Source organism: Salvelinus fontinalis, chromosome 9 (assembly GCF_029448725.1).
Source record: "Salvelinus fontinalis isolate EN_2023a chromosome 9, ASM2944872v1, whole genome shotgun sequence".
In the NCBI taxonomy this organism is placed as follows: Eukaryota; Metazoa; Chordata; class Actinopteri; order Salmoniformes; family Salmonidae; genus Salvelinus; species Salvelinus fontinalis.
In genome coordinates this window covers 49,724,017-49,796,105 of record NC_074673.1, presented here as the reverse complement: position 1 = coordinate 49,796,105, position 72,089 = coordinate 49,724,017, and the positions used below count along the sequence as shown (strand labels likewise).

Sequence of the window (72,089 nt, the reverse complement as noted above, 5' to 3'; positions counted from 1 at the left end):
CCTGGTTGCCTCGGCCTGAAACTTGGCCGCAAGTGGATCAGTAACCCGAAGTACACATTAAAATCATTAATTGACCACAAAATTGCCGGAATTTGAATCCCATTGAAAACCTGTGGTTTGAATTGAAGAGGGCAGTCCATACGCCCAGACGAAGGATGTCAAGGATCTGAAAATATTCTGTATGGAGGAATACAGAATTTCAGTCTTCGATGCATTAGAAATGAGAAAAATGCTCAGTGCCATTATGAAAACAGGGGTGTCAAAATCTCTTTCTATGAGCAATTATATTAGTTCAAAATAATATAATGTTTTTGATCATACAAGATAGCTCAGTATTTGAATTATTTATTCTATACAGTCATTTTTCCTCATCTTTATCAAGGGTGCCAATAATTTCAGACCCCACTGTGTGTGTGTGTGTGTGTGTGTGTGTGTGTGTGTGTGTGTGTGTGTGTGTGTGTGTGTGTGTGTGTGTGTGTGTGTGTGTGTGTGTGTGTGTGTGTGTGTGTGTGTGTGTGTGTGTGTGTGTGTGTGTGTGTGTGTGTGTGTGTGTGTGTGTGCTTCCAGCTGCTACCGCGGCATGACTTCACCTAGCAACCATTCCCTCCGTCAAACAAAATGCGTCTGTCACCAGAAAACGGGGAAGAGGAGGAGGAGGAGAGGTGCAAGAAGGAGTGGATGCGTGGTTTTCCACCACAGTTTTGGAGCGTGGCAGACTCATTTGACGGAGCAGGGTGGACAATGCAGGATAATAAGAGACTCAGTAGGCAGGATGGGTGGGGAGCATCGAGTCAGTGACAGCTTACATGGTAGCGCTGCGCTGGATAGATCTGGCAAATGATCTTGTTCTGTGGCTGTAAATCATTTTGGGGGGGGGGGGGGGGCATTCTCTGTCTTTCTCGCTCTCGCGGGCGCACGCTCTCTCTTCATTTTTCTTGTATTATTTGACTTCATCTATTCTCATGTTCTCTTCTCTTCTTCTTTTCGATCCGGTCTCAAAAACCTCCTTTCCTACCTCCCCTAAGCTGGAATGGCTGTCTTTAAACTCTTATCTCTCGCCAAAAGCAGTGTGTGAGAAAGTGTGAGTCGAGTTTGTTACACGATCATTAGCACAAACCTACTCATATAGACCGCCTCTAAGATCACAAAGAAGAACAAAACCTTTGATCCGAAGACGGCCAGATTACAATGCAAACAGCTACGCATCGAAGACTGAAACTTGTTTGCTGTGTACGTTCGCTAAATTGCTGAATTTCTTTGAAAACGTGTGTTCTGTGATGTGATGATTGTGTTATTTTCTCTGAGCCCTTATACCAGAGCTTTGCAGTCCGTTTAATTGGACTCTTAATAGCATTTTCACGCTATTAGGCAGACCCAAACTGCACTGTGCTGGCTTGGATATTTATTTTCACATTGTTCTTTCCAGCATGGTTCCAACAACTATGATGCATGCGTAAACCAGGTCAGCTTCGTACAGCTCGGCTCGCTTGGCTCGGCTGCGTAGTGTGAATCAACCTTTATTGACCTTTGACCTCTCTGTGTTTTAGGAGCGGATGCACTTTGAGAGTTTGAGTCAGCAACTGGGCAACCTGGGAGAGGATGGAAAGATGGGCCACAGGGTCATTGACCTCACCAGACATGAGGATGTTGATGGTGAGTTTCGTCTTTTTTTCTGCCTTTCTGCCTTTCTTTCAAAATGTCTCAATAATATTTTCTTTCTTTCTTTCAAAATGTCTCAATAAAATGTTCTTTCTTTGTTTAAAATATGTAAAAAATATATTTTTCTGCCTTTCTGTCCATCTTCTGAAAGTTCTACATACATATCTCTTTCAGTTCTCCATACTTTTATGTACGTGCATTCTGTACAGTACAGTATGTTCTGGTTCATGTTTATGACTGTGTGTATGCTTGCCATCCGTGTTTATATTAATGTGTATAAAAATACATTGCCATTGTATGGCTTGGTGCATAATAGTAGGAGAACAGAGGAGAAGAGAAGAGAGAGGGTCAGACGGATATTTAACAGACAGGAAAAGAGGTTAGGTTTGAGGCAAAAGTGGGCACATCCTGCTCAGGCTAAATGGATGCCAGTGACCCTTCACTTGGGGCCCTTGGTTAGATAGCGCCACTTTTGGGGCCTCTTTCAACTGTGTTCCCTACGATAGAGACACAGACAGAGAGAGAGTCTGCTCTGCACACAGGTATTCACCAGACCCAAATATTTATTGTGTCTCGGATCGCCTCAGTAGTGGACACTTGAATGTCCAGGCACAAACCCCTGCCTTGCACCAATAGGCCCACTCTGTGATATTTACCGTTTTTTTCAATCATTTTATGCCTCATGAGCTGAGTTCAATACCCCCATCACAACCCCTGAACTTTATAGCAAACCAAATGGCGGGGCTTCCGTTTAGTTTTTCAAATTAAGGACCTTTAATACGACATAATTGTTCAGTGGGCTTCTGACTGTACGTCGACGAGGAACGAGAAGCGGTTTTCTAGATTCTCCCCTTCTTTCCAACCCACTAACACTGTTTGTGTCTCAGACAATTCCACCCTGCCGAAGTATGCAAACAGAAGCAAGGCAGTTAAAAACGGAATTGTTTTTTAAATATTTTCTGGCCCAGAAGCCCACCTGTTTTCTATAAACCCCCAGTGTTTACAGGTTACGGTGGATTGGGAAGCATTCATCATGCTGTGGTTTGAAATCAGGGCCGTAAACACGGGACGGTAAACAGAGATGTTATCTGGCTGATAATCAGAGCGTCGTTGATGGCGACCACAGCCAGGGGGTCCATCCCTAGTTCTGCAGCCTCTTCTGTGTAGAGTAGACACAGACCCCCTCATTACTGTAAAACACAAGTGCACACACACACACACATACACTTTCAATTGTCCCCTCCCTCACTGTCTGGAGGCTCTTAGACATACTGTGCAATGTATGTACTTTGTGGCTTAATAGGTTTTTCACGAACGAGTGAGTGATTGAGTAAGTCATGAAATGTCCCTCCCTTCCCACAGGTGTCGCCAGCACTACGGAGGCCCGCGTCTTCAGGGAGACCAGGGGCAGGAACAGTACTGAGCCCCACATTAAGAGACCCATGAATGCCTTCATGGTGTGGGCCAAGGACGAGAGGAGGAAGATCCTGCAGACCTTCCCTGACATGCACAATTCCAACATCAGCAAGATCCTGGGTAAGATGGCAGAGCTGTGGTTAAGTGGTAATACTCCCTGGCATGTCACATATAAAACTCCCCACCGCAGACCAGGGTTCAATCCCGGCGTCCATCCTTCTCACTGTTTCTCCCACATTCCTGTTTGATTTCCTTACTGTCTGAATGAAGTGTCAAAAATATATACATATATTTTTTAAAATATGAACTCCATATACCGTTATGTTATGGTCATACATGATCTTTCAGTTGCAAAAATTAAGCGGATTGATCTACCACAGACAGCAATTTCCCCCAGACGAACCATCAAACAAGCAACGCGTCAATACAGGATTAAGATTGAATCCTACTACACCGGCTCTGATGCTCGTCGGATGTGGCAGGGCGTTAAAACTATTACGGACTACAAAGGGAAACCCAGACGCGAGCTGCCCAATGACAAGAGCCTTCTAGATGAGCTAAATGCCTTTTATGCTCGCTTCGAGGCAAGCAACACTGAAGCATGCACGAGAGCACCAGCTGTTCTGGATGACTGTGTGATAACGCTCTCGGTAGTCGACGTGAACAAAACCTTTAAACAGGTCAACATTCACAAGGCAGCTGGGCCAGACGGATTACCAGGACGTGTACTCAAAGCATGTGCAGACCAACTGTCAAGTGTCTTCACTGACATTTTCAACCTCTCCCTGACCGAGTCTGTAATACCTACATGTTTCAAGCAGACCACCATAGTCCCTGTGCCCAAGGAAGCGAAGGTAACCTGCCTAAATGATTACCGCCCCATGGCACTCACGTCGGTAGCCATGAAGTGATTTGAAAGGCTGGTCATGGCTCACATCAACAGCATCCTCCCGGACACCCTAGATACTGCCCCAACAGATCCACAGATGACGCAATCTCAATCGCACTCCACACTGCCCTTTCTCACCTGGACAAAAGGAACACCTATGTGAGAATGCTGTTCATTGACTACAGCTCATTGTTCAACACCATAGTGCCCACGAAGCTCATCACTAAGCTAAGGACCCTGGGAGTAAACACCTCCCTCTGCAACTGGATCGTGGACTTCCTGACGGGCCGCCCCCCAAGTGGTAAAAGTAGGCAACAACACGTCTGCCATGCTGATCCTTAACAACACTGGGGCCCCTCAGGGGTGTGTACTTAGTCCCCTCCTGAATTCCCTGTTCACCCACGACTGTGTGGCCAAACACGACTCCAACACCATCATTAAGTTTGCTGACGACACAACAGTGGTAACCCTGATCACCGACAACAATCCTTTGCTGTGAGACTCTGACTGGGGTGATGGATATGTGCAGTGAAAAGTGCTTCTTGTGTTGATACAAGCATTTATACTAGTATTCACACCCCTTGTCTTTTTCCACATTTTGTTGTGTTATAGCCTGAATAAAATAAAATAAATAGATTTCTTGTCACTGGCCTACACACAATACCCCATAATGTCAAATTGGAATTATATTTTTAGATTTTTTTTTACAAATGAATGAAAAATGAAAAGCTCTAAATGTATTGAGTCAATCAGTATTCAACCCCTTTGTTATGACAAGCTTAAATAAGTTCAGGAGTAAAAATGTGTTTTAACAAGTCACATAAGATGGGTGGACTCACTCTGTGTGCAATAATAATGTTTTAGCTGTTCTCCAAATATAATTTTAGAGTTTTAAAATGTTCATTATTAAAGTAAGGTAAAGAAACAGACAACACTTTGTTTTAAGTTTAAAGCAGTATGCCTTTAATAAATATTGATTACAACCAAACCTTCCATTTGCCTTATAATACTTGTTTATCTGCGTTTCATTATTCAATTTCTTGCGGGGCTTGATGTGGGCAACAATATTTCCTTCGTTGGTAGCTTTTTAAATCAAAAAGTAAAATCACTCCTTGAGCATATTTTACTGTATGTTCACGAGATTCGATTGTCCCTGCACCTTCACCAGTAGTTGTGTCCACTGCTCTGTGACCCTGAACGTCAGATTTCGTGGGAATTTGATCAGACTGCTATCCGTGGTGCTGAATATAAGATATTGCTTGAAAAGGGCTTGAACGTCTCCCTCAACACCTTTTTTTTTTGGTGTGGATTTTTTTTTCTCTTCCAGTGATAAAGGTCGCCGACCCATGCACTAGGCCAAAATGTTTGGCTTTTGAGCAAACGGTGTCAAAGGACTTTACTCGCTAAATGAATTGAGGCAAACTAAACGCTGTATTAAAGAAATACAATCTTTGCACTTTGCTCATCCATCGTATACATAGACCATTGTTCAACATCACTGAAGTTATCATTCTAAAGCAGGATTATTCAACTCTTACCCTATGAGATCCGGAGCCTGCTGTTTTTCTGTTCTACCTGATAATTAATTGTACCCACCTGGTGTGCCAGGTCTAAATCAGTCCCTGAATAGGAGGGCAACAATGAAAAAACGCAGTGAAACTGGCTTCGAGGTCCAGAGTTGAGGGTTCCAAAGCATTGGATAGCTCAAACCTCCTCACTCAAAGTTGGAGTCAAATTTAAAGGGTCAGAGGTCATCTATCACTTCCACCTATCCGGCGGAGACTGAACATTCCGGATATTTACCTAGTTAGCGGTTTGTTTGTGATGACACCAGGGAAATGCCAGACCTGAGAGGCAATCAGGAGACGATGGAGTGTGTGCTGCCCAAACACAATAACACAGCTGGAGACGAGGGACACGATGCGGCCGCTTTAGTCCGTAAAAGAAAAAGTGTCCTCACTGTTTCCTTAGTTGAAAAAGAAGGGAGTCTCGATAAACGTCGGTAAACAGAGTCCTGTGCTTGCGACCCAATTGGCACCCTTTTCCCTAAATAGACCTGACCAGAGCCCAGGACAAAGTAGTGCACTAAATAGGGAATAGGGTGTCCGTTGGGACACAAGTCCTGGATTCCTCTCTGTGTGTGTCCAAGCTGTGGTGTGTGTGTGTAATGGGTTGTCAGAAAGCCATGCAGATGTGCTCCATTCCTGCGGTAACGGTCCTGTCCACTTGTTCCGTCGCTGGGTGCTTATAGGAGAGACATGATGAGAACCCACTGTATCAGGGATCCTAAAGTGGGACAGATTCCTGTTTTCAAGCACCCTTCAACAATGTAGATGCACCAGTAGTCTCTCTCTTATTACAAGTTCCTACTTGTAGAGATTTCCTGCTATGATAGAAGTAACACAGCACACATTTTGTGCAGTGGAAGTGCTGACATGTACGGTTCAATGGCTAATTGAACCACATTATAAGATAGGGGTGGGAATTACCAGGGACCTCGCAATACAATATTATCATGATCCTATATTATCACGATATGTATTGCGATTCTCATGATTCTATATTATCACGATATGTATTGCGATTCTGGTGATTCTATATTATCACGATATGTATTGCGATTCGAAACTGTGATTTTATTGCCATTTGATGTTCCAAACATATTGCTCACAATATGTCTGCTGCAGAGGGACGTGAGAGAGCAGGATAAAATTTGTTTTGATCAGTCAGGGAACTAAATGTGGAGAACAAATTTTGTCTCACTGTTTAAAGAGAAAATGAAAGAACAAGCTATAGGATGAAAAATACCAGAGTTTTGGCACGGGTACAGCTGACTAAAGCTAGTTAAAAAAATAATAATCTATATCGATATATCCAAAATTACATTGTGATATGTAACTGTATCGATCCCCCATTATTATTAGAAGAACATAAACAAGCAATGTACAGAACGTTGTAATCCACTAAACTGTGAAAAGATTTCTAATTACAGGACTATACTTGACAAAACTTTGACTCCTATACACTCTTTGAACACCAACTCCAATACTCTATTTGAACACCAACTCCTATACACTCTACGAACACCAACTCCAATACTCTCTTTGAACACCAACTCCAATACACTCTACGAACACCAACTCCAATACTCTCGACGAACACCAACTCCAATACTCTCGGCGAACACCAACTCCAATACTCTCAACGAACACCAATACCCTAATAGTGTCCTTCAGTGTATGTGTATGTGTGTATGTGTATGTATGTGTGTGTGTGTGTGTGTGTGTGTGTGTGTGTGTGTGTGTGTGTGTGTGTGTGTGTGTGTGTGTGTGTGTGTGTGTGTGTGTGTGTGTGTGTGTGTGTGTGTGTGTGTGTGTGTGTGTGTGTGTGTGCGCGCACATGTATGTGTGTCCTTATGCTGTAGTTTGGGTTCCAACCCTGACACTTGCTGTGTGTGTGTCCCGCTATCCGTGTATAGGCTCTCGCTGGAAGTCCATGACCAACCAGGAGAAGCAGCCATACTACGAGGAACAGGCCCATCTCAGTAAGATCCACCTGGAGAAGTATCCCAACTACAAGTACAAGCCCCGGCCCAAGAGGACCTGCATCATCGATGGCAAGAAGCTACGCATTGGCGAGTACAAGCAGATGATGCGCTCGCGGCGTCAGGAGATGAGGCAGTTCTTCAGTGTGGGGTAAGAAGAGAGAGACACACTACTGATCTGCTTTATGGCTAACTAGGCCAACTGTTAGTATACTTAAAGGGTCATTACACTCCAAAATCAAAGTTTGTGTTTTCAAACTTCAAAAGTGCTCTTCTGTTGAGGTAAGTCCATGTCCCAGGCCATTTGTTTTATAGATTAGGCTTTACGCCACAATCCAAAATAAGTGGAAGAGATAAGCACCATGTAATTTCCATATTTCCAGAACAAATAGATATTTTTCATTCATTTGAATATAGCTGGACATACATTTACATTTTAGTCATTTAGCAGACGCTCTTATCCAGAGCGACTTACAGTAGAGTGCATACATTTTATATACTGAGACAAGGATATCCCTACCAGCCAAACCCTCCCTAACCCCGGACGACGCTATGCCAATTGTGCGTCGCCCCACGGTTGCGGCCGGCTGCGACAGAGCCTGGGCGCGAACCCAGCCCAGCCTGGGCGCGAACCCAGAGACTCTGGTGGCGCAGCTAGCACTGCGATGCAGTGCCCTAGACCACTGCGCCACCCGGGAGGTACATACACAACCGGTGATGTGGTACTTGGATTCATCTTAACTTTAGGCTACTTTTGAGGTCAGAAAACATCTGACAAACCTTGATTTTGGAGTAATCACCCTTTAAAGTAACTGTCCAGTGAAAATCTCCCTTTTAAAGGTTCATATTCTGTTATCTCATACCCAAATAATGTGGTTGACTCATCCTATACTTCAATTAGTGGGAAAAACACTTCAAAAACATCACCTTAAACAAAAAACGCTTGCTATGTCCTCATATAGCGTGACGCTGGCCAGCCAGCCATTACTTGTCATGTATATTTTTGTGTGACCGGTATACAACCACGTCATTCTGTTGTTGGGGTTGCACCACACCATTCAAACACAGAAAGTCAGATTTTTAACATACTTAATTAAAAACATTTTGAAGTAGGTCACTTTAATACTAAGCTAATAGAGATAAGGAAACTGATCATGGGGTCAACTATCTCTTCAATATTTTTTTCATGGTCGGCTCCCATTTTTGGATTGTAAAAACTTGAATCGACTGCTCCTAATCATTTTGTTAAGGGGAAGTTGGTCTTTGTAAGGCTAATTCCCCGTGCACCCAGTATTTCCCTTCAAGTCATAGTGCTGAGCTATAGGCTGAATTTGTAATCCAAACTACTAGTTAAAAAAATAACAAGGTCTCTTTATCATAGCGCTTTTCTCATCCTCTCATGTCAAACTACAGGCAATGCTGAAAACAACATGCACATCCCAAATGGCTCCCTATTCCCTAAATAGTGCACTACTTTTGACCAAAGCCCTATGGGCCTTGGTTAAAAGTAGTGCACTATTATAGGGAATACGGTGCCTTTTGGGATTCAGCCGAAGCCAGTGGCTGGGTCTTAATAGAAAACAGGCATAGATGTGATTAAAGTCATCACGGCAGGCCACGTTTTAATGGATTCACCAGGGGCACTGCTTTGAATTGGAGCGATTTTTAATAGTTGTCATTTATTAAATTAGGACAATGGCAGGCGCTTTGCGGGCGGTAGAAATATGACACAGAAATTATACTAGCAGATGTTTGCGAGTGAGAGAGAGGGAGAGGCGGTACGGGGCAGACGTCACAGGTTTAACTCTGTAATTTAGTGTGTGTGGTCAAGCGGAAGAAAAGCCTGATTCGCCATAGCGGCTGGAGTTTCACTCAGGACTGAATCAAATAACTGGAGGGGAGCTATAAATTGAGGTATAACCAATTTCGACCCGGCTCCTTATAATGAAACAGGGTCATTTTTAAGCAGTTTAATGTGAAAATTAGTCTGTCAGAGGTTCTCTGCGGTAATTGTTTCTAGAAGGGGTGAACCGTTAGATGAGGAAACTGACATCAATTTTCTTGGTTTATGTGCTTCATTTGAGGGCAGAGGGCTTGCTTGAGTGATAGGTGTTTATCTTCATTCCATCCATTTCTCAAGAGGCTATTTAGCATTGACAGGACTACTGTGAGCTGGCAAAAGCTCTGTGTTAAGGTTTGCCCGAAAGACAAGAGTTTGCTACCGTTCAACTTGTTCTAAATAGCTGTTCAAAAGCAGGCCAGGAAAGAATGAATCTGTTTTTCTAAAACACCCTATCTGTCTCTCTTACACGCTCTCTCACTTGCCTTCTCTTGCTCTCCACTTCTCACTCTCTCTTTGCCTCTCTATTTCCTTCTCTCTCTTTCAACCTCTCTCGCAATCTCTCTCTCTCCCTCTTTCTTTCTTTCTTTCTCTCCCTCTCACTCTCTCTCCACCTACCTCAGGCCACAGCCTCAGATCCCCATCAGCAACAGTGCCGGCGGCCTCTACCCGGCTGCCATCGCCATAGCGACAGCCACGCCCTCACCGCACCTGACGTCGGACTGCTCCAGCGCCTCGGCCAGCCCCGAGCCCGCCATCCCCGTCACCCAGAGCACGTTCGGCGTGGACAAGCCCAAGCCGGTCGCCATGGTGACCGGCGACCACCCTGTTAGAGGAGAGGACGAGATAGACATATATGAAGACTTTGAGGACAAATCGGACTACAGCAGTGACCGTGAGACACGGGAGCCTGTCGGAGCCAACTGAGCATGCTCAGAAGAATTCTGATCTTTTTTTTTTTTAAGCGGGACAGAGACAGAGTTCTGAACAGAACAACTTTTCAACAGTACGACGGGAGCTGAGCATGTGCTCGAAGCAGCTCCGTCCGGGATACGATGCACCACAGACTGAGTATTCTCAGATTGACTCTCGAACAGGAAGTGACATAAACTAAACATGCTCAGATCTCACAGAGCATGTTGCTCAAAAATACCTTTTTAGACGAGAGTGCTTGTTTTTAGCATGCGCAAACGTCTCGGAAACAAAGACAACCTCTAGACAACCTCTGGACAACCTCCAGACAATCTAACAGATAGACAGTGAACATACTCACACGGCAATTACAATGCAACACAGACAAGAGCAAGTAAGAGTCAGTAAGAGGTCGATGAGAAGAGAATGAGATTAAAGAACAAAGAGAGCCTACACATTTCCGCGTGTGTATTTTTTTTTATAGGAGCGTGCATGGATTTGACTAAACATCAGGAATTGGTCTTCGACAGCGGTCAGTCCTAAATGTTTATTTCAAGTGTTTTTTGGGGGGGGGGTTTCATTTTATTTCCATGGACATGTTCCTGATAGGTTACTGCCTGTAAAACCTTGGATTGTCAGGACTTGAAAATGTGAAAGGTAATATAAAATCCTTAGCTCTTGTAGTTTGACATGATTATTTCTTGTGAGTACAGTACCCCTACACCTTTCTCGACAAATGCTTACAATATGTTACATTACTGTTTATGATGGGGTTTAATATCCTTGCTCAGGTATGCTGTGCCAGCTTGTGAATGTGTTTTTGATTTCATATGAGAGAGTGGTAGGACTTTTCAGACTGACAACGAAACAGGAGAGGAAAAATCCCTTGTATTATTATTCATATTTTTTATTTTTATTTTTGAGATATTGTACAGTTTTTCTTGAAATGTGCCAAACCTACATTCACATCCCTCTGAAATATTCTAGTCTTAATTAGATGCTGCAAAAAGTCTTATACAGTCACTTTTTATTGCTGATGTGTCCGTATTAGAAAAATCCCCCCCCCCCCCTGACCATGGGTAGGCCCAATGCTCTAGAACACCTTGTGGGGCGCTACAGGGTCATGTTGATTAGGTACCAAATGGAAGACAATCAACTTTAAAACGTTTTCCCTTGCATACCCCAATAAACAACCCAGCACTCGTCGTCAGTCGCAATGTCTCAGGAGTCTGATACTCTCATCTCTGGCACCCCCTCTGGCAATGACACAGACCTGTAGAGAGGTTCATTGTCGGGAGTATCAATCTGTGGATGTTTAGCCCCAAGTGTCTTCGCCTCCCTTTTCTTAGCCCACATCTTCTACAGGATGTTAAAGGGGACTTTCAGGATTTTTCAACAAAAGTTTGTATTGGCTGTTTATTGAAAACCAAACCATGTATTACAGTTTCTCCTGGCCCATAGACTATATTCAAGGTGAGGAACTATCTAACATCAAGTTGTAAAATCCTGAACTTCCACTTTAATTCACCCATAATGCATAGGGGCCAAAAAGGATCAAATGAGTTGTTTTGGTACACTGTTACAGTACATTGACTTTCAGCTTGAGTGGCTTTTAGGTTTGACTTTTTTTTTTCTGTCTCAAGTTTGTGTGTAGAGTTTGTGAGTATAACATACGTTATACAGACTCAGAAAATGTTGTTAATGACACAGTACATCTTAATAGGCACAATATGTCTTAAAGTTAGACTCTTATTTCTATGGTCATTCCGAATTACAGGACAACGCAGAGGAGCGGTCCAGACAGTAATTTCTATAGTAGGGACACCATATATTTAGGGGTTTAAAATGTACATTTTCTTTACTGTGTTATACCGAGGTACAGAAGATCAGATTTGTTTCTGTGAATTGATCAGTTTACAATTATGTTGACGTCAGAAGTGGTTTTCAAAATACAAACCAATGTTTCGTTTTTTGTAAAATTGGTACGTTGGCAAAAAAAAACGTGGGTCAATATACCCTCTAGCATTTCAAAAGGTACATGTATATTTCTGCAGTATATTTTGAAACTGATATTGAAAGTCAATTTAAAATGTACCCATAAAAGTCCTATTTTCATAATCCTCCACTTTGCAAATATGTCTACTTTTACAAGCTCTATTTTAGGGTTTGGGTTACTCTGTTTGCTGGTTGATTTGTATGTGATTTGTAACTCTTTATGACCATGTCGAACGACATTTTGCAGGTTGGTAGAAAAAAAACAATGTTTTTTTTTTTGGGACTGAAGTTTGATTTAACTTGCATTAGAACAAAAAGGAGAGTTATACCGTTTGCCTCATGTGTAGACATTGTTCCCAGTGTTCTAAGCATCACACGCACTGGATATTAATGTTCTTTCTTCAGTACTGCCTAATGTGAAGTTGTCGTTAGTAAAAAAAAAACGACACAATTCTGACAAACAAAAAAGTCACCTGTTTGGACGTGTGAGGAAAACCTCACATCTGACAGGTTTGAGTACATTTCCAGTTTAGTAGCATTTGTATTATTTATGCAGAAGTCATTGTTTTAACTCCAGTGCTACCTGAGGTGCTTTGACCTTTGACACAAGTCAAAAGGTCACTCAGACCAACTGTCTGTTTCGACCTACAGAAGCAGACGTCATTTTTTTCCTGGTCAAACACATTTTGTGTTGAGTATTGTATTTGAAATTAAATTGTGCTTTTTAAAATTTCATTGTATTTATTAGCTGGTGTTGGCTCTAAAAGTGTCAGTACAACTTGGTGAGAAAGACAATCAGAAAAAAATAAAGACAGATTTCCTTACAAATTCATCATTGACATGTATGAAGTGTTTATCAATGGACAAAAGGCAGCATTTTTTTGCTGTATGTTACTTATAATATTTATTTGTTTATTAGTGCTTATAACACTAACACAGTATCCTCAACAAGAGACTGATACCAAGCTGATATAAACAAGTAAAGTAAGTACACACACGCAGAGAAGGAAGTTAGTTGTAGCAACATGCTTTCGATAGTAATGCTTGAGTCCATGCCAAGCGTACATACATTTCTGAGTAATTAACAGGCCATATAAAAGATCTTTGCTTTTTGGTTGAGTGAGAAGTAAGAGTGCAGAATGTATACATTGAGGTTAGAGAAAATGTTAGACATTTATTGATTTAAAATGTGTTTTCTCAAAAATAATATTGAGCTATTATTCCCAATGGTTAAATTGGGATTTTGGTGGAAGAACCGCCTCCAAAATGGGTTGTTTTTTCATAGTAATCCTGCAGAATAATATCAAGTAAAAGGTTATTGGTTGCGTACACAGTTTAGCAGATGTTATAGCAGGTGCAGCGAAATGCTTATGTTACTAGCTCCTAACAATGCAGTAAAATGTCTAACAAGAACACACATAATAATAGTAAGAAAAAAAACAAGAAATTAAGAAATGTCTGAACGAATCCAATTAACAACCCAAATAGCACTGGAACAGTAATCCAAATGCAATCTATACGTATCTACACCAGATGAATTTATACAAGATATACTAAGAATGATATGTATAGCAGTAAATATATTGGTCCACTATATAAATAAATATGTGCTGTGTATAAACAGTGTAACTGAAATGCAATGTACAGTAGTAGAAATATTAGAATGAGGTATGTCGAGAATACAGTATTACAGTAAATACACAGTACAAAATACAGTATAAAACCACATGGGAAAATTGATAGAATTGCAGGCAATAGACTTTCCGACCAGAGTCCGGAATATATACTGAACAAAAATATAAACGCAACAGGTAAAGTGTTGGTCCCATGTTTCATGAGCTGACATAAAAGATCTCTGAAATTTTCCATACGCACAAAAAACGTATTTCTCTAAAATGTTGTGCTCAAATTTGTTTACATCCCTGTTAGTGAGCATTTCTCCTTTGCCAATATAATCCATCCACCTGACATGTGTGACATATCAAGAAGCTGATTAAACAGCATGATCATTACACAGGTGAACCTTGTGCTGGGGACAATAAAAGACTAAAATGTGCAGTGTTGTCACACAACATAATGCCACGGATGTCTTTAGTCTCAAAGGATTGTGCAATTGGCATGCTGGCTGCAGGAATATCCACCAGAGCTGTTGCCAGAGAGTTGAATGTTCATTTCTCTACCATAAGCCACATCCAATGTCGTTTTAGAGAATTTGTCAGTACGTCCAACTGGCCTCACAACTGCAGACCACGTGTAACCACACCATCCCAGGACCTCCACATCCGGCTTGATCACCTGCGGGATCGTCTGAGACAAACCACCAGGACAGCTAATGAAACTGAGGAGTATATCTGTCTGTAATAAAGTCCTTTTGTGGGGAAAAACTCATTCTGATTGGCTGGGCCTGGCTCGCAAGTGGGTGGGCCTATGTCCTCCCAGGCCCACCCATGGCTGCGCCCCTGCCCAGTCATGTGAAATCCATAGATTAGTGGCTAATGAATTTATTTCAATTGACTGATTTTCTTATAAATGACCTGTAACTCAGTAAAATTGTTGAAATTGTTTCATGTTGCGTATATATATTTTAGTTCAGTATTAATATGTACTGTATGTACACTGAGTGTACAAAACATTAAGAACACTGGCTCTTTCCATGACGTAGAACAGTGGTCACCAACCTTCTCTGAGTCAAGATCACTTTCTGAGTCAAAATGCAAGCCGGGATCTACCGGTCAGATTTTTTTTAAACATCACTTAAAAAACATTAACCAATTAAAACACGTCTGTAGGCTATAGGCCCTGCCAATGTTGTTCTTCTCAAATCATTTTGAAATGATATATATATTTTTAAATGGTATATGATCACACTGGTAATAAATCATTTTTTATATTACTTGTAAGGCACAGCTGAGTGAGCATAATAATTGTGTTTTATTTTTTTACTGGACAGATGGCCTGCATCTGATGGTCAGTCTGAGGGGAGGGAGGGAGCAGCGTTGAGGCTGCCTTTCACCCGACTCACCGCCCCTCCGCTCTCCCTCCCTCTGCTGAGAAAAGGGGATGCGGTCTTCCAGCTGATGGCAAAACTCAGGTCTCACTGCATTACTTCTGCCTCATGCACCAATTCATGTTGTTACTCCTATGATCAGGGAAAGTTAAATATTCCTCGATATTAAAAAAGCCACAAGCCGCTAATAATAACAACGCAAGCTTATCGGAACACTTTGCTCTAATCATTCATTGCAGCTGCAGTGCTGGTTGTAGCGGGAGTGGAAGTATGGAGAACGCGTATTTCATGGCTTATAAAAGTGTTGAACAGTGCTGACAGTGCTGAAAAACAACTTAAACATCAAGTTACTCATAAAAACAGCAGCTCTTTGCTGTTTTCGTTGTGTCTCTCTCTTGTCATAGTTTTAAAAGTTTTGAAATCTCACAGTATCAACTTTGCTGTGCGTTCGAGGCTTCTTTTTATAGTCTATAGCTCGAGGAAACTGTGCTATCTGAATGGCCAGCGGTAGGCCTATAGGTGCACTTCATTTGCTCTCTGGGCCTGCCGGGTAGGCGGAGTTCTACCTTCAGACATGAAATGGTTAAAAATGTGAACACTTTATCTTCATGGCACTAGGGCTGCTGAATCTACTGCCAAAATAGGCTTTATCGCTGGGTTTTTTACAAAAATGTTTGGCGATCGTCTATGAATGCCTTGATCAGTCAATCGGTTGGTGACCACTTACATAGAATGACCAGGTGAATCCAGGTGAAAGTTATGATCCCTTATTTACACAGATTATCCCTTCAATCTGTGTAAATGAAGGGGAGAAGTGTCACGATCGTCTTCTTGAGAAAGAGAGGACCAAGGTGCAGCGCGTGAAAAATACATCTTCTTTAATGAAGGAAAAAACAACCACTTACAAAATGAACAAAACAAACGTGAAGCTAAACAGAACTAAGTGCACACATGCAACATAGAACATAGACATAGACAACACCCCACAAAAGCCTACTGCCTATGGCTGCCTTAAATATGGCTCCCAATCAGAGACAATGAATGACAGCTGTCTCTGATTGAGAACCAATCTAGGCAGCCATAGACATAACTAGACAACATTACTCTACTCTGCCCCATACACATACAACACCCCTAGACACTACAAAACACATACATTCCCCATGTCACACCCTGACCTAACTAAAAAACATAAAGAAAACAAAGAATACTAAGGCCAGGGCGTGACAAGAAGACAGGTTAAAGAAGGATTTGTAAGCCTTGAGACAGTTGATTGTGTATGTGTGCTATTCAGAGGGTGAATGGGCCAGACAAAAGATTGAAGTGCCTTGGAACGGGGTATAGTAGTAGGTGCCAGGCGCACCAGTTTATGTCAAGGACTGCACGGTGGCGAGGGCCTTAATGATCTTCTTGGCCTTCCTGTGACACCGGGTTCTGTAGATGTCCTGGAGGGTAGGCGGTGTGCTCCCGATGATGCTTTGGGCTGACCACACTATCCTCTGGAGAGCCCGGCGGTGCAATTGCCATACCATGCGGTAACACAGTCCGACAGGATGCTCTCGATGGTGCATCTGTAGTTCAATCGAGTACAGACTTAACTGAATGACAACAGAAACAAAATAAAATATGTAATTTTATCGAATAGTTTGGGGTAGGCCTCGTCTCCGAAGAATGCTCCTCATAGCCAGATGCTGATGACAGGTTTCCCTATGCTGGGGGTTAACATTATAGACACTACCTTATAAATACCTGCTACGCTGATGAGTGAGATAGGAAGCGATGTGAATTCTCTGAGTTTACTAGATGAATGAAAAGTGACGATCTATTCAGACCAGCCTGACTGATTGAACTTTCGTAACTACAAATTTCTTCAGCCTCTTGAGGTTCAAGAGGCGCTGTTGCACCTTCTTCACCACGCTGTCAGTGTGAAGGGACCATTTCAGGTCCTCAGTGATGTGCAAGGTGAGGAACTTGAAGATTTTGACCCTCTCCACTGCGGTCCTAGTCCATGTGTTATATATTATAAAGTCCGATTGAAAACCGTCTCCCATCCATGTCGTCCCCATGTCGTCCCCATCCAATAATATTGGGCAATATCATTTTGGGAACCGATTTTAATCTGGCCTATTTTTCTATTCCTTCATCGTGAGTTGTCCTTGCCTGTGTGTGTGTGTGTGTGTGTGTGTGTGTGTGTGTGTGTGTGTGTGTGTGTGTGTGTGTGTGTGTGTGTGTGTGTGTGTGTGTGTGTGTGTGTGTGTGTGTGTGTGTGTGTGTGTGTGTGTCGGTGTGTGTGTCGGTGTGTGTGTCGGTGTGTGTTTGGGAACGCCACACATTCTCACTACGTTGTGGTGTGTACACAGTCCCAGCCATTCCCAGCCAGCCACCCACTCAATAAATCTTATTGTAATTCCCAAATTGACTGTACCATATGAGGGGCGCCGGGAAGTTTGTCACGCTGCTCTGTGTGTGTGCATGTGTCTGTGTAAGTGGCTCCCAGGAGATGAGCCTGCTTGAAGTCATACTTGTGCCATTGCCATCTTAATCTCGTTAAATAAGTCGTAATAATTCATATTTCGCTTTCTTTTCAATGTTTTTATAGGATGTACAGTTTGTCATACACCAGATAAATAGAAAGGATCAGTTGTGCATGTGTGTGTGAGTGGGTGGGGTTAAATGTGTGTGTTCATGTATGTATGTGTGTGTACTGTATGTGTGTGTGTGTATCAGAGGAGGCTGGTTGGAGGAGTTATAGAAGGACAGGCTCATTGTAATGGCTGGAATGGAATTAATGGAACAGAGTCAAACGTGGATTCCATGTGTTTGGTGTGATTGATACCTTAATGTATTGCTCTGCGTCTACAATGGACTCTCCTGTGCTGACTACACAGTTAGGGGAGAGTTCTAGAGGAGCTTGCGTTTGACAGAGCTGGGTTGTGTTCATTAGGCACCAAAACGGAGGTAAATGGACTGAAAGGTGGGGACCACCGGGCCTCCCAATAAGAAATGCTTATTTCTGTTTTCTTTTGCACATTCTTTTTTTAAGTATTTTCGTTGCTTGCCCTAATGAACGCGACCGAGAGGGACATTTCCAGTCCGAACTCCCCCCACTTGAGAAAAATGATTTTCTTTTGTATGACTAACTTTACTGCAAGGCAGAAAGAGCCATGAAGTGTTAGGCAAAACGGCAGGATATTTTGACACGAGGGCCCTAAGGCGTTGTACTTTTCTGATGCTGTTGATGCACCTTTATATGCATGTTTTGTTTTTCTCACATAATGATGCTTAATTTCAGAATTGGCTCAATAGATGACCTGACATTGTTTACAGACTCTAAATAGTATAAAGTATATTCATTTATGTCAATTAATTTGTTTAAAAGAGAATGTTACTGCCATGGATGTTAACTTGGAAAATATTTTTAGTTGACAACAGGTTTGACACAGTGGATCCACAGGGATGTTCATTCCACCAGTGTGAGGAATCCTGTTTGTGCATTTACCTGGTGCCTCACTTGGAAATGTGATGAGATTTCTAATACACCACTTGAGTACAAATCCACTATCTTCAAGTAAATCAAATCCAAAAAGGAAGGCAGACATGAGTTCTGCTCTTGTCTAACACTGGCCCAATGCCAGGGAGAAAGATTGACACACTCATAAACGAATGCTAATTACAAAGACTGAATTTACCTTTATTCTTTTATGGTTACAGATGAACTGTGACATAATCACGTACTCTGCTCTTGGGTGATCTTCTAATGAAAGACTCTCCTTAAGATGAACCCTCAAGGCACAATTCACTTTTTTATTAAAAAAAAAGATTTTTAATGTACATTATAAATTCTATTGTTTTTTCCTCTCGCCAATTTTGCTTCACACCAAGAGAATTATAAATCATTATCACAAAGGCAGGCTCTTCAAACATCTTGGAGAGGCTCTCTCTTCCCGATGAGGCATCAAAAGGTAGCTTGCGTCTGATGAGGTCATTATAGTAGAAGGTTTGGTCATGGTAACACGCTCTTGGAGAGGCTCTCTCTTCCCGATGAGTCATCAAAAGGTAGCTTGCGTCTGATGAGGTCATTATAGTAGAAGGTTTGGTCATGGTAACACGCTCTTGGAGAGGCTCTCTCTTCCCGATGAGTCATCAAAAGGTAGCTTGCGTCTGATGAGGTCATTATAGTAGAAGGTTTGGTCATGGTAACACGCTCTTGGAGAGGCTCTCTCCAAGAGCGTTGTCTCATTGGTTGTTTTTGTTACACCTAGATGTGGCGGTACAATAAACAGCTATCAGTTCATCGATTCAGTCAGGTCCAAGTCCTTTTTGTTGTTGTCTCACATCACAGCACAGACCAGGATGCCTCACTCGCCTGGGGATAAATATTTTACTTAATTAAATTACAAAAACAAATGCCACAGAAATGAAATTATTTTGTCTGCCTTTTTTTCTCACGGATTTTGACCCGGGTGACTGCGGCACGCTTGGCTGTGACACGCGTAAAAAGTGTCCCCATGACTAAGCAGTAGCAATCATCCTCAGCTTTGATAGAATGGCCTACAATAAGCCACTGTAAAAGTTGTTAAGAAAGTTCAGTTCAGGAACACTAGTAATTAAAATACCAAACGGTCAGCCTTGGAGATACTAAAATGCTAAACGCAAATCACAGAAATAAAATAAAATGTTGAAACATTGCCTTTGTGAGACAGGCTTTAGAATTCTGTACTTATACATCAAACCTTTTATTTCAATTAAAAAAGGAAACATTCAAAGGAAAATGGGCAATGGACAAAAGGGCAATTTTTCCTTTCTTCATTCAGAGTCCTTGGTCGCTTTCACATGCTCAGTTCATTAATTAAATAGGCTATATTCAATCAATGTTCGTTTTGAAAGCTTGTCAGATTGTGTGAATGAAAGGCACTATTGCAGCCTTGATCAGTGGAATTGTGTGCAGCTGTAATTCTAATGATGTAACAGAATGCATTGCCATATGTCCAAGACTTATGGTACAAAAAAATAACAGCCCCTACATCAATAACCATTTTACAATCACTTTTGTATTCGCATCTCTTTTAATAATGGATAAAGACACGAAACATTTACCAAAGACAAGAGCTGTCAATGTCTTTTCTTGGTGTATTTCCCAAAAATGAATGTGTTGCTGCAAACTTCCCTTAACGTTGTGGCAAATTTGCTGCAAACTAAATAGTGTGCCAAAAAATGTTGCCAGAGGTTTGCAAGTGTTTGCCACTAGTGGTGAATCTGCAGCAACAATAATATGTATTGCCACTAGTAGCAAACAGTTCGCAAGAGTTTTTTTTTCTGAAAAAAAAACGATTTTAATCTGTGGCATACCTGTGGCAACAATATTTATTTCCACTAGTGACAATCAGTTTACCAGAAGTCGTTTCTGGTGAACACAGGAGTTCCTAGACCAGTTCCAAGACCAGAAAGTCTGAAGAAGAAACATTTGTTGGAAATGGAAACCAAATTATTATTATTATTTTTTTTTTTTCACCTTTATTTAACCAGGTAGGCTAGTTGAGAACAAGTTCTCATTTGCAACTGCGACCTGGCCAAGATAAAGCATGACCTACCTAACAAAGTTGTATGATGAGTGTCTAACTAATTCAACTTCCCAATAAACAAATCAATTGTGTTAGCTAATTGATGCCTAGTAAGTGATGGAGTTTTATGGGATGGAGAAGCAATACTCCAAGCCACAGCTTCATAGTACTTTTCAAACATAGAGAACTGATACTGTATACTGGTTATTGGAAAGACAGTACCGTGCAATATCGAGGAACCCTCACTGCTGCTTGATCAGCCTACTTTTCCAACCTGAATGAGGAGAATAAAAACATGCCAAAATGTATTTTTGATACTGTCGCAAAGCTAACTAGAAAGCAGTATTCCTCAAGTGAGGATGGTCTTCTTTGAATCTAAAAGTGGCAGTAATAAAGCCTCTCCTGAAAAAGCCAAACCTTGACTCAGAAAATGTAAAAACTATCGGCCTATATAGAAACTCCCTTTCCTCTCAAAAATGTTAGAAAAAGCTGTTGGGCAGTAACTCACTGCCGTCCTGAAGACAAATAAGGTATATGAAACGCTCCCATCTGGTTTTAGACCCCATCATAGTACTGAGACTGCACTTGTGAAGGTAGTCAATTACTTTTCAATGCCATCTGTTCTCGTGCTCGTAGACCTTAGTGCCGCTTTTGACACCATCGATCCCCACATTCTTTTGGAGAGATTGGAAACGCTAATTGGTCTACACGGACAAGTTCTTGCCTGGATTAGATCTTATCTGTTGGAAAGATATCAGTTTGTCCCTGTGGTGGCTTGTCGTCTGACAAATCAATAGTGAGTTTTGGTGTTCGTCAAGGTTCCGTTTAGGAACACTATTGTTTTCACTATATATTCTACCTCTTGGTGATGTCATTCGGAACCACAATGTCAACTTTTACTGCTACAGTATGCGGACTACACACAGCTGTACATTTCGATGAAACATGGTAAAGCCACAAAATTGCCTAACCTGGAAGACTGTGTTTCAGACATAAGGAAGTGGATGGCAGCAAATGTTTTACTTTTAACTCGGACCAAACAGAGATGCTAGTTCTAGGTCCCAAGAAACTAAGTGATCTGCTGTTTGATCTGACAATTAATCTTGATGGTTGTACAGTCGTCTCAAGTTAAACTGTGAAGGACCTCAGCGTTACTCTGGACCCTTATCTCTCTTTTGACGAACATATCAAGAATATTTCAAGGGCAGCTTTTATCCATCTTCTTAACATTGAAAAAAAACAGAAACTTCAATGCTTTTGTCACTTCTAGATCAGACTATTGTAATGCTCTATTCTCCGGCTACCCGGATAAAGCACTAAATAAACTTCAGTCAGTGCTAAATATGGTTGCTATAATCCTGACTAGAACCCCAAAAAGTGATCATATTACTCCAGTGATAGCCTCTCTACTGGCTACCCTTAATTAGCTTCCTGTTAAGGCTAGGTCTGATTTCAAGGTTTTACTGCTAACCTACAAAGCATTACATGGACTAGCTTCTACCTCTCCGATTTGGTCGTACCGTACATACTTACAGGTACACTAAGACGCAGGGCTCCTTATTGTCCCGAGAATTTCTAAGTAGCTGGAGTTGTGGCTTTCTCCTATTGAGCCCAATTTTTATGGAATGGCCTGCCTATCTATGTGAGAGACGCAGACTCAGTCTCAACCTTTGTCTTTATTGAAGACTCATCTCTTCAGTAAGTCCTATGATTGAGTGTAGGCACTGGAATGACGAACCGCCCTTTCTGTCTCTGCCTGGCCGGCTCCCCTCTCTTCACTGGGATTCTCTGCTTCTGACCTATTATTTTATTTACCATTATTTAACTATGCAAGTCAGTTAAGAACAAATTCTTATTTACAATGACGGCCTACCGCGGCCAAACCCGTACGACCCTGGGCCAATTGTGTGCCCCCCTATGGGACTCCCAATCACAGCCGGATGTGATACAGCCTGGAATTGAACCAGGGACTGTAGTGACACCTCTTGCACTGAGATGCAGTGCCTTAGACCGCTTTGGAGCCCAAATACGGGGGCTTACTAATACTCTTCCATGCCGTCCCTAGGAGGGATGCGTCACGTCGTGCCAGGGTTTTTCCCGCTATGGTCGACTTGAGTGGGTTGAGCCACTAACTTGATCTTCCTGTCCGGTTTTGCTCCCCCTCGGGCTTGTGCGGTGGAGGAGATCTTCGTGGGCTAGACTCAGCCTTGTCTCAGTGTAGTAAGTTGGTGGTCTGTTGATTTCCCTTTAGTAGTGTTGGGGCTGTGCTTTGGCAAAGTGGGTGGGATTATATCCTAGGTTCCTGCCTTTTCTAGGGAGTTTTCCCTAGCCACTCTGCTTCTACATCTGCAGTGCTTTCTGTTTGGGGTTTTTGGCTAATCTGCTGATGTAAAAAGGGCTTCATAAATAAGTGTGATTGGTTGACTGGGGTGGAATTGGCATGGGTGTGGGGGGTGCTCATGTCTTAGTCATTGGTAGGAAGAAGTTAGGTCCAAATTGGATGTTAGGTACTATATTTATTGAATATTATCTGAATCCTATAAATTAAAATGGCCAATTTGGGTGCGATCCATTACCTTAATTTCTCAGAGATCAAATTATATTTCAACAAAATAATGTTTCAGGAATGCTAATGGTATCTGTTCCAAATTACAGAAACGATTTCAGAGCAATCTGAGATGATGGGTGTCGAAATTCTCTTCCTTGTGCTTTTTGAGGTGGAACTGGATTGGGAAGAGAATGCATCATCACCCTGGAAAGATGTTTGTGGTGCACTCACTCATAACACTTTTTTTGAGTGATAAATGAGTGTATAGTCTTCAGCTTGATAAGCTCAAAGCCAAACCTGCCCGTTAAGCCTTTGAGTCGACCTGTAAAGATGCCGAAATAGAACATGTTTTCAGTATCTTGATGTTGTTTTTGTTTTGTGTTTTCGATTGTTCCAGTGCGTGCATTCAACTTCCCTTTCTCCTACCCCCCACCTTGCAGTCTCGCCCTCTTCTGATCCACCTCAGACAAACATTGACTTTTTGACTTCGCCATTCTCTCACTCGTTTGGACCCAAAATACCTGGCGGTTGCCTCGACCAAATTCTGCTCTCTGAATTTGTTCACTGCTAGCTAGAATTTGATGTCGTGTTTTCTTTTTGGTGGCGCCCTGGCTACCAACGATGACGCAATAACAAATATTCATACTTTTATTGCACACGACCGTGGGAATATCAAAGATGTGTCCATGGTAACCTCGTAAACATTTAAATTACACCCGGCGTTTATTTGAGAGAGGCGTTTATTTGCTGAAATGTGTGCTGACGCCCGGCTATTAAAAGGGACAGGCGGCTATTTAAGGCTGTTACATTCCGTCACACTTCCGCTTATCTGGACATGGATTTGCAGGACCTCCTCCAACCGAAAAAGCTAAGTCCTGTAACATCATGTAGCTGTACTCATAATATACAGGAGAACTATCACCTTAAGGTGAGTATAGCCCGAGTTGCAAGCCCGGCTTCAGACACAATCGTTAGGCAAAGGATGAAACAGTGCCTGTGCCACGCGTAAATACAGGTAGTAGAGTTCATCCTTGAAAATGAAAATGGAGAGCCACTCTAGCTCAGATGCAATCATTTTATAACCAACGTTTCGACAGCCAAGCTGTCTTCATCAGTGTGTAGGAACTTTTTTTTTTTAAGAACAGCAATTTCAACGATTTTACTGAGGGACAGTTCGTATAAGGAAATCAGTCAACTGGAATCAATTCATCAGGCCCTAATCTATGGATTTCGAATGTTTGAGCAGGGGCGCCATCAGCTGTCCGGGTGGCTGGTCTCAGACAATCCCACAGGTGAAGAATTCAGATGTGGAGGTCCTGGGCTGGCGTGGCTACACGTGGTCTGCGGTTGTGAGGCTGGTTGGACATACTGCCAAATTCTATAAAACGACATTGGAGACGGCTATGGTTAGGAAATGAACATTCATTTCTTTGGCAACAGCTCTGGTGGACATTCCTGCAGTCAGCATGCCAATTGCACGCTCCCTCAAAACTTTAGACATCTGTGGCATTGTGTTGTGTGACAAAACTGCACATTTTAGAGTGGCCTTTTATTGTCCCCAGCACAAGGTGCACCTTTGTAATGATTATGCTGTTTAATCAGCTTCTTGATATGCCACACCTGTCAGGTGGGTGGATTATCTTGGCAAAGGGGAAATGTTAACTAACAGGGATGTAAACAAATATGTGCACAAAATTTGAGAGAAATAAGCCTTTTTTGCGTATGGAACATTTTGCAGATCTTTTATTTCAGCTCATAAAACATGGGACCAACCTTTACATGTTGCGTTTGTATTTTTGTTCAGTATAGTTTGAAAGGACACACACAGGTGTCTGTAATCATGGCTGGCTGTAGCTTGATTTCATTGGTTGATTTAGAGATATAAATATTACATATAAAAAAAGCATGAATCAATAACATAAGGCCTACAGACCATTATTTACAATGAATAGCAAAAACACAATAATCCCAAGAATGGCTTTAGATCAAACTCTATGTTGAGACTGAAGGAAGAAAGGGTCTTTAAAGGAAAGATCCTTGCTCCCGTCGGTCTAAACGAGAGTCCGCCTGGCTCTTTAATTTAATGACCCTTGCTCCCTTCGGTCTAAACGTAGAGTTTTATCTGAAGCCATTCTTGTGATTATTGTGTTTTTGCTATCCATTGTAAATCATGTTTGTAGGCTGACAGTGCATTCGTTACGTTACAGCTTAATTCTAAAATATATATTTGTTTTATTTCCCCCTCATCAATCTACACACAATACCCCATAATGTTAAAGCAAAAACAGGTTTTTAGACATTTTTGTAAATGTATAACAAATAAAAAAGTATTCAGAGCCTTTACTCAGTACTTTGTTGGCAGCGATTACAGCCTTGAGTCTTCTTGGGTATGATGCTACAAGCTTGGCACACCTGTATTTGGGGAGTTTCCCCCATTCTTCTCTGCAGATCCTCTCAAGGTCTGTCAGGTTGGATGGGGAGCATCGCTGCACAGCTATTTTCAGGTCTCTCCAGAGATGTTTGATTGGGTTCAAGTCTGGGCTCTGGTTGGGCCACTCGAGGACATTCAGAGACTTGTCCCGAAGCCACTCCTGCATTGTCTTGGCTGTGTGCTTATGGTAGTTGTCTTGTTGGAAAGTAAACCTTCGACCCAGTCTGAGGTCCTGAGCGCTATGGAGCAGGTTTTAATCAAAGATCTCTCTGTACTTTGCTCCCTTCATCTTTCCCTTGAGCCTGACTAGTCTCCCAGTCCCTGCCGCTGAAAAACATCCCCACAACATGATGCTGCCACTACCATTCTTCACCGTAGGGATGGTGCCAGGTTTCCTCCAGAAGTGACGCTTGGCAGTCAGGCCAAACAGTTCAATCTTGGTTTCATCAGACCAGAGAATCTTGTTTCTCATGGTCTGAGAGTCCTTTAGGTGCCTTTTGGCAAACTCCAAGCGGGCTGTCATGTGGCTTTAACTGAGGAGTGGCTTCCGTCGGGCCGCTCTACCACAAAGGCCTGATTGGTTGAGTGCTGCAGAGATGGTAGTCCTTCTGGAAGGTTCTCCCATATCCACAGAGGAACTCTAGAGCTCTGTCAGAGTGACCATCGGGTTGCCCTTCTCTGCCCTTCTCCCCCGATTGTTCAGTTTGGCCAGGCGGCCAGCTCTAGGAAGAGTCTTGGTGGTTCCAAACTTCTTGCATTTACCCACTGTGTTTTTGGGAACCTTCAATACTACAGAAATGCATTGAAGGGAAGCTTCAAAGCTACCTTCCCCAGATCTGCGCATCGACACAATCCTGTCTCGGAGCTCTACGGACAATTCCTTCGACCTCATGGCTTGGTTTTTGCTCTGACATCTTCTACCCCGATTTCTCAGTTTGGCTGGCGGCCGGTTCTAGGAAGTGTATTGGTGGTTCCAAACTTCTTCCATTTAAGAATGAATAGAGAACACTGTGTTCTTGGGGACCTTCAATACTGCCCAAAAATGTTGGTACCCTTCCCCAGATCTGTTCTTTAACACAATCCTGTCTCGGCGCTCTACGGACAATTCCTTTGACCTCATGGCTTGGTTTTTGCTCTGACATGCACTGTCAACTGTGGGACCTTATATAGACAGGTGTGGGCCTTTCCAAATCATGTCCAATCAATTGAATTTACCACAAGTGGACTCCAATCAAGTTGTAGAAACATCTCAAGGATGATCAATGGAAACAGGATGCGCCTGAGCTCAATTTCGAGTCTCATAGCAAAGGGTCTGAATACTTATATAAATAAGGTATTTCAGTTTTTTATTTTTAATACATTTGCAAAAATTTCTAAAAACTATTTTAGTTTTGTCATCATGGGGTATTGTGTGTGGGTTGATGAGGAAAAATTAATTGAATCCATTTTAGAATAAGGCCGTAACGTAACAAAATGTGGAAAAAGTGAAGGGGTTTGATACTTTCCCGAATGCACTGTATCTAGCCAAATTGGATCTATGATATTATGTTATCCATTCATGCTTTTTTATATGTTCCATTTATATCTCTTAATCAACCAATGAAATCAAGCCACAGCCAGCCATGATTACAGACACCTGTGTATGTCCTTTGACACTATATAAACGAGTGACCCGCAGTGTTTGTTATTATACCCTGATGAAGACAGCTTGGCTGTCGAAACGTTGGTTATAAAAGTATTGCATTTGAGCTCCTAGAGGGTACAGCTCTCCTTTTCTTGTTCAAGTGTTCTACTCCACTAGCCGGCACCTCACATAAATATGTGTGCGTTTATTTCACCTCCAGGAGTGTTAATCCCCCTGCACAGTCCCCGCAGCCGGACAATTTTCTGACAGCTTTGGGGCATTCTCAACCAATGTTGCTCATTTAGCCATATACATTTTCAACCATTTTTCCCCACTAAGCAAGAGTCAGAGCCCGAGCCTTCCCAAGTCTTTCCGCCACCCGTTACGTGGTCTGAGTCACCGAAGCCTCCCACCATTAGCTCTGACAAATTGAAATAGCCTAGTCATTGGTAACTCCATTACTCACAATATTAAGACATAAAAAGAATCATCCAACGATCATACATTGAGCAGGGCTACTGACTTAAAAGGCTAATCTGAAGACGGTTCCGGTAGAGCCTAAAACTGGCGAGTGTAGATGGTATAGGGATATTGTTATCCACGTCGGCACCAACAAATTGTATTAATCACATGCGCCGAATACAACAGGTGTAGGCCTTACCATGAAATGCTTACTTACAAGCCCTTAACCAACAATGCAGCTTTAAGAAAATAATTGTTAAAAAAATATTTAGTAAAGAAACTATATACAGGGGGTACCGGTACCACGCTGAGTCAATGTGCGGGGGTACAGGTTAGTTGAGCTAATTGAGGTAATATGTACATGTATGTAAGTAGGGGTAGGTAGGGGTAAAGTGCATAGATAATAAACACTGAGTAGCAGCAGTGTAAAAAAAAAAGTGGGTCAATGCAAATAGTCTGGTTGGCCATTTGATGAATTGTTCAGCAGTCTTATGGCTTGGTGGTAGAAGCTGTTAAGGAGCCTTTTGGACCTAGACTTGCCACTCCGGTACCACTTGCCATGCGGTAACAGAGAGAACAGTCTTTGACTTGAGTGGCTGGAGTCTTTTACAATTTTTAGGGCCTTCCTCTGACACCGCCTGGTATAGAGATTCTGGATGGCAGGATGCTTGGCCCCACTGATATACTGGGCCATACGCACTAGCCTCTGTAGTGCCTTTATGGTCAGATGCCAAGCAGTCGCCATTCACGGCGACCAGTCAGGATGCTCTCGATGGTGCAGCTGTATAACTTTTTGAGCATCTGGGAAGCAATGCCAAATATTTTCAGTTTTCTGAGGGGGAATAGGCATTGTCGTGCCCTCTTTTCTCAACTGTCTTGGTGTGTTTGGACCATGATAGTTTGTTGGTGATGTGGACACCAAGGAACTTGAAGCTCTCGACCCGCTCCACTACAGCTCCGTCGGTGTGAATGGGGGCATGCTCAGGCATTCTTTCCTCGACTCCACAATCAGCTCTTTTGTGTTGCTCACATTAAGGGAGAGGTTGTTGTACTGGCACCACACTGCCTGGTCTTTGACCTCCTCCCTATAGGCTGTCTCATCGTCGTTGGTGATCAGGCCTACCACCGTTGTGTCATTGGCAAACTTAATGATGGTGTTGAAGTCGTGCTTGAAGTCGAGCTTGAATGATCCTTGAAGTCGAGGATCAGCATGGCAGGTGGGTTGTTGCTTACCCTTACCACCTGAGGGCGGCACGTCAGGAAGTCCAGGATCCAGTTGCAGAGGGAGGTGTTTAGTCCCAGGGTCTTTAGCTAAGTGATGAGCTTTGGGGGCACTATGGTGTTGAACGCTGAGCTGTAGTCAATGAACAGCATTCTCACATAGGTGTTTGTTTCTTCCAGGCGGCTACAGACGTGAGTGCTACGGGGCGGTAGTCATTTAGGCAGGTTACCTTGGTGTTCTTGGGCGCAAGGACTATGGTGGTTTACTTGAAACATGTTGGTATTACAGCCTCGGTCAGGGAGAGGTTGAAAATGTCAGTGAAGACACTTGCCAGTTGTTCCGCGGATGCTCTGAATACAGGTCCTGGTAATATGTCTGGCCCCGCGGCCTTATGAATGTTGACTTGTTTAAAGGTCTTACTCATATCGGCTATGGAGAGCGTGATCATACAGTTGTCTGGAACAGCTAGTGCTATCATGCATGCTTCAGTGTTGCTTGCCTCAAAGCGAGCATAGAATGCATTTAGCTCGTCTGGTAGGCTCGCGTCACTAGGTAGATCGCGGCTGGGTTTCCCTTTGTAATAGTTTGTAAGCCCTGCCACATCCGACGAGCATCAGAGCCGGTGTAGTAGGATTCAATCTTAGTCCTGTATTGACACTTTGTCTGTTTGATGATTCGTTTGAGGGCATAGCAGGATTTCTTATAAGCGTCCGGATTAATGTCCCTCTTTGAAACCAGCAGTTCTAGCCTTTAGCTCAGTGCGGATGTTGCCTGTAATCCATGGCTTCTGGTTGGGATATGTACGTACGGTCACTGTAGGGACGACATCATTGATGCACTTGTTGATGAAGCCGGTGACTGATGTGGTATATTTTGATGTCTTCACTATTCTTCGACAATGTAGAAAATAGTAAAAATACACAATCTAAGGTAACAACATGTAATTTAGTCTCCTCGACTTCTTCAACAGCCACACCATTCATTACCAGATTCAGCTGAGGTCTAGAACATGACATGGATTGTGTATTTGTGTCATTTAGAGGGTGAATGGGCAAGACAAAAGCTTTAAGTACCTTTGAATGGGGTATGGTAACAGGTGCCAGGTGCACCGGTTTGTGTCAACAAGTGCAACGCTGCTGTTTTTTTTCACGCTCAACAATTTCCAGTGTATATCAAGAAGGGTCCACCGCCTAAAGGACATCCAACCAACTTGACATAACTGTTGGAAGCATTGGGGTCAACATGGGCCAGCATCTCTATGGAAAGCTTTTGACGCCTTGTAGAGTCCATGCCCCAACAAATTGAGGCTGTTCTGAGGGCAAAAAGGGGTGCAACTCAATATTAGGAAGGTGTTCCTAATGTTTGCTATTGTCACACCCTGATCTGTTTCACCTGCCCTGAGCTTGTCTCCACCCCCCACTAGGGGTCTCCTATTTTCCCCATTATCCCCTATGTATTTATACCTGCATTTTCTGTTTGTCTGTTGCCAGTTCATCTTGTTATGTCAGGTCTTACCAGCGTTTTTCTCCTGTTCTCAAGTTTTGTTTTCTAGTCTTCCCGGTTTTGACCTTTCTGCCTGTCCTGACAATGAGCCTGCCTGTCGTTCTGTCCCTGATTGACTCTGCCTTGGATTACGAACCTCTGCCTGCCCTTTGCCTGGTCCTTTGTTATAATAAATATTTGGAGAATCAAACTATCCGCTTCCTGTGTCTGCATCTGGGTAATCTCCTGAGTCTTGATAGGTATACTCTGTGTATATGGAAGTAGTTTAGTGGCCAAAAAAAGGGGTTAAATATAGTTTTAAAAATCAATAAGATCTTTCTTATACCTCCCAGTTTAGGACAGACACATCAAAACAAACTTCCTGTTGATATATTGTTTGACTATCTGTTTTGCCACATATGAATATGTTATTCAATGCGTTTCTATGGGCTCATAGCAGTCAGGCCAAAATCAATATATAATCCTTTTTTTATACCTACAGGGGTCCTACATTTCATAATCAAATACAAAAGTATCAATTGACACATTCTATACCGCCTTCCACACTCTTGCCTGCATCTAGCTGATCTAGGGTGTAATCATTCGCCCAACAGTTGCAAACGAGAGTTTCTATTGGATCATTTCAGGTATGACGATGTCACGTCATAATCAACATAGCTACTAGAACTAACGTGTTAGTAAACTTGCTGCAATCATGCAGTACAGTGTACAGTCAGCAGCAAGCAGTTACACCAAAGGCTTACCTTGACATGGAAGAGTTCCAGTGTTGGATAGCCATAGTCAGCTAGCTAACATAGCATCCCTCTGTTTGAACTGGGAGTTTGAGTAGGCTAAACTAGCTAACTGCCTTCGACGCTAGCTAAGTAAGTGAAAGTGAAAGTCAAAAATATAGCTAGCTCTCTCTCTTGCTTCTCCTTAATTTTGGAAGAAATGAATTTGTTCAAAACTGTTGAAGTATTGTCTTTCTCTCTCTTTGAGTCAACTACTAACCACATGTTATGCACTGCAGTGCTAGCTAAATGTAGCTTATGCTTTCAGTACTAGATTCAATCTCTGATCCTTTGATTTGGTGGATAACAGGTCAGTTCATGCTGCAAGAGCTCTGATAGGTTGGAGGACGTCCTCCGGAAGTTGTCATAATTACTGTGTTACCCCCTATGGAAGGGGGTAAGAACCATGACCCTCCTAGGTTTTGAATTGAAGTCAATGTACCCAGAGGAGGACGGAACCTAGCTGTCCTCCAGCCACACCATGGTGCTACCCTACAGAGTGCTGTTGAGGCTACTGTAGACCTTCATTGCAAAACAATATGTTTTAATCAATTATTTGGTGAGGTGAATATATTTAGAATAGTTTTATCTAAAAAGGATAATGTTTCACTTTTTATTTTTATGAAATTCACTGAAGAGGATGGTACTCCCCTTCCTCCTCTGAAGAGCCTCCACTGCACTGCACTGCACTAAACAGTCATGTGTTTATTCCGAGGCCTCCCCTTCCAGTATGAGCGCTTGGTCCTACCATGTCTTGAAGGGGATGAGATGGCCTGGTTTGAATTAGACAACTGTTCTGTTAAGGTGACCGTCAGCGCTGCGGTCGCCTCTTGATCTCGTTAACCAGCCTTCAGCACGCCTCACATCGCATTGTCCGACTTGGAGAATGGGATCATCAGTTAAAGAGGCCTTTCTCGGTCCAAAACGATTTGGCTCAGTGCCCCTCTTGTTGTTTTTTTGTAAGACATCCCACTTCTTTTTGGGATCTTTGGGATCTCTTGGCTTCAATCTGATGTTTAGGTTTAGGGCTCTGGGGGTAGGATGTACTGTAGTAGCACATTGCTGAATACAGTTAGTCAATTTGTGTGTTTCATTTGATATTGTTATTTTAAGCTGATTAAGGCACTTTCTCATTTACAGCAGCAGAGAAGAAATTCACTTCTCTGTCACACTACCCTTAAAATAAATCAAAAATGAACTTTTGTCTCTGGAGGTGCTCTTGAGGCAAAAGGGCTCCTCCAAATAGACAGAGATATTGCCCAGAAATTACCTCTCCACACCCACGAGCATAAATGTTTTTGCCCATATTGCATATAAAGCGCATATACGGCTGTGTTTACACAGGCAGCCAAATTCAGATACTTTTTTTCACTCATTGGTCTTTTGAACAAATCACATCAGATTTCTTTCATAGCTGATCTGGCTGGTCAAAAGACCAATTAGTGAAAAGAAAGGTCAGAATTGGCCTGCCTGTATGAACGCAGCCATGGTAGCCAAAATCGTATGTACACCGTTAGCAACTAGATGTCCATAGTAGATATTGAGCAGAGATGAATCCATAGATGACACTCCAGCTATCAAGAGGGATAGAATAAATGGATAGACAACACTTTATTTCTAAAATGCTTTTTATGCAATTGTAATGATTTGTACTGAAGTGAAGTTCAGCAAAAAACACTTGCCTATGCATGCTGCAGTGTATACTGTACAATATACTGTTCGATGTACATTGTCTGAACAATTTATTTATCTAATATTCATCTTTTGGGCAACAAAAGAGAGCAGTCTTATAACAAAACAATTGAAACAGAGCATGATGGTAATACCATCTTGAAATAATACAATGCTGAAAATCCATGCCAGGGGACATTTAAAAAAAAAAAATGCAACTGAGCGTAATGTTGAATGAGCCTGGAAATAACCCTCTCATGATTTTAGTATTAGTTCTTGTTGCTTTGAGTAACTTGGCTAAATGTAAATGAACATCTCTCTGGCCTGGAAGCCATCTCCATTTCCAAAGGAGGTTATCTCCAACCTCACTGTGGTAAAACAAATATTTGGAGAATCAGTTGAAATTACGCCATTCTGTTTTAGTAACTGTAACAATCAAGTGTACATTTTCTGGAAACACACATGGTTATATTGCCCGCATTCTTTTGCAACATTTCAACATTGTGTATCGATAAAAATACTATCTTCGATTCAAATAAAGATGCAGCAGACTGGAACTGTTTACATTTCTTCGGGATCAGTTTTCTAACTAAGAGTCAATCCAAAGTATTCTTCCTTCTTCTCAAAGTAGTAGTCGAATCGGTTTATGGCGTACCTGCAGATAGAGGATAAGAGATGAAAGACCTTGAGGTGTTCCATGCGCATCATAATAAGGCTGGGATTCAATCCAATGTGCATTATAGCGCATCGCACTAGACAGCCGACAATTCGCCGTTTAAAGGCATTTCACGGATATCTCAGTAACGGTAAATGCATGTCGGCTCATGTGTGAATGACCTTAAAACGTATGTTGTAGTGCTCTGGCTTTATAAAGCACCTTGGATTAAATCCTGTCTTAAATCTAACTCCCCTCATGAACACACCTGCATGAACACAGGTGGAATGACATTGACGGGAAAACACATTTCTTTGCTTACCGTCAACAGTTTAACATAGTGAAGTACAGTTAAATAATCCACACTAAAATTAATATCCCGTTAAACACAAAGAAAGGAAACATCTGGTGTTAATTCAAAGAAAATGTTTTCACCTGCTCTGCTAATTAATATTTAAATCATGGATTTACATGCTAATGAGTAAAAAGATGATAAATACAAAAAAAAATGTAAGTGTTGCATTGCACTGCGAACTACTGTATATCCATTCTGTCAAAAGCATTTGGAATTGTATAGTAGATGATTCGGGATCAGTCCCAGTCTTGTTTGGCTGGCCCGGATTGCCTTTTCAGCGCTTCTCTACACTCGTGAACTGTGCTTCAGACTCCAGCGTAGAGACTTATTCATCAACACAAATGTGGTGTGTTGCCATAATGCAGGGGAGGAAAAAACATGATTCATTTGATAACCGTTATCACAGTTCTTTCAGTGACGCCAGATAAAAGTAACTTGTTTCAGTCATGGAGAGGAAGCAATTCAGTGAAAGCACTTTAAATGTTCCTCATTCTACGCTGCCTTTCCTTTCGGGGGGGGGGGGGGGGGCATGAGGGAGCACTTCATTGATTTTGACAAATGACAATGATGAAATTAAAATAACATGTTTACAAAGATTGGGATTTATACCAAATGTCATCCTACATTTCATATCCTGTAGATAAGCTGATGATAATGGGACTTGACAGTCAAATAATCAAACAATACTGATTAGGAAAACTAAGGTTTTCTAATCAATATATTACACATTTTCTTTATTCCACGGGCAATTTCTCCCTCTTACTTTGGACAAACTGTTTTACAATTTTTTTTCCAAAATGTGTAACTGCCTTAATTTTGCTGGACCCCAGGAAGAGTAGGCAGTAGCTAATGGGGATCCATAACAAATACAATAGCATGTTGTATCTTCACAGAAGTTGCCCCAAAATGGCATTGCTTTGTGTACTTGCCTTTCATTACATTAAGTTTGTTTTGACTTTCAACATCTGAACAAAGTACAGTTTCTTTTAAAGCCTAGACATGTTTCAAAAGTTGACCAAGAGTAAAGTGGTTTTGTATTTGTTTGAACCATGTTGTTCAACACTTCAATACGTCTAATGTCTGTGTGTGCTCTTGCCGTTGGCTATTGTGCTTGTCTTTGAAACAGAGTGAAGTTTCAAAAGAACGGAAAATGGAGACATAAAGGACTTTATCGTTAACTCCTCAATGCCTGCTCAGTATATAGTGTGAACGTTACTGGACAGCGCCTTACCTCAGTGATTTAAAGACTCATTTAGACACAACAGTTGAATTACATAAAGCTGTATTCCAGTTCCGCCACTTACCCCTTGGCATTGTGTGTTTTGATTTTGTTTTGTTGTATTTGTTTGTATGAATCTTTCACTCTGTTAAAATTGATAGTTTGGGCCTGAAATTGGCAATGACATTATGGAAAGGATGGTAAATTGTTTCCATTGTTCAATTTGAGAAAAAGTTATTTATCTGAAAAATGTAGAACTTGAGTCGTCATCTGACTTCTAATAGTAACTTGGTTAATCAGAAAACAGTTATTGTTGAGAATGAATGATTACAAATATTTTTTCCATTGAGCCATCTGTTGTAATTTGCAGTTTTTTCCCTTTTGCTTAAAGATGAAATAAGTCTATGGTTATATGATGTAGGCATACCGCTTGACACGTGACCTCATTGACCACATGAAGCGCAGTAAAGAAAACCTACATTTAACTTCTCCAACAGTATTAAATGAAAATGAAAGTAGAAAAAAATTAACCATATTATCTTACAATAAATCTAAAATAAAAACATTTTCCTATTTACTATTTAGAAAAAGGGGGGCAAATTCAAACACTGAAAAGCAGGTAAACCATTCCACAATGTGCTTTTGTGCATGTCCCCATTTTCTTCACTCAAACCATTCCAAACAGTGGGCCTCTTACTCATTTCCTCATAATAATGTCTTCGTCAAATTGGCTTTGGAAGCATGGAATAACCGCTGCCTTGCCAATACATCCACAAACTCAACCGCTGCCTAGCAGATACAAGTGAAACAAAAAATAAATAAAGTCAATATCAACGGTAGGGTGGGAGGCAGGGAGGGTGGAGTTCATGCATTCCCATTGCGGCTCCCCAATCTCACATGCACATGTGGCTTTGGTTAAGTGTGAGGCCTAGCAGTTGCCTGTCACTCGTTGAGTAGTCAGCAGAGACTCGTCTTAAAAGGGATAACGCAACAAGTAAATGGGCATAGAGAGAAACACCCCAACAAACCTCCATCGTGAGGACCCTCCTTCTCCAAGTCTAGGACATAGGCTCTCTTTTGGAAGCTCTGGAGGGGGACCCCATAAGTGACTGGTGCAAACTCACTGTTGTTTTCCACCTTGTTATGGTTAACCTTAGATTTGGGATATAGGGACGTAATCTGACTCTTTCTTGCACGTTGGGGCAACTTGTGCCTGGAGCTTAGTGGGGCCAGACAGGCTAACAGCCACATATGGCCGAACCAGGGGTGAGAGACAGACATGGAGGACCAATGAGACTGGAACAATACTGTCTCTGTTCCATCTGCTCCTGCTGGATCGCATTTCCTCCATAGTTCCCATATAAAGTGGTGGGGCCCCTGTCACTGATCCACAGAGCGGACAGCGAAGCCACACATAGGGGAGGGTGCCGTGTGTCAATAGTGATTAACGTCAGCACAGTGGCGACTGCTGCTTCTGTGGGGTACAATGGGGCATTGGAGGACAGGAATACTCTCTGCTCAGAGGACTATGCTGTTTATAATACATTTTGGTCCCCCTGAAAATACAAAGATTTGTTACTGGGGCTAATGTCTTACCAGGTGATGCGATTAAAGTTAATGCATTGTGCAATAATCTTTCTTATTTCTCATGAAGGTTGTGTGAGTGTTGGGCGGCAGGGATCTGACAAGAGGAACGGCTATTCGTAGTAAAGCTATGTAAACCCTTGTAGGTTTTACTTTGATTCAGCATTTAGAAGCAACGCACTGGGCACAGACATCAGTTCAACGTCTAGTTTTGATTTACCTTTGGTTGAGTTGTCAAATAATGTGAAACATGAAATCAACAAAACAATTCACTATGCCATTGGATTTAGGTGAAAAGTTGAGTGAAAAAAATACAAAATGCCCTGATGCTGATGACTTTTTACAAATCCAATCAGTTTAACACATTGATTCAATATCGTCATATACATTTTGGGGGGGTTGAAATGACGTGGAAACAATGTTGATGAACCAGTTTTGCCCAATGGGAATATTGGTCACATTCAAGACTCTAGAGATACAGGTCACTCACCTTTCAAAGTCAAAATCAATGGAGGAATATCTGGCCTGCAGGATTGCCCAGAGACCCCATAAAAAGTTGGAGGCCTGCGAATAGATGGAGAAAAACAGAGGGCTAAGGAGAAAGCGAGAGAAGCAAAAGTTAGGACACAGGTTTCCTGCTTGTTCAGGCCAGGGTTGCACTTGACCTCATCTTCTGTACACATCTAATGCTTTACCCTGTGACTAAAACTGTTGTATTACTATTGAATAGATTTCAGAGTCTTGTCCATCTTAAAGTTCTGAAATTGAAGTACCCACTGAGTTGTCATATCGAGACATTGTAGCCTGCTGTTGAATCTGAAGTGCTTTAGACGCCAGAAAACAATAAAAAAAATCCTCTCTGGTTATTGTCCTGTCATGTATGTCCCCAGCGGCCTTTGTTCAACATTGCTGTGGTTTTGAGGATGTACCTCTCATGGTGAAAGATTGTGTGCCCACCGGACAGAAATGTAATGAGCTTTCTTATGCCGCGTCCCGGGCGAATCATGATGGCAGGACAGAAACAGATGTAATTGTTTTCAATGAGATGACGACGACAAATGCTGCAACGGCCGACAGAAAATACTGCCCACTGCGGCTGGACGGAATTTGAGGCAAGAGCTGAAATAGAGGCCCGGACTCTAACTTGCAAGAGGTGTATTGTTTTGGGATGTTATTTAGGAAATATTTTCATGACAGGCTTTTGTATACCCATAAACCACATGTGAATTGTGGTTTTGCTTTCCCTGTGTTTTGCTTCTGAAAAATATGGGGAAAAGTCTATAGGTTCCCACGCTTCCATACATTTCTGTTGTCATCCACCCTTATTGTAATTCTCTATGGTGGGACCACTAATCATTTCCTAACGAGTTCCAGGCAGACCTCTGTGCTGTGGCCGAATGATATAATCACATTTTTATTTGATAATCAAATAAAGGGTGGAATGAAATACTGGAGCAGTATGTGGTTTCCCCTCTCGTTTTTTTCCTGCCACATTTTCATATGTAACGTCTCTCCTCAGTTCTAGATGGAGATGGAGTGCTTTTTTTTTGTTGCTATGATTAATAACATTAAGATGCCATTAGCCTAACTCTAAGCAGAGATGGCCAATGACAGGGAGCCATTCAGAGACGAAGCATGCTACTAATACGAAATAGAGTCATCATCACAGAGTCACAGTCTTTGGCCCTTCGGTACCTGGGAAGGGGTTCCCTGATGGGGACAAAGAAGATTCAGATCAACTTTCAGATCAACTGTCATTGGCCATCTCTGCTTAGAGTTAATAAAGTTGGGGGGGGGGGGGGGATTCATTTGGTCATGTGCTTAAAAAGACGGTACATAAAACATGAAACACACAGAAACGATACAATGGAATTCATTCAAAGTGCCATAGCTACACATTGAAAGTGAAAGTGCAATATGCTGTATACTCGAGGGACCAACAGACTATCTATTATACAGCCTAATGGATGTTGGGGAAAAAATGAGTCCCCATATCTATCTGTTTTGATTTTCTTTTGAAGAAGTCTCTTTCCCCTTGTCCGGCTGCTGCTGTGACTGAGTTTTGAGTAAAGGGGATGAGTACTGTCCTGTTAAATACTTTCAAGTTTTAGGAGGATGGGTTTTGTGTACAGGTTGGTGTCTGATTCTTGATCTATACCAATTATTTCCAAACATGCATATATGACCAAAGGACTGCACACTGCAGGGACAGATTTATAGAACAGTTGTTAGATATGGCAGTCGATATTAAAAATGTTCAGTTTGCGTAAAAAAACATTCTCTTTTGCAATTTCTTTATCATAGAGCGAGTTGTAGAGAACTCAGTGTGCCTTGGCTCGCTCTGTCTGGGCTTAAGATGGGGAGAATAGCAGTGGAGAATAGCAAGGTCCCATCCCAAGAACATTGGCGGAGAGCCACTTCTTAGTGATGCCACAGAAACAATTTGTCTATTAAAGGGCTCTAGGAAATATCAAAACATTCCCCAGCAGTTCAGGGGGCATCAATATCAGTTCTTTCTCTTTTTGTGATTGATGAAGGGCAATTCCACAGAAATGGATAACGGTAACAAACCATACAACTCTATGCACAAGGACTACTTTGAGCAATTTCCATCGAAAAATTCAAAAAACACAGTTACTGGAAGAACTGTGCAGATGCAAAGTTTGGTAAGAGAATCGCGGTAAAATCTTGCTTAGTTTATTATGCGACCACATTTTCCAAAATCTTTATCAAATATAGTGTTCCGAATTAAGATTCAAAGATGTCTGCAGAAAGAATTGCTTGTCAGCTATGACATCACATCTTGAGTTAAAAAAAAATCCCTTTTGGTTATTGAACTACAATAAGTGTAGTGGATTTACACACGGTAAAATATTTACGGTAACGGAATTACATAATGGGTCCCTGATCTGTATTATACAGAAATGCATAATCGTGGATATATACAGTTGAAGTCGGAAGTTTAAATATACCTTAGTCAAAAACATTTAAACTCAGTTTTTCACAATTCCTGACATTTAATCAGAGTAAAAATTCCCTGTTTTAGGTCAGTTAGGATCACCACTTTATTTTAAGAATGTGAAATGTTAGAATAATAGTTGAGAGAATGATTTATTTCAGCTTTTCTTTCATCACATTCGCAGTGGGTCAGAAGTTTACATATACTCAATTAGTATTTGGTAGCATTGCCTTTATATTGTTTAACTTGGGTCAAACGTTTCAGGTAGCCTTCCACAAGCTTCCCACAATAAGTTGGGTGAATTTTGGCCCATTCCTCCTGACAGAGCTGGTGTAACTGAGTCAGGTTTGTAGGTCTCCTTGCTCGCACACGCTTTTTCAGTTCTGCCCACACATTTTGTATAGGATTGAGGTCAGGGCTTTGTGATGGCCACTCCAATACCTTGACTTTGTTGCAACAACTTTGGAAGTATGCTTGGGGTCATTGTCCATTTGGATGACCCACACAAGTTTTAATGACTCCAACCTAAGTGTATGTAAACTTCCGACTTCAACTGTAAGTCATTCTCTTCATGGTGATGTATCCTGAATAGGCACACAAATGTAGAAATATGCAATATCCTAATTTGCATATTTGGGTATTATTCTACCCACTGGCTACATTTGGTTGGTTCGTAGCGGACCAAATCTGAACCAATCATAGACGTCTATGTTTCATGAGTTCGGACATCACAGTACAGCATAGTAGCGTAGAGTAGCTTACAGTACAGCACAGTAGAGTAGAGTATAGTTCAGTGCAGTACAGTACAGTAAAGCAAAGTATAGTTCAGTACTGTACTATAGTCTAGTGTGCTCTACTGTACTGTACTGAACTCTACGTGTATTTACAGTACTGTACTCTAATGAAACTGTGCTGTCCAAACTTGTGAAACATAAACATCAATGATTGGTTCAGATTTGGTCCGGTCACCAATCATTGACGTCTATGTTTGGGCCAAGTCAAGGCCGGTCCGGATGATAAATCAAAGTCCGTGGTTTCTGACTACACATGTACTATGATTTCCCATTTCCCAATTTGGTAACAGAATTAAGAGATTTAATCACTTAATAATTCATAAACAAAATTGATATCAGTAAAAACACCATAACTAATTGGTAGGTCTACTTTTACATTCCTCTGGGCACCAACTGGTTGAATCGAAGTTGTTTCAATGTAATTTGTCAACGTATTGTGCTGTGGAATCTATGTGGAAATTACATTGAATTTGAAAAAAGTTAACAGTTGTTTTGAGGGTGGAATTTCAACCACGGGATTATGTCATCATTGTAACCAATTTCAACATAGACAAACCTTATATAAAATATGTTTAATTTGTACCTTTGGAACAACATCAGATCTTCAACGTTATATGCTGGGCAGCACATCCTACTGGATAGTTGATCTATCTACAGCTATTCATTTGGTCCCCCATCCAGGGTTTTAACCAAGCCCAGTGCTGCTTAACTTTGATATTTGCCACTGACTAGTACCAATACACTATCGTGAGAATGATTGCACGATCTCTTAATAACTAAATATATTACAATCTCTCCCTCAAAGTCAGCAAAGCAAAGAAGCTGATTGTGGACTACAGGAAACGGAGGGGTGAGCACGCCCCCATCCACATCAATGTGGCTGTAGTGGAGTGGGTTGAGAGCTTCAAGTTCCCCGGTGTCCACATCACTAAGGAATTAACATGGTCCACACACACCAACACAGTTGCGAAGAGGGCACGACAGCACCTCTTCCTCCTCAGGAGGCTGAAAAGATTTGGCATGGGCCCTCAGATCCTCAAAAAGTTCTACAACTGCACCATTGAATGCATCTTGACATAGCAGCTGCAAGGCATCCGACCACAAATGTGCTACAGAGGGTGGTGAGTATGGCCCAGTACATCACTGCCATCCAGGACTTCTATACCAGACGGTGTCAGAGGAAGACTCCAGCCACCCAAGCTGTAGACTGTTCTCTCTGCTACTGCCCGGCAAGTGGTACCAGTGCACCAAGTCTGGAACCAACAGGACCCTGAACAGCTTCTAGCCCCAAGCCATAACTGCTGAACAAGACTGCTAAATAGTTAATCATATGGCTACCCGGACTACCTGCATTGACCATTTTTTGCACTGACTCTCTGGCACACACTGGACTCACTACCCACACACTCACACATACTTACACTGACACCCAAACACACACACTCACCCACACTACATAGTGATTCCAGTGTGAGTACGGACAAATTCTGTCTCCTAGAGATGAACGTACTTTGGTGCGAAAAGTGCAAATCAATCCCAGAACAACAGCAAAGGACCTTGTGAGGATGTTGGAGGAAACAGGTACAAAAGTATCTACAGTGGGGAGAATATTTGATACAAGTATTTGATACACTGCCGATTTTGCAGGTTTTCCTACTTACAAAGCATGTAGAGGTCTGTCATTTTTATCATAGGTACACTTCAACTGTGTGAGACGGAATCTAAAACAAAAATCCAGAAAATCACATTGTATGATTTTTAAGTAATTAATTAGCATGACATAAGTATTTGATACATCAGAAAAGCAGAACTTAATATTTGGTACAGAAACCTTTGTTTGCAATTACAGAGATCATACGTTTCCTGTAGTTCTTGACCAGGTTTGCACACACTGCAGCAGGGATTTTGGCCCACTCCTCCATACAGACCTTCTCCAGATCCTTCAGGTTTCGGGGCTGTCGCTGGGCAATACGGACTTTCAGCTCCCTCCAAAGATTTTGTATTGGGTTCAGGTCTGGAGACTGGCTAGGCCACTCCAGGACCTTGAGATGCTTCTTACGGAGCCACTCATTAGTTGCCCTGGCTGTGTGTTTCGGGTCGTTGTCATGCTGGAAGACCCAGCCACGACCCATCTTCAATGCTCTTACTGAGGGAATGAGGTTGTTGGCCAAGATCTCGCGATACATGGCCCCATCCATCCTCCCCTCAATACGGTGCAGTCGTCCTGTCCCCTTTGCAGAAAAGCATCCCCAAAGAATGATGTTTCCACCTCCATGCTTCACGGTTTGGATGGTGTTCTTGGGGTTTTACTCATCCTTCTTCTTCCTCCAAACACGGCGAGTGGAGTTTAGACCAAAAAGCTCTATTTTTGTCTCATCAGACCACATGACCTTCTCCCATTCCTCCTCTGGATCATCCAGATGGTCATTGGCAAACTTCAGACGGGCCTGGACATGCGCTGGCTTGAGCAGGGGGACCTTGCGTGCGCTGCAGGATTTTAATCCATGACGGCGTAGTGTGTTACTAATGGTTTTCTTTGAGACTTTGGTCCCAGCTCTCTTCAGGTCATTGACCAGGTCCTGCCGTGTAGTTCTGGGCTGATCCCTCACCTTCCTCATGATCATTGATGCCCCACGAGGTGAGATCTTGCATGGAGCCCCAGACCGAGGGTGATTGACCGTCATCTTGAACTTCTTCCAATTTCTAATAATTGCGCCAACAGTTGTTGTCTTCTCACCAAGCTGCTTGCCTATTGTCCTGACTGTCTGGGTGTGGTCTGAGAGAGGCGTCTAATTGGATGAGCCTAAAGGGAGGGATATGTAACCTGAAAACTAGCTGAAAACAGACAGGTTTGAAACTCTCTATGTTATTGGTCTATTAACTTATAACGCCTGGTGATGTTGTCAGGAATGCCAAAACTCAATCCCACCCAAACAGGCTGAAATAACAGGCGGCCTTTTCAAACAGCTCTTACACTAAAAGGGTATTATCATAACTTTCACAATTTCACAGTATTATTCCAACCTCATAGTGTGGAAATGTATAGAAACCCCCGCAAAAATCAAATTTTTGACTGCACTGGGCCTTTAAATGAAAACCAGCTACGCCAAACGTTTTTTCTCGTGATTGTTTTGATCAACAAGCATATCCACCATCTCCACGCCAGACTTGCAAATTACTTGGACTGGAAACTTGACACAGCCATTAGTTGTCAGTGAGTGAGTGACTTCTCCCACTTCACCAAGCCAGAGTTCTTGGTTTGTCACAGAAATCTGATTTCAATCAACAAGATGTTATCGCTGCTCTTATTCATTTCCAGGCCATAATTTTTTCTTCCTCGCTCCACGTTTAGAGGAAAAGAAAATGCCTTCTCATCATTTCTGGGCTATTTTGAGAGACATCGACACTACCCCAAAGATTACCAAGACAATCTTGCATATTGTGTCGACTTATGAAAGCAGGATGAGTCTAGTCCAGCTCCACTCGAGCCTCCAACGACTGGAAATTGTGGTTGTAAAAAAAAATACATCTCGGCTGCTGTCTGTCATTTTTTTTTCACTTGCAGTGGTTTCAAATCAACTCCGATAGAGTCTGTCAAAACTCACAGAGCGGTAGGTCGATCATACTTTGGTTTTTGGGAATCTGGACCCGTAAACGGACATAGTTGGATGTTAGTTTAAATTTTGAACTATAGTGAAATTCAGGCTCCCCTGCAAAAACTACTACTTGTATCAACAAACACTCATTAAATTGATGTGTCAGCCAATGAACACAAAAAAATATATATGCGGGTTAGAAAGTAGATATAAAGTATTTTGCTGTGATTGTCTACTTAGACCAGGGGTGTCAAACTCATTCCACGGAGGGCCTAGTGTCTGCAGGTTTTTGGTTTTTCCTTTCAATAAAGCCCTAGACAACCAGGTGTGGGGAGTTCCTAACTAATTAGTGATGTTAATTCATCAATCAAGTATAAGGGAGGAGCGAAAACCCGCAGACACTCGGCCCCCCGTGGAATGAGTTTGACACCTGTGACTTAGACTATTGTGAAATATCAATGCCGGATAATAGGTGCTGTGCCATTGACTCTCACCAGTGAGAACTTGCAGACTTGAACATAGAGCTTCTGAACCTCTAGTTCTGTAACTGTGGCCTCCAGCCCCACACTGTGCTTGTAGCTCTCAAGGTAAGCAGTCAACCAGTCCCTCTGCAGTTCAGGTCTGGGATACAGGCTGTAGTCAGTGTCACTCGTACCTTGAGGATGGATCAAACACACAGATAAATAAGAACTTGTCAAACCATAGGGTTTGATTACACATCTTAAAGGGACATTTTTCTCATAAATGTAACTTGTCAGTTTATCTTTTCTATACATTTGGGGTGGAGGCATATACTGTAGATGGACAGGGGTCATGTCTTGACATTAGACTTAGAGATCTGAAAAAATACTTCTTTAGAGGTCTGAAAACAAACTTTGAAAGTGTAATGTCCATTTAATGAGCTTGGTTAGTACAAATGTTGAAGGCGAAATTAAATATTGAAAGACATTTAAATAATGAGAGAGAAAGCTCATGTGAGAGAACGCTCAGTGACAAACAACAATAGCCACTACACCTGTCAAAAACTGTATTTACTCATGTGATTTTGCAGTTTACACTATACCGCTCTCAGCTAAGGCTCCAAATAGAACCAGTTAACGTTAGCTAGCTAGCTAAGAAGCCCTTTAGCAAGCGCTTTAGATCAATGCCTGAGACTGATGGGCCCACACTGTTTGGCTAGCGAGATTAAATAGTCTACTGAGGCCTTCTAGCTAGCTATCTAACGTTAGCTCGTGCAAACTGCAAAACCACCTAAGTAAATTACATTTTTGTACTGGCTATTTTTGTTGGGTTTGTTTGATTTTGCATAGTGACATTGCTAATCTATTTTTGGCATTAAACTATGCAGTTAACCCGGTCCAGGTAAAGAAAATAAGTTTCCAGTTCCTCCGAGATACACAGAAATAAAACAACCAGTCACGGATCAGGGGCCACTCCCTATGAATTATAAACTGAAGTAACGCACCTGCAAACTCATTGAAATGGTTGCCTATGTCGAAGGCCTGGTAGTTAAAATCAGCATACTCATAGTCAATGAATCTCACCATGCCTAAAGGAGGAGAGATTAATGTAGGGTTAATGCAGCTTATTACGATGACACACATGCACATTAGTAAACTGTTCTTTGGCACTTCAGTAATAGCCGTATTTGAATCCAGATCTGGGTCTCAAATACTTGTAAAAAATCCATTCAAATACCTTACCTGGGCCTGTTGGAGCTTGCCTGGCTTAATAAATCAAAGTCCCAAAACTGTCAACTCCACCCACCAGGCCGACTTCAAGTACTTGAAACCCAAGTCTGTACTCTATTCATGTTGCCATAATTGATAGTGTACTCTGAAAGCTTCAACAAATAATAGTTTTGGGGGTGCTTATATTTGTCGTGTTACACACTTGTACAAGTGTTCATCATTCCAAGTTTGTAATTGAAATGTGCTTCTTGCGAATCCAAACTCCCCCTGAGACACCCGGATGGAGTGGGGTCATGGTCAGGGTCACCGTTGTCCAGCGACCCTGGAGCAATTGGGGTTAAGCGCCTTGCTCAAGAGCATAGCGACAGTTTTTTCAACTTGTCGGCTGTGAGATTTTAACCACCAACCTTTTGAGCCTAACCTCGAGGCTACCTGCCGCACCTTAGTCAACACCCAAAAATCAATGCTAAATTTCCTCAATTAGATAAAATGAAATTATTTTCCATTTTACTTAGATTATGTTCCAGTATCATAGGCTTTTAGTTTGTGCTTTACTGTTGCAACTACAACGTCCCTGACAAGATTCAGAGAAACATGAATAATTTCTTTATCATAATCGTGTGCCTTACATGCATCATAACAATGCCGCAAGTTTGAAATGACATTAGGACATAAAAAAATGAAAAGAGGATTAAGGGAACAGGGTATAGGTTTAGTATGCATAGCAAAATAACGGAAAGCTGTGGGATCGATCAAGACCGTTTCGTGAACCGAATTTTGTCAAAGTTTTTTTTTAAACTACTGTACAAAATGAACTCGCTTCATACACCCTCACCCACCCTCTTTGTTGTCGTAGATGATATTTTTAGTCAGGAGGTCGTTGTGACACAGCACGGTCGGCGAGCCGATCTGAGAGAGGTGTCTTTTCAGCGTCTCCATTTCATCTGACAGGGTTTCGATGCTAGGGATCTCTCGCAGCAGCTTGGAACTATGTGGGCAAAAAAAAATCAATAAAATAACAGTTACGCATTGCAGGCACTGAAAGTATCATCAGATTCAAATGTATTTCATGCTATTCCACATGCTGTTTTTACACAGATGAAGGATGGTATAATGTGTTTTATAATGTACTAAAGATGCATGTGCTGCAGCCTTTCTTGTCACCGGCTATTTTAATTCTGCGTCATTAAGACACGTGATGCCAAACTTCCAACACATCTCCTTCGCCATTAGGGGCGATAAAGTCCTAGACCACTGTTACACTACCCACAAGCAAGCGTCCAAGGCCCTCCTCCCTCATCCGCCATTCGGCATGTCAGATCATGAGTCCGTATTCCTGCTTCCCTGTTTACAAGCAGAAGCTCAAACAGGAAGTACCTGTGACTCGCCCCGATGAGAAATGTCATCAGAATCAGAGATTATGCTACAGGACTGCTTTGCTAGCACCGACTGCAATATGTTCCGAGATTCCCCAAATAACATTGACGAGCTCACCACCTCCGTCACTGGCTTCATTAGGAAATGCATCGGCGACGTTGTCCACAGAGTGAAGGTTCGCTGCTTCGGAGCCGGACAATATTCTTGGGCACATTCTCAGAGCATGTGCAGATCAGCTGGACTGAACTTCTCCATCTGCATCTGCATCTGGATCATGAGCTTCCTGACTGCCACACTGCCCCTCAACACGTGGGCCCCACTGGGGTGTGTGCTTAGTCCCCTCCTGTACTCCCTGTTCACCCACAACTGTGTGGCCACGCACGACTCCAACACCATCATCAAGTTTGCTGACGGACACAACGGTGGCAGGCCTGATCACCGGCGATGATTATACAGACTACAGGGAGGAGGTCAGTGACCTGGCAGTGTGGTGCCAGGACACAAACTCTCCCTCAACATCAGTGAAACCAAGGAGCTGATCATGGACTACAGGAAACAGGGGGGCGAGTTGACCCTTATACTCCATTTTATTTTTTATTTTTGCACTGTCTCTATGCACACTCACGCATACTGACACTCCAACACACACATAACATGCACACACATTTATGCAGACTACACACCTGCATACACACTCACACACAATCATCATTTATGCTGCTGCCTCTGTATCCTGATGCCTAGTCACCTTACATATCTACCTGTATCACTCCAGTATTCCTGCACATTGTTAATAATATGGTATTGGAACTGACACTGTATATAGCTTCTTACTTTCTTGTGTTATTCTTATTGTTTTTGTTCTACCTTCTGTTATGTTTAGTGCTACAATGATATTGATTGCTGCATTGTTGGGTTTGGCGCGTGCAAGGCATTTCACTGTACTTGTTCATGTGACAATAAAACTTAAATCTTGAAACAGTAAACAGTATATAGTACATGTGCAGGGCTCAGTGCCTTCAAGAGACTTGACCACTGACTGAATACTGACATTTTAAAAGAAAATATACTATATTGGACTTATTTCCATGTTTCAAGTTGTTGCATTACATCACGTCCATGTTGGCCATTAATCTATCAGTACACAGTACAAATACAGAGACAAATAAAGTCCATTACTTCCTGTGCCTGCAAAGACCTGAAGAAAGTCTAGAAGAGGAAAACGTCTGGCCCGGTCTTTTATTCAACCAGGGGGAGAATTACTTAATGCAGTAGTTCTCCAACCTGTAGATGCATTCTCCAGGCCTGCATGCGTTTACATCAAAACAAGTTGTTTATGACACTAGACAGCACAACATATCATCCGGAGAGGTTACATGCCTTCACAATGTTTTGTTATTCCTTCTTGGGAAAGCACTATCAATCAACAAAGGTCTTATTTTTACGGACGCCACTTGAAAATGCACCTGGGAAACGCTGTGTAAGCATTGTGCCGTTCAAAAGATTTTTTTTGTCTCTTTTCAATCGCCAAAGAAAAAAAATCCAAGAAAGTAATTTAAACACTGTTATACCTATTTATGCAAGGGGACAAACAGTTGTGGTGATATTATACACAGTTGTCGACATAATTTAGTGGGGTCTATTAGGAACGTACAATAAAAGCAGAGCCTTAGGCCGTTGTTTACAGTCATGACAGAGCTCTTTTCCCCTCCCACAGACCCTGCACTATTTTCTCAGACCCACAATCACTCATTTGGATGGAAGATTACTTTGTTCAGCTCCGTTGAATAATTTTTCATTGTAGTTGCGAATGGACACTTTGCTCATCACTCATAAAGGCTTTGGGCCCTATTCAGTCAAAACTGTTATCTGTATTTCTGGGATATAGCCTACACTGTAACACAGTTTTGTTCTTACAACATGTGTTCTTGCAATTTTAGAATAACCCTGTTTTTTCTTAGTTTTTTACTTTCCCAGAAACTCTTAAAAATAGCCTAGTGGCAGGTAGCCTATTGGTTAGAGCGTTGGGCCAGTAACTGAAAGGTTGCTGGATCAAATCCCTGAGCTGACAAGGTATAAATCTGTCCTTCTGCCCCTGAACAAGGCAGTTAACCCACTGCTCCCTGGTAGGCTGTCATAATACATAAGAATTTGTTCTTAACTGACTTGACTAGTTATATAAAACAGTATGATATTAGTATTTCATTCATATATTAGCTCTTTATGGGCAATTTATTTGTATCTCAATATCATCAATATTCATTCAAATATGTCCTATTAAATGTGGTTCGCAAATTCCATATCTCTTTAAAAATGCAAACTCATTTTTTATTCTGTTTGCAGAATAACAGTACAGAAGAAAACAAATGTTTGTTCAAAGGCACAATCCATGGTAAAATAGAAAACTGGATTAATTCCGATCAATTATTCTATCTTGAAAATGAATTCAAACAACAAAAACAAGCTCCCAAACATTTTACATTGCAACACCACTCTGCTATCTTGAACTTTCCCCCCCTTCTCTTGCCCAACTCCTCTGCCTTTCAGATGCAGGCGGTCGTGAAGTATGCTGCTAGTCTCCCGGCTCCCACTCCTCTCATTTCTTTCAGTGAAGTTTCTAGAGAGCTAGCTACAGTAATTAGAGGAATTTCCTCTTCTGGCGGCTCGTTATCAATGCGCCTTATTTACAGCTGATTACCAGCTCCAGTGGAGCAGCAGTGATTATGGCAGTATTGTGTGGTTTGTGTTGAGTGTTAAATGGAAGAATTAGCAGGAGGGCTTTGAGCAGAGCAGGAGGCTGCTCTCTCCGGCTTCGCCACTCTCCTCGGAACTGTAGTGCAGCTGTATCTCTCCTGTCCTGTTCTCTCCTCCCCCACTCCTCTCCTGTTCTGCCCTCTTCCCCCCTCTCCTCAACACCACAGATGTATCTCCTCTCCTGTTCTCTCCTCTCCTTCCTCTCTTCTGCCTCCCACCCCAGCGGGTGACTGTCTGACGCTGACTGAGGGGCTCTTCTGCAGGTGCAGCCTCTTCCTGCTCCCCCTCTACCTCCGTTTCCTCGGAAGACACTCTTTCACAAGCACTTTTACATTCCCGAAGTACAAAAGTCTCTCTGATGCTTTTGTGTGTTGTCCGGTTCTCAACCTCTCCCTCTGTGGCTCCTTTTATCACACACAAAACCACAAACAAACATTCAAGGCAATAATTTGAAATGTATATTTTATGGACGATTGACTTGTAAGAGCCAATAGATTGGCAGAATTCCTTGTATAAGTGGAATACCGTACAATGAGAGATGTGAAAAATATAAACAAATTTGTTCTGCACAGAAATCACCCATATTTGATTATGTCATGCACTATGTATACAATAGTATGTGGACACCCCTTCAAATGAGTGGATTCAGCTCAGTGACTTTCCACGTGGCACTGTCAGAGTAGCCCCTGCTAGTGCAGCCCCAGTCAACTGTAAGTGCTGTGAAGTGAAAACGTCTATTGTAGCAACAACGGCTCAGCGTCAAAATAATAGGCCACACAACATCACAGAACGGGACTGCAGAGTGCTGAAGCTCGTAGTGTGTAAAAATCGTCGACCCTCGGTTGGAACACTCACTACCGAGTTACAAACTGCTTCTGGTAGCAATGTCAGCAAAATAATTGTTTGTCGAAAACTTAATGAAATGGGTTTCCATGGCCGAACAGTCGCACACAAGCCTAACATCACCATGCGCAATGCCAAGCGTTGGCTGGAGTGGTGTAAAGCTCGCATTGGACTCTGGAGCAGTGGAAACGTGTTCTCCGGAATGATGAATCACGTTTCACCATCTGGCAGTCCGATGGATAAATCTGGGTTTGGCGGATGCATAGTGCCAACTATGTGGTCTCGGGCTGTTTTTCATGGTTCAGGCCCCTTAGTTCCAGTGAAGGGAAATCTTAATGCTACAGCATACCTAGCACATTGTAGACGATTCTGTACTTCCTACTTTGTGGAAACAGTTTGGGGAAGGCCCTTTCCTGTTTCAGTATGACAATGCCTCCGTGCACAAAGCGAGGTCAATACAGAAATGGTTTGTCGAGATCGGTGTGGAAGAACTTGACTGGCCTGCACAGAGCCCTGACCTCTACCCCATCCAACACCTTTGAAATTAATTGTAACACCAACTGCGAGCCAGACCTAATCGGCCAACATCAGTGCCCAACCTCACTAATGCTCTTGTGGCTAAATGTAAGCAAGTCCCCGCAGCAATGTTCCAACATCTAATGGAAAGCCTTCCGAGAAGAGTAGAGGCTGTTATTGCAGCAAAGGGGGGACAAACTCCATATTAATGCCCATGATTTTGGAATGAGATGTTTGACGAGCAGGTGTCCACATACTTGTGGTCATGTAGTGTATAAACGTACATTTAAATATTGTTCTAGACATCCAAACAGTGGAGGCTGCTGAGGGGAGGACGGCTCCTAATAATACCTGAAACGGTATAAATGGATTGGCATCAAACACATGGAAACCATGTGTCTGATGTATTTGATACCATTCCACCTATACGTCTCCAGCCATTTCCACAAGCCCGTTCTCCCCAATTAAGGTGCCACCAACCTCCTGTGCATCCAAATGTCTGGAGACCATGTTCAACCTTTTAGTGGGGCCTTTCTGACTTTCTATTTGTTCTTTTTTTGTCCTATGAATTTGATTTTGAGACTTAACTGTGGATCAATTTGTCCAGGTTTAAAAATGTATCACAATATAGCTCCATCTATTGGACGTCCGAATGCGGTGCAACTTTAAAGCTGGTGTACGCTCTGCAAAAATGAATAATGCCCTTTCTATAATGAAATTGTCTACAGGTTAGCAATTGCCTAGACATACTTGGGTTTAACATCATCTTAGTTAGTTCTAAGATTCTTGAAAATTGTTTGCTTATACTTCCATTATCATATTGTAAATACCACTACCTGTGTCATGCCACATCATGTATATGTCTAAGAAAAAGCATGAGCTGGCGCACACCCTGAGAAATTATTTTGTGTAGAGGTGCTGACTAACCGCGAGTAAACTGTAAGCTATCAAAATAAATAGAGAGTCGCACGCTATATATATAAACTTCCCGTAATTTATCGAGGTAAACCACCAAGGTTTCGGTATCGCTGTGCCTTCTTCAGGGTAACGTCGTGAATGCTTGAGCCAGGTTATGTAGACAAACAGTGCAATTAGTGCAACCAATGACAATAGTGAGGGGGTGTGTCACAATTACTAGGTTGACGAGAATGAATTGAGTGAAACCGTTACAAGACAATAGTTTACAGCATGTTGAATATATTAGGCTATCGTTATCATATGGCAACATAAATTAGATATTGTACATCATATTAGCATTAACATACATTACTGTTGAATTTTATTTCATATACATTTATTTGTTTCCATTACATTTCATTGTTGTTACATGTAATCTTTTGGTTCAACCATAATGCATAATAAGCACGCTGATAGGCTGTAGAAAGAATATATTCATTTATAAGAAGGAGAAATGTTCATAAGAAGGGCTTGAGATCAACGTCAATATTCAGACCACTAGGGGTCAGTGTTTTTAGACAGGATATCCTGTAGGCCTCCCTGTGTAGTAGTAGGGTCTCGATGTTACCTCCTCTCCTAGGTAAAGTAACAAATCAAATCAAATAGTATTAGTCACATGCGCCGAATACAACAGTGAAATGCGTACTTGTAGCCCCTAACCAACAATGCAGTTGAAAAAATACGAATAAGAACAAGAGATAAAAGTAACAAGTAGTTAAAGAGCAGCAGTAAAATAACAACAGCGAGGCTATATACAGGGGGCTACTGGTACAGAGTCAATGTGCGGGGGCACCGGTTAGTCGAGGTAATTGAGGTAATATGTACATGTAGGTAGAGTTATTAAAGTGACTATGCATAGATGATAACAGAGAGTAGCAGCGGTGTAAAAGGTGGGGGGGCAATGCAAGTAGTCTGGATAGCCATTGCTCAATACCTGTGTATTTGAGGGAGGAAATAGGATGAGGATGGTTAGCTCCAACAAAGTCAACGTTCTTACACCTGATTAAGCTTTGGTGTTCAGCTATGCGTTGTTTTGATTGCCTTTTCGTTTGTCCTATCTATGCTTTCCCACGTGGACAGGTGATGAGATAGATTACTCCCTTTGTCTTGCATGAGATGATACCCCTAACAGGGATTTTCTGACCTGTATGTGGGTGTCTGAAGAAGGATGTTCATGTGGTGCTATTGCACTGGGTGCATGAGCCACAGTCGTAGTTCCCATTTGGAATGGGTGTCAGGAGTGTCAGAGTGGGCTCAGGGGGCAGTTCAGATCTCACTAAGCTATCCCCAATACTGTGGCCATGCTTGTAGACCACCAGTAACTATGACACACCCCCTCACTATTGTCATTGGTTGCACTAATTGCACTGTTTGTCTACATAACCTGGTTCAAGCATTCGTGATATTATCCTGAAGAAGGCACAGTGATGCCGAAACGTTGGCGGTTTACCCGATAAATGACTGGAAGTTTATATCAAGCGTGTGCGACTCTCTTTATTTAAAATAGAACTTATATGGGATGTTACACACACACACAAGTTAGTTGTCTGTGTCCTGTCATAGCAATGTTAAAAAGACTACTAGAGACATGATGACTCCATCTCATATGTATGCAGGAAGCTGCTTCTATCTTATCGTAGTGATCCCAATCTCCCCATCGTACTTCTATGTTAAATGGATGACCCACTCCACAGCTAATTGCCTTGCCCTCTCCCCCCAAAACATAAAAAAAAACAGAAAGAACATACTAGACTGGTGATATTCTTTCAATCTGAAAAACTAAAGCAGACCCACTCCTTTGGGACTCTAGTTTGACTCGAGTTTGCATGGACTCCCGACCCCTCTTAGCAAACGTAAACAACGCAGAACATTTGACTGATAAGGGAGAGAGCGTTTCAAGGAAACCGAGTCAGTGTCTGCTTTTATTTGTAGTGTCTGGAAGTTCCATCTCACTTTTCACCCTGTGACCCTGGCTAAGATAGCACAATGTCATTACCACAGGCGCTACTCCCCCACCTCCTCAATGGGCCAATCACTTCTTCTCATCTTGGTGTCCCCACATAGCAAGAGAGAGTGGACTAATGCTGAGTTCATAACAAAATAGGAAGCTAGTAATTTCCACTTGTTCAGTCTTAAAAGCTACAATATGTAACTTTTTGAGCAACCATAGCAAATTCACATAAAAATATGAGTAATAGATATTTCATTGAAGGCAAGTCTAAGAAGCGGTAGATCTGTTCTATGTATGCTATTTCTATGCTTTCCTTTCTGTAGTTTTGTTTTTGTGTCTTTTACTTTGGTTGTTTCACACCGGTTTAGATGGTACAATGATTCTCTACACAATGACTGCTTGTTTTGTCATACAAACTGAAATTAGGAGAACTATTAGAATTTTCAACCAGGATATGGCTGAGCGATTTCTGCATAGTGCTTCTTACAATACGAGCCGGATACATTCACATGCTTTGAACCCGCTGAGAAACACAAATTGGCGGATGGCAAACAAGCTATGTCAACCCTAATCTAAAAGTACACATTAAGCTCATAAACAAATGATAGTGTTTCAAAACCATATTAATAGATTGCTTATAGACTTATTTACCAATAGTAATTACCAGTTGGAGGGACATTCAACTGAATTTTTCCCAGCTGTATGTGGTAAATACCACCTTCCTACTTGGTTATGAACGCAGCATAATAGCAACAGTAACGACTGGCTGAATGAGTCAGACTTCACCATCAATACAACTAATAAAGGAGGAGGAAAGTGAACGACTATTACAAATCTTTGGTTTACAAAAAACATTTAAGTTTCTAAGTAGATAGGGTTGTGTTTACTCACCTATGTGGTGCTGTTGTGTTGCTCTGAGCGTTATGGACAAGTTTGAGAAACTGGGCCATCTTCTTCCACAGAATATTCTCCACAGGGTTGTCCGATTCAAGCTTGATCGAGTGGATTTTTCCCATTTCTGTCGCAATCAATCTACAGAAGGAAAAAAAATGGTATAATTGTATATCATAACTACAAATGAGACAGAGCCAAGATATTGCACACAAAAAAAAAGCGACTTGACTTCTTGACCTGTTTGACTCGGCTTGGACCCAGACAGCAACTCCGCCCACAATTAAGAAGGTAAGATAACTTATTCAAAAATCTCTGTGAGGTACTGTCTGTTTTCCAGCTGAGTCTTAATGGTGAAAGATCTCTTGTCCTCCTCATCCACAACATTTTGAGGTTCAATTTGGCAGAACTATTTTCCTATAATGATTAATCTGGTCGGTGAACAGTAGGATTTAACGAAATTGATCGAGAGTTGACCTACAATCACGTGTAGAACCTAAGGAAATTGGTTCAGAGTTAAAATTGATCAATGGGAGTAAAACCTAAGGAAGCCGGTTTAGAGAACCTAAGGAAACTGGTTTAGAGAACCTAAGGAAGCTGGTTTAGAGAACCTAAGGAAGCTGGTTCAGGGGATCAAAGGAAGCTTGTTTAGAGAACCTAAGGAAACTGGTTTAGCGAACCTAAGGAAACTGGTTTAGAGAACCTAAGGAAACTGGTTCAGGGGATCAAAGGAAGCTGGTTTAGAGAACCTAAGGAAACTGGTTTAGACAACCTAAGGAAACTGGTTCAGGGGATCAAAGGAAATGTATCCAGGGAGTAAATCTAAGGAAACTGATTTACATTAAATAATAGGCATAATACATATCATTAAATACAATCACAATATACAGTATTTAACTGATTTGCACACATGCGAGGTAGTGAATTGAAGAGTGAGCATATTTAATGAGGTCGGTAAAAGTAAGTCAGAAGGTTGAAGGTAATACACAGAAATGTGACTGTAATTGTTTGGTTGGTATTAGTACAGTTTGAGTCCAACAAACATACTCTTTACAATGGTACCCACTGAGAAACCATTATCCAGACCCAAATCTTAATCACCGCCCCAGACTCACACACTGAGAGACATACATAAAGTAAAAACAAACAAACACACACATGCACACACACACACACACACACACACAGCCAGCCAGCAGGTGCTACTCTAAAGAAAACCTTTAAGAACCTGTGAAAGCCTTCACATCGTTTTGTTCTCTGATGTCTCAGCGACCCTATCCTCTCCTCTGATACTCCTAAAAGACAGAGTACTCCCATGACCCCCGCACCAGACACATGGAAGGATAACCCTCTCATTCCTCCATTCCCATGCTCCACTGTTATCCTTCACTTTCAGATCCAATGTGAGACTCACTGGATTGACACTGCTACAGCGCCCTATGAGAGTGGCGCGTTCCTACGTCATACTTCCAGGTTCATGCACCACAATCTCTTGACTAGACCTCAAGATGATGTAATCAAATTCACGAAAAACAAAGTCATTTCAGATATTTATAAAACTATATTCGGATTTGTGTATTGATTAAATCCTACCTGATGCTTTTTATCAAGATATTTGACGCTCAAGACGTAAGACACTTCGCCGAAAGTTAGAACATTTGCATTGGAACTAAAGTGCCTTCAGAAACTATTCATACCCCTTGACTTATTCCCAACCCCTCTCGCTCCAGCCTCAGTCTCCGCACCTGGTTTCCTGCAACCCGTCCGAGCTTCCCCTGACCTGCACTCCATCTTCCCCGTGTTTCAATAAATACCTTGGTTACTTCATCCCAGTCTCCTCGTCTGAGTCTGCTCTTGGGTTTCCCTGATCCACTCCGCGTAAACACATTGTCCGTAGCTTTTTGCTATGTTCGAATCACCTTTGTCAGTGATTACAGGTGTGACAGTCTTTCTGGGTAAGTCTCTAAGAGCTTTAGCTCTAAGAGCGTTGTTGATCATTGCTAGACTACCATTTTAAAGTCTTGCCATAGATTTTCAAGCAGATTTAAGTCAAAACTGTAACTCGGCCACTCAGGAACATTTGTTGTCTTCTTAGTAAGCAACTCCTGTGTAGACTTGTGTTTTAGGTTATTGTGCTGCTGAAAGGTGAATTCATCTCCCAGTGCCTGGTGGAAAGCAGACTGAAATAAAGAAATCCTATAGGATTTCGCCTGTGGTTAGCTGTATTCTGTTTATTTTTATTATATATATATATATATATATATATATATATATATATAAATATATATATATATATATATATATATATAATACAAATATATATTTGTATTTAACCCCCGTTTTCACCCCAATTTCGTAATATGCAATTGCGATCTCATCGCTGCAACTCCCCAACGAGCTCGGGAAAGGCGAATGTCGAGTCATGCGTTCCCCAAACATGACCCACCAAACCCTGCTTCTTACCCGCCTGCTTAACCCTGAAACCAGTTGCACCAATGTGTTAGAGGAAACACCGTTCAACTGACGACCAAATTCATCCTGCAGGCGCATGGCCCACCACAAGGAGTCACTAGAGCGCAATGAGCCAAGTGAAGCCCCCCCCACCCCCCCAGCAAAACCATCCACTAACCCGGACGACGCTGTGCCAATTGTGCGCCACCCTACGGGACTCCCAGTCACGGCCGGTTGTGACACAGCCTGGGAACGAACCCAGGTCTGTAGTGATGCCTTAATTACTGCAATGCAGTGCCTTAGACCGCTGCACCACTCGGGAGGCCCATTCTGTTAATTCTTTATCCTGAAAAACTACCCAGTCCTTAACGATTACAAGCATACCCATAACATGATGTAGCCACCACTATGCTTGAAAATAATGGAGAGTGGTACTCAGTGATGTGTTGTATTGGATTTGCCCCATACATAACACTTTGTATTAAGGAGAAAAAGTTAATTGCTTTGCCACATTTCTTTGCAGTATTACTGTAGTGACTTGTTGGAAACAGGATGCATGTTTTGGAATATGTGTATTCTGTAAAAGCTTCCTTCTTTTCAATCTGTCATATATGTTAGTATTGTGGAGGAACTACAATGTTGTTGATCCAGCCTCATCACATCCATTAAACTCTAACTGTTTGAAAGTCACATGATGAAATTCATTCATTTGTGTTCTTCAAATCTGTACCGTAAATATACAGTATGTGTAAGACATTTAGAACTTTTCACAGATACCTATAGATGGCAGGCTGTGTGAGCAGTGTGTCGTCCAACACGTTCCCCCTCACAAACTCGTAGCAGATGCCGTTCCGGAAGCTGCAGTAGATCTGCGGGCCGCAGTTGTGAGTGTGGAGTATCTGGAACATCTCCACCTCTCTCTCCCTGTCCACATAGAGCTCTGTCATCCTCCCGTACACACGCACCAGCACGGCCCCTGACTCCTGGAGCGAGCCCACGAAGCAGCCCATCAGCTGGTTGGTGATGCCCTCTGTGAATACCTGAACACAACACAACAATATCAGGATAGTGTTGATAGCGGTAACAATCTTTTCCAATTTTTTACCCCTTTTTCTGCCCAATTTTGTGGTATCCAATTGGTAGTTACAGTCTTGTCCCATCGCTGCAACTCCCTTACGGACTCGAGAGAGGCGAAGGTCGAGAGCCGTGCCACAGGAGAGCCGTGCCACGCGCTAATGCACGATGGGACAAGAACATCCCTGCCGGCCAAACCCTCCCCTAACCCGGATGACGCTGGGCCAATTGTGCGTCGCCCCATGAGTCTTCCAGTCGTGGCTGGCTGCGACAGAGCCTGGACTCGAATCAGCATCTCTAGTGGAAGAGGTAGCACTGAGATGCAGTGCCTTAGACCACTGCGCCACTCGGGAGGCCCGGTAACGATCCTGACTCTCATCCTCATATTAACCCCCTCATGAGCTGTCAGTTCCCTGCTCTGAGGTTTCACAAACAGCGCAAGCTCAGCTGCGACGTCACAGCCCACCCATGTGTATACCTGTTTTCTAGGGCTGGAAATTTCCAGGGACCTCACGATATTATATAAGATGCCGATACAATATGTATTGGGATTCTCACGATTATGTATGTATTGCGATTTGACACTGTGATTATATTACGATTCGATGTTCCAAACATATTGCTCACCATATGTCTGATGCAGAGGGACAAGAGAGAGCCATGAGAAAACGAGTTTTAATTAGTCATGGAAATAAAACTGCTGAAAGCAAACTGGCTCCCTATTTAAAAAGAAGATGGAGAACAAGCTATGAAGAAAAAATACTGGAGTTTTGGTACAGCCAACTAGTACAAAAAATTATATTGCGAAAATGTCGAAACGATACAATTTATTGTAAACAATTCTATCCAAATATGTAACTGTATGTAACTGTATTTTCTCCCCCATCACTACTGTCTACCTGATATGTGTGAGTGTCTCCCACTCCTCCTGTTTTAAATCAGATTATATCACTTTTACACATGATGTCTACATCAATGATGTTTTGTATGTTTATGGTGATAGGCCTGTGGACTCACAATCTCTGTTCCTCAACAGTCCAAAAATGTATAAAAAGATGAATGAGGAAAGAGAGGAGAAAAGCACACAAAAAGATCAGAACAAATCCAAACAAAAGTCCAAACTGCATGAGATTAAAAATGAAAAGAAGTAGAGGTTTGCCGTGCTGTGGTTTGTTCCACGTGGGCAAATACTGTTCCGTAACAAACCAAAACATTAAATATAACACGTGTATCCTAACGTCAAGTCATAAGTTCCTGTTTAAAGTAATTGCATAACAGTTCAATTGGGCCAGTATTCATATTGTGATGGTATTTTGACAGGTCGCAATAGTTTATGACTCCCAACTTTACGCTACAATAAGAATAACAGTGTTGTGATGATTTAGCCATGACTAACCAAAGAGAGACAATCCCATCTCTTATTCAAAGCAGGTGGAGACTCGTCCAGGGAGGGAGAGGGGTATGGTCCTTCTCATTAAAGGGATGGTTCACCAAAATTCCATACCATTACCGTCAAGAATGTGTTCTTAACTGCCTTGCCTAGTTTAAACAAAGGTTAAATAAAAATCAAATAAATACAAATTCCCTGCAGAAAGTGGCCAGATAAACAAAACCATAGCATTGACTGCTGTCTTACATTGTCCATAGACTGCTTACAGGGTAAGGTAACTAATGTCATTTTGTAATTTGAGTGAAATATCCCTTTAATTTGAGGAACTATTCAAATGAAACATTAAAACATCCAGCTTGTAAGCATTTATAGTCACTCCAGTGTATTATGTAACGGATTGGGACAATTTCAAGGACAAATCCTACAGGCCACTTTCATTATTGAGCACCGACTGGAAAATGTTCAGTGGTTATGATGTGGTCATGGTAAGCAATATCAGACCTTCCACATGCACATCAATGTACGTTTGTTTCCTTTCACTGCCTGCTCCAGCGTTCTCTCACTCCCACTGTCCCCCAAGGGCTCCTCAAACCCCGAAGGGACTGCATCTAACACAATGTTTCATCGAGAGTGGCAGAGAACAAACATGGTCACCTTGACATTTGATGAAGTATTCATAGCGCTGGATTGAGAGCCATTTGAACAAACATGCCACAGCTGACACAAGATAGGCTATTGTAATAAAATACGACAGGCTTTTGTCATCAAACCGGTGTGTTATGTGGGACAAAGAGAGCAAACCCATAACCTATTCTTGAACATGAAGGACCATGCATTTACAAACCGTTTGTGTGGGGGTGTATTCTAGCGAGAATCTGCCTTTTGTTGGATAGCAATCACAAATGTTGTCGCAAACTTGAGTTGACTCTTAGAACAATTGTTAGCTGGCCAGTATACACACCATTTGGTTCTGGGTTTGCACAATGTGGTGAGCACCATTCACCAATGCCACTGTAGCCTTCATGCTGTTGTGAACTCACATTTGATGGAACACATGCTTTGTGTAGTACAAGACATACTAGATCCAACTTTAAAAGAACAATTAGTTGTATTCCTGTTCCCAAAACACGGGGCCTGGTTTAAGGAGAGGTGTTTGTCTCGTTTGAATAGATGTCTTTTTTTTATTGAGTTTAAGAGATTATTATGCTATCTGTTTCATACTTCAATAGAGGTATGAGGACCACTAAATGAATTGGATGAATTGGAGAACTGTAAGAATTCTTCCATCTTTGCCACGGAAAACGTACATTAAGTCTAGGCAGTCCCTTCCGGTTTCAGGATGTTTTATTCGGTTTCGTGTCTAATGAACACAGCCCAGTCAGTGAAACTAGATGTCTTGGTCTAAGCTCTGCTTAGGATCATTTCTCTATCCAACTGACTGAAAAGTCTCTCTCCCTAATTTATTCTGACTCATATCTATTCAACTTGGCCTCTGAATTATGTTAAACAATGTCTGTCTAGGAGTTGAGATTGACAGAGCAAAGGCATTTGAACCGGACAGAAAAGCTTTAATTCAATCCAGAGAGTTTGAGAGGCTATGCTGCCTACTTTTTGAGAATTTCTCGGAGATGTCTATATACCCACTTTTCTGTCGTTTCTGAACAGCTTCGTCTTTATGAACCAAGAGTGTCTATTTTTGGTTTAATATTTTTGCTCAGAGTCCCCACAAACCTAGCCTCAATACTGATTGAGAGGGCTTGAGGGGGAAATCTGGGGGGTAGCGTTCATCTCTCTGTGTGCTTAAACTAGACCTGTTCTAGATTGAGAGGTCAGTCCCGCTCCACTGTGACCCTGACAAATATAGATCCTATTTCTCTGGGAGATTGCCCCACTGTTTGCACACACGAATGGAGACCTTAAGAGAAGCTATGTTAGCTGAGGACAGACGTTCTACGCGATTCCTATGGTTTTCTATGACCTTATTGCTGAAGTTGTTACCTCTGAGTGTCTGGTTGAAGATTGAGGGGAATGTTTTTTCATTGAAACATGTTCAAGGTCTGATGCACACGAGAACAAAACTAGGGGTTAATACTACTCACTTCTCAGAATACTAATACTTCTCGCTTACATTCCAACAGGCAAAACTGGTTGAAATTACAGCATTACAACATCATTTCAACCAGTTTTGCCCATTGGCATACTGATGTGACAATTTGATCCCTTCACTTACCTTCATCTTGATGTCCTGTGGCTTCCACTGGGGCCTCAGTCTCCCGAGGAGCTCTAGGACACCGCCGCGAGGCTTCTGCTCATCCACACACACATCCAGGTGCAGGAGCTGACCCCTGGGGCATTTAGAGCCACAATCCATGACCACCTGAAGCAGGGTTACTACTCAAGATGGGTCAGAGTCTGAAACTTGGTCAGCGGTAGTCAGCCCAAGCTGTTTAAGTCGTTTTTAGACCACGTTGACCAGACCAAGTTGAGTGGTAGTCCAACCAAGATAGTGTAGTGGAGTAGTATTTAGAACAAGTTGAGCGGTGTTCCGACCAACTAGTAGTAGTAGTAGTGAGTTCCAAGTTGAGTGTTGATCAACCAAGTGATGTAAAAGTGAGGTCCAAATATTCTCAGTCCAACATGCGCTTTTCAGACGGTGTTCAGACACAGCGTTGTCTTGCGGTGCTGTGGGCCCAGTCAAACTGTCATTATATGTGCTAACTTGTCACTTATTTGTCCAGTCGTGTGTCCAGTGACTCAGCACGCAACACCAGCTGGCTTATCAAAGCACAATGTTCCTCTGGGCATCTCCACGAATCAAGGTTCAGTTTGTTTGTGGGGGTTACACATTAACCATCACTGACTCTAGGCACAACCAAAGCTAAAACATACTACAGATATGGGCTAAATGTTAACAATTTGTGTGGCCGCCTGTCTAGAACATGTACCTTTGACTGCAGGCGGAAATCACTAATGTGCTGCAGATTGTGTGCGATGGGTGAAGAAGATTTTTGATAGAGTTGGCTGGGGTGATTGCAAAGATGTTTTACCAAGGGGACTGTCTGAGTAAAATCAAATTTCAAAAAAATGGTGCCTAATACAACAGGTGTAGACCTTACAGTGAAATGCTTACAAGCCCTTAATCAACAACACAGATTTAAGTAAAAGTATAAAATAAAAATAACAAATAATTAAAGAGAAGCAGTAAAATAATAGCAGCGAGGCTATATACAGGGAGTACCGGTACAGAGACAATGTGCGGTTAGTCGACACCGGTTAGTCGAGGTAATTGAGGTAATACAGTATGTTCATGTAGGTAGAGTTAAAGTGACTATGCATTGATAATAGAGAGTAGCAGCAGCATAAAAGAGGGGGGCAATGCAGATAGTCTGGGTAGCCATTTGACTAGCTGTTCGGGAGTCTTATGGCTTGGGGGTAGAAGCTGTTAAAAAGCCTTTTGCACCTAGATTTGGCGCTCCGGTACTTCTTGCTGTGCGGTAGCAGAGAGAACAGTCTGACTAGGGTCGCTTGGAGTCTTTGACAATTTTTAGGGCCTTCCTCTGACACCGCCTGGTATAGAGGTCCTGGATGGCAGAACGCTTGGCCCCAGTGATGTACTGGACTGTATGCACTACCCTCTGTAGTGCCTTACGGTCAGAGGCCGCTCAGGATGCTCTCGATGGTGCAGCTGTAGGACTTTCGAATCCTTACAAGGCACCCGACCTACGTCCCCGATATCTCTGTCTCTTTCTCATGCGAATCACAGGGATTTGGGGCTTGTCGAGTGTCTGAAGTAAATCCTTTGCGTCCAACTCGTTCGTCCAGTACGAGGTGAGTAATCAATGTCCTGATATCTAGAAGCTATTTTCTATCATTAGAGACGGTGGCAGAAACATTATGAACAAAATAAGTTTCAAATAACGCAACAAAAAAAACATACACAATAGTACAATTGGTTAGGAGACCGTAAAACGGCAGCCATCTCCTCCGGCACCATTATACATAGCCATCTCTGTGGTGTTCTTTAAAACGTATTTAAACATAAAATCATTTAGCATCCTTTCAGCATGACTAATCACGCTAGTTCACTACCATGGAATATGTTAAAGGGGAAGTTTTTACTACTTGATGTTAGATGGTTCGGTTTTCTGTTTGAAAAAAACCTGAACCACGCATTACAGTTTCTCCATTTAGGGTGAGGAGTCATCTAACATCCAGTTGTAAAAACCTAAACTTCCCCTTTAACATTCTACCATATTGAATAACAGTCTGTTTCCATTTTTAATTATTCAGAACGTGGTCCAAAGTTCTACATTTACATAATTACAGTAATTGCTTAGAAGTCAAGAATGTGCTGATAATCATGAATTCAATATTTTCTAGGCTTTTAGAAGCAAATTAAATTCAGTTGTCATCAAAGGGCATCAAAGAAGTTGTGTACTGAGAGATATGAGTGTATACATAAATTATTTAGAAGAACAGTATAAAGGGTACTGGGGGGTACACAGACACATATACAAAGACAGACACACACAAACACACTTTCTTTTCTGTCTTTCCATCACTTTTTCTCACAGACTTTCACTTCGTCACTACCCCCCCTCTCATTGAGGCGTTGATCAATGAGATTACAACCTATATTCACCCACTCAAATAGGCAGCTGAAAGTTAGTTGAATTTCCAATTTGTTTTCACCACTATCCTTTCAACAATCTAAAAGCACAACCAAATTCCAATGGAAAAAAACGCCGTCTGATTTTTGGTTTAGCTGTCACCCAAATGTCTTTCAATGCGTTTTCAAACATTTAAAAGCACAGCAAAATTCAAATGGGAATATGTCAGATATTTTGTTTATTCATACAACAGATTATTATCACTGTGCTTCATCTAGCAGAACCAAATGACCTGGAACGCAGTTGAGATGACATTAAAAAGACATTGTGATCAATGCCGTTCAGATGTTGCGCAGATTGTTACAGCAGTTGTGAAGATCTCCACAAACCTGTGACGACCTATGCATGCCATGCTATCTTGATCATGCGCACTTTATATGATTACATAAGAAGACATTTTTAGTTACAGTAACCTCAAAAGGTGGCCATGAATGTGTTACGCATTTTAAGATCGAATGTTACATTTGTTTGTAAGATAGCCTTAACTGTAGACTATTTACTGTATTACAAAAGTAATATTGAATTGTGTTTAGCTGACAATGCAACCAAATCTCATATACAGTCGTGGCCAAAAGTTTTGAGAATGACACAAATATTAATTTCCACAAAGTTTGCTGCTTCAGTGTCTTTCGATATTTTTGTCAGATGTTACTATGGAATACTGAAGTATAATTACAAGCATTTCATAAGTATCAAAGGCTTTTATTGACAGTTACATGAAGTTGATGCAAAGAGTCAATATTTGCAGTGTTGACGCTTCTTTTTCAAGACCTCTGCAATCTGCCCTGGCATGCTGTCATTTAACTTCTGGGCCACATCCTGCCTGTGGGCAGCCCATTCCTGCATAATCAATGCTTGGAGTTTGTCAGAATTTGTTGGTTTTTGTTTGTCGACCCACCTCTTGAGGATTGACCACAAGTTCTCAATGGGATTAAGTTCTGGGGAGTTTCCTGGTCATGGACCCATAATATCGATGTTTTGTTCCCCGAGCAACTTAGTCTACACTTTAGCCTCATGGCAAGGTGCTCCATCATGCTGGAAAAGGCATTGTTCGTCACCAGACTGTTCCTGGATGGTTGGGAGAAGTTGCTCTCGGAAGATGTGTTGGTACCATTCTTTATTCATGGCTGTGTTCTTAGGCAAAATTGTGTGTGAGCCCACACCCTTGGCTGAGAAGCAACCCCACACATGAATGGTCTCAGGATGCTTTACTGTTGGCATGACACAGGACTGATGGTAGTGCTCACCTTGTCTTCTCCGGACAAGTTTTTTTCCAGGTGCCCCAAACAATCAGAAAGGGGATTCATCAAAGAAAATGACTATACCCTAGTCCTCAGCAGTCCAATCCATGTACCTTTTGCAGAATATCAGTCTGTCCCTGATGTTTTTCCTGGAGAGAATTGGCTTCTTTGCTTCCTTTCTTGACACCAGGCCATCCTCCAAAAGTCTTCGCCTCACTGTGCGTGCAGATGCACTCACACCTGCCTGTGGCCATTCCTGAGCAAGCTCTGTACTGGTGGTGCCCCGATCTCGCAGCTGAATCAACATTAGGAGACGGTTCTGGCGCTTGCTGGACTTTCTTGGGAGCCCTGAATCCTTCTTCACAACAATTGAACCTCTCTCCTTGAAGTTCTTGATGATCCGATAAATGGTTGATTTAGGTGCAATCTTACTGGCAGCAATACCCTTGCCTGTGAAGCCCTTTTTGTGCAAAGCAATTATTTTGTCACCTGTTTCCTTGCAGGTAACCATGGTTGACAGAGGAAGAACAATGATTCCAAGCACCACCCTCCTTTTGAAGCTTCCAGTCTGTTATTCGAACTCAATCAGCATGACAGAGTGATCTCCAGCCTTGTCCTCGTCAACACTTACACCTGTGTTAACAACAGAATCACTGACATGATGTCAGCTGGTCCTTTTGTGGCAGGGCTGAAATGCAGTGGAAATGTTTTTTGAGGGAATCAGTTCATTTGCATGGCAAAGAGGGACTTTGCAATTAATTGCAATTCATCTGATCACTCTTCATAACATTCTGGAGTATATGCAAATTGCCATCATACAAACTGAGGCAGCAGACTTTGTGTGTAACGGCTTTCCTCTTCCTCTTCATCAGAAGAGGAGGAGCAGGGATTGAAACAAAATGCAGCTGAGTTTGTAGACATGATTTATTAAAGAAAAAAACACGAACTCGACTAATATACTAACAAAACAAATAAACGGTGTAGACAGACCTAGATGACGAACTTACATAAAACATGAAGAACGCACGAATAGAGAAAATAGGCTACACAAAAATGAACGATGAACAAACAAACCGAAAACAGTCCCGTGTGGTGCAACGACATACACAAACACAGGAGACAATCACCCACCACGAACACTGTGAAAACACCTACCTAAATATGACTCTTAATTAGAGGAACGCCAAACACCTGCCTCTAATTAAGAGCCATACCAGGCAACCCATAAACCAACATAGAAACAGAAAACATAGAATGCCCACCCAAACTCACGTCCTGACCAACTAACACATATAACAAACTAACAGAAATAGGTCAGGAACGTGACATTGTGAACATTTATATTTCTGTCATTCTCAAAACTTTTGGCTGTGACTGTACTTCAGGAAGTATTCATATCCCTTGACTTTTTCCTCATTTTGTTGTGTTTACAAGGTGGGATTAAAATTGATTTAATTGTAATTTTTCATAAATTTTCTACACAAAATACTCACAAAATACTATATAATATCATAGTGGACAAACATTTTTACATTTGTAAAAAATTATGAAGATCTAAAACATTCATATATATTGATTACATAAGTATAATACACCTTTGGCAGTGATAACAGCTGTTAGTCTTTCTGGATAAATCTCTTAGAGTTTTGTACACCTCAATTGTACAATATTTGCACATTATTCTTTAAAACATTCTTCATGTTCTGTTAAGTTGGTTGTTGAGCATTGCTAGACAGACATTTTCAAGTCTTGCCATAAATTTTCAAGCCGATTTAAGTCAAAATTGTAACTAGGCCACTCAGGAACATTCAATGTCATCTTGGTAAGCAACTCCATTGTATATTTGGTCTTGTGTTTTAGGTTATTGTCCTGCTGAAAGGTGAATTTTTCTCCCAGTGTCTGTTGGAACGCAGAATGAACCAGGTTTTCCTCTAGGATTTTGCCTGTGTTTAGTTCGATTCCATTAATTTTTATCCTAAAAAACTCCCTAGGCGTTACCGATGACAAGCACACGCATAACATGATGCAGTCACCACTATGCTTGAAAATATGAAGAGTGGTACTCAGTGATGTGTTGGATTTGCCCCAAACAACATTTGTATTCAGGACATGAAGTTAATTTCCTTTGCCACATTTTTTGCAGTTGTACATTAGTGACTTATTGCAAACAGGATGCATGTTTTGGAAAATATTTTGTATTCTGTACAGTCTTCCGTCTTTTCACTCTGTAATTTAGGTTAGTTTTGTGGAGTAACTACAATGTTGTTGATCCATCGTCAGTTTTCTCTAATCACAGCGATTAAATTCTTTAACTGTTTTAAAGTCACCAGTGCCCTCACGATGAAATCCCTGAGTGGTTTCCTTCCTCTCGGGCAACTGAGTTAGGAAAGACGCCTGTATCTTTGTAATGACTGGGTGTATTGATACACCATCCAAAGCGTAATTAATAATTTCACCATGCTCAATGGGAAATCCTCAATGTCTGCTTTTTTTAGGTGCCCTTCTTTGCGAGGCATTGGAAAACCTCCCTGGACTATGTGGTTGAATCTGTGTTTGAAATTCACTGCTCCACTTAGGGACCTTACAGATAATTGTATGTGTCGGGTACATAGATGAGGCAGTCATTCAAAAATCATGTTAAATACTATTATTGCACACAGAGTGAGTCCATGCAACATTTTTACTCCTGAACTTATTTAGGCTTACCATTACAAAGGGGTTAAATACATTTCAGCTTTTCATTTTTAATTAATCTGTAAAAATTGACATTATGGGGTGACACAGTGACACAACAATCTAAATGTAATACACGTTTAATTCAGGCTGTAACACAACAAAATATGGAAAAGACAAGGGGTGTGAATACTTTTTAAAAGCACTGTATATAATACTGTACGTTTTCTTGAATTTGTTCTGGATTTGGGGGCTGTGGAAAGACCCCTATTAGCATGTCTGATGGGGTAAGTGTGTGTGTCAGAGTTGTGTGTAAGTTGACTATTACAAGCAATTTGGCAATAAGTGATGCAGTCAATCTCTCCTCTACTTTTAGCTAAGAGATACTGGTATGCATGGTTTTGATATGATTACAGTGAAAAACAAGATGTGCCTCTCTGTTCTTGGCCAGATTCAGTTTTTCTTCTTTGCAGCACCTGACCATATGACTGGACAATAATCAAGATCAAATAAAACTAGAGCCTGCAGGACTTTCTTTTTGGAGTGTGGTGTAAAAAAAAAAATCTGAGCTCTCTTTATCAGAGATCTCTTTATCTCGACAGACCTCTCCTCGTCTTTACAACCATTGAATCAATAGGTTTTGACCATGACAGTTTACAATCCGAGGTAACACCAAGTAATTTAGTCTCATGAACTTGATCAACAGCCACATTATTAATGATCCGATTCAGAGGAGTTCTAGAACTTTGTACCAAATACAATGCTCTTAGTTTTAGAGATGTTCAGGACTAGTTTATTACTGGCCACCCATTCTAAAACTGTCTGCAACTATTTATTTAGCAATGATTTCACTAGCTGTGGTTGCTGACCATAGGGTTGCATCATCAACATACATAGACAGACAGGCTTTGTTTAATGCCAGTGGCAGGTCATTAGTAAACATAGTAAAGAGTAGAGGGAAAAGAGAGCTGACCTGCGGTACACCACAAATAAGAAGCTTCCATGAAAGAAAACCCTCTGTGTTCTATTAGATAGAAAGCTCTGAATCCACAATATGGCAGAGGTTGAAAAGCCATAACACAATGTTTTTGTGGTTACCGGTTATGGTACCATATACGTTTTCAATATCAGGTGGTTTTTCATTATTGATGGAAAACAATATTTTTTCCACATCACCCACTAACTTTACAGAATTCAAAATTAAATTACATTATTAGGTATTTTATATATGAAAATGATGGCTCACAGTTTGTTGTTGGCATTTCATGCCTAAGTTTTCCTACTTTGCCAATTAAATAATTATTCAAGTAATTGGCAACATCAAAAGGTTTTGTGATAAATGAGCCATCTGATTCAATGAAAGATGGAGTTGAATTAGTCTATCGGCCCATAATTCCATTTAAACATTCCTCAGCTTTTTCCATCATACATTGTCATTTATCTTGGTTCCAAAAAAATAATGTAATCTTATTTTCGTTCAGTTTAGTCACATAATTTCTCAATTTACAGTAAGTTTGCCAATCAGATGTGCAACCAGACTTACAGTGAGCTCAAAGTATTGGGACAGTCACACATGTTTTGTTGTTTTGACTCTGTACTCCAGCACTTTGGATTTTAAATGATAAAATGACTGTAAGGTTAAAGTGCAGACTGTCAGCTTTAATTGTTGGTTATTTTCATCCATATTGGGTGAACCTTTTAGAAATTACAGCACGTTTTGTACATGCCAAGAGTGTGCAAAGCTGTCATCATGGCAAAGGGTAGCTATTTGAAGAATCTCAAATATAAAATATAAGTAAACAAGGCTTGTGGTTAGCATAGAGGTTAAGGTTAAAAATGTAGCTACGAAGCGCTACTTTGTAAACTGCCATGTTTATTTAGTGTCTCTGAAAACATTTGAATGACAAGAGCTTGGGGAATAGGTTACACTTTGCAAAAATATAAAATAACACACGGCACTTGCTTTACATTTGGGCATAGCATTTAATGTTTGTCACGACACCGAACACCCTACCATGACACTTCACATAACAGTAGCCTACTATATATGGCCAGTGCATATTTTTTTGCCCTGGTGTAGTTGCATTGGTTTATAGTGTCCAGTCTTTCTGTAGATAGGCTTAATAAAGCCATGTATAGAGTGCCCTCTTCAGGACAAATAATCAGTGGTGTACTGATGCTTGGAGAAGTGGGTATACTCTAATTTTGCCAACAAAAAAATCTAAAAGGCCTGCGCCTGGCAATAGAAAGGTGCCCGGTGTGAAAAATTTGATGAGAAACAGTGACCTAAATCAGATAAATTATTCTGTCAGCTGAGACAGAAATTCACAGTTTTCATTTTTTTTATTTTTTTTACAGGTTTTCGCACTCAAAGTCATAATTATTTGACTGAAAAACAACAAAATTGTATGTTTCAAGTCATAACAGTGCTTTAACCACATCAGCAGACCACTTTTAAGATTTTGGACAAATCTAAGAAATGTTGATTTTTGAGTGTAGCTACCATTTAATTCAAGTGTGCAGCCACCTAGAACTGTTGGAGTTTGCAAAATAAATGGCCACTGGATTGATGCAAATAATCATGATATCATTTTAACAGGTAGGCATCTTTAAATCCCCCCTCTTTCTAAATTGTCTAACAGATATTTGTCCATGAAACCGTGCACATTTTAGAACAGAGTTTTCCTACAAATTGCACTTTGGAACATTCATGATCATGAGTGGGCCTATTTCAGTGTGTACAATGCTGCAACTAAAATGTGAAGAAACAGTTTATCAATATTTTAAGCTAAACATTCTGATCTGTTACAGCAGCCTTATTAATTGATATGGCATATACAGTGCTTTCGGAAAGTATTCAGACCTCTCAACTTTTTCCACATTTTGTTACGTTACAGCCTTATTCTAAAATGGATTAAATATAAAGGTTTCCTCAGCAATCTACACATAATACCCCAAAATGTTTGCAAATGTAGAAGATTTTTTTTTAAAAATACCTTATTTACATAAGTATTCAGACCCTTTGCTATAAGACTTGAAATTGAGCTCAGGTGCATCCTGTTTCCATTGATCATCCTTGAGATGTTTCTACCACTTGATTGGAGTCCACCTATGGTAAATTCAATTGATTAGACATGATTTGGAAAGACACACACCTGTCTATATAAGGTCCCACAGTTGACAGTGCATGTCAGAGCAAACAACCAAGCCATGAGGTCGAAGTAATTGTCCGTAGAGTGCCGAGACAGGCTTGTGTCGAGACACAGATCTGGGGAAGGGTACCAACATTTCTGCAGCATTGAAAGTCCCCAAGAACACAGTGGCCTCCATCATTCTTAAATGGAAGAAGTTTGGAACCACCAAGACCCTTCTTAAAGCTGGCCGCCCAGCCAAA

General features: G+C 41.6%; 2 protein-coding genes across 8 annotated transcripts in view; one reads left to right on the top strand and one right to left on the bottom strand.

Moving 5' to 3' along the window:
* Positions 1–13,087, top strand: part of LOC129862758 (transcription factor SOX-6-like) — a 155,596-nt gene extending 142,509 nt beyond the window's left edge. For all 7 annotated transcript variants that reach the window (XM_055934709.1, XM_055934712.1, XM_055934714.1 and 4 more), the window contains 4 exons: positions 1,548–1,653; positions 3,022–3,195; positions 7,443–7,659; positions 9,972–13,087. In XM_055934709.1, coding sequence (XP_055790684.1) covers positions 1,548–1,653; positions 3,022–3,195; positions 7,443–7,659; positions 9,972–10,275 — 801 coding nt within the window. In that variant the 3' untranslated portion in view covers positions 10,276–13,087. The remainder of the gene's footprint in view (positions 1–1,547; positions 1,654–3,021; positions 3,196–7,442; positions 7,660–9,971) is intronic.
* A 19,906-nt stretch (positions 13,088–32,993) lies between these two features.
* Positions 32,994–62,906, bottom strand: zgc:113516 (uncharacterized protein LOC541449 homolog). The gene is made up of 8 exons (XM_055934722.1): positions 62,342–62,906; positions 58,425–58,687; positions 55,197–55,337; positions 46,747–46,895; positions 45,682–45,765; positions 44,711–44,871; positions 37,358–37,431; positions 32,994–33,709 (listed from the first exon to the last, which is right to left on the bottom strand). The coding sequence occupies exons 1-8, from the start codon at positions 62,480–62,482 to the stop codon at positions 33,640–33,642; spliced, it is 1,083 nt and encodes a 360-aa protein (XP_055790697.1). The 5' UTR covers positions 62,483–62,906; the 3' UTR covers positions 32,994–33,639.
* Between the last annotated feature and the right edge of the window lie 9,183 nt (positions 62,907–72,089).

Excerpts from the sequence above, each read along its gene's own strand:
- zgc:113516 (XM_055934722.1), bottom strand. The coding sequence starts at position 62,482 with ATGGATTGTGGCTCTAAATGCCCCAGGGGTCAGCTCCTGCACCTGGAT. Across the intron at positions 58,688-62,341 it reads CACAGGACATCAAGATGAAG|GTATTCACAGAGGGCATCAC; the intron begins GTAAGTGAAGGG and ends TGTTGTGTTCAG. Across the intron at positions 37,432-44,710 it reads AAGTCTGCAAGTTCTCACTG|GCCTCCAACTTTTTATGGGG; the intron begins GTGAGAGTCAAT and ends ATCTATTCGCAG.